This window comes from Salvia splendens, chromosome 2, assembly GCF_004379255.2.
Source record: "Salvia splendens isolate huo1 chromosome 2, SspV2, whole genome shotgun sequence".
NCBI classification, from domain to species: domain Eukaryota; kingdom Viridiplantae; phylum Streptophyta; class Magnoliopsida; order Lamiales; family Lamiaceae; genus Salvia; species Salvia splendens.
In genome coordinates this window covers 43,275,562-43,327,008 of record NC_056033.1, presented here as the reverse complement: position 1 = coordinate 43,327,008, position 51,447 = coordinate 43,275,562, and the positions used below count along the sequence as shown (strand labels likewise).

The 51,447-nt window shown below is 39.6% G+C and overlaps 6 protein-coding genes and 1 pseudogene across 8 annotated transcripts; 4 read left to right on the top strand and 3 right to left on the bottom strand.

Annotated features, from left to right (window-relative positions):
• Positions 1–12,542: 12,542 nt before the first annotated feature.
• On the bottom strand, positions 12,543–23,839 carry LOC121793051 (transportin MOS14-like). The gene is made up of 24 exons (XM_042191251.1): positions 23,470–23,839; positions 23,291–23,389; positions 22,994–23,215; positions 22,806–22,913; positions 22,260–22,343; positions 22,079–22,138; positions 21,199–21,327; positions 20,955–21,016; positions 20,003–20,059; positions 19,749–19,872; positions 18,986–19,117; positions 18,315–18,395; positions 18,060–18,173; positions 17,832–17,911; positions 17,435–17,570; positions 16,890–17,039; positions 16,306–16,391; positions 15,801–15,988; positions 15,394–15,486; positions 13,635–13,822; positions 13,401–13,512; positions 13,156–13,313; positions 12,963–13,079; positions 12,543–12,893 (listed from the first exon to the last, which is right to left on the bottom strand). Exons 1-24 carry the CDS (start codon positions 23,683–23,685, stop codon positions 12,696–12,698), a joined length of 2,994 nt encoding a protein of 997 aa, XP_042047185.1. The 5' UTR covers positions 23,686–23,839; the 3' UTR covers positions 12,543–12,695.
• A 3,267-nt stretch (positions 23,840–27,106) lies between these two features.
• Positions 27,107–31,511, top strand: LOC121793050 (OVARIAN TUMOR DOMAIN-containing deubiquitinating enzyme 12-like). Of its 2 annotated transcripts, none has more exons than XM_042191247.1 (10): positions 27,107–27,265; positions 27,570–27,793; positions 28,551–28,624; positions 29,284–29,338; positions 29,413–29,487; positions 30,186–30,259; positions 30,346–30,394; positions 30,835–30,919; positions 31,054–31,110; positions 31,297–31,511. In XM_042191247.1, exons 2-10 carry the CDS (start codon positions 27,623–27,625, stop codon positions 31,341–31,343), a joined length of 687 nt encoding a protein of 228 aa, XP_042047181.1. In that variant the 5' UTR covers positions 27,107–27,265; positions 27,570–27,622; the 3' UTR covers positions 31,344–31,511. The 2 variants fall into 2 exon arrangements, with proteins under 2 accessions (XP_042047181.1, XP_042047184.1); XM_042191250.1 differs by having other exon boundaries at positions 27,258–27,398.
• Positions 31,512–32,011: 500 nt separating this feature from the next.
• Positions 32,012–35,819, top strand: LOC121780303 (annotated as a pseudogene).
• On the top strand, positions 35,206–35,655 carry LOC121780296. Its single transcript, XM_042177853.1, has one exon. It carries the CDS (start codon positions 35,206–35,208, stop codon positions 35,653–35,655), a length of 450 nt encoding a protein of 149 aa, XP_042033787.1.
• LOC121793049 (probable magnesium transporter NIPA8) lies at positions 35,795–40,273 on the bottom strand. Its single transcript, XM_042191246.1, has 13 exons — positions 40,096–40,273; positions 39,531–39,800; positions 38,757–38,844; positions 38,611–38,672; positions 38,369–38,454; positions 38,198–38,271; positions 37,461–37,563; positions 37,209–37,337; positions 37,032–37,131; positions 36,822–36,941; positions 36,481–36,571; positions 36,237–36,397; positions 35,795–36,155 (listed from the first exon to the last, which is right to left on the bottom strand). Exons 2-13 carry the CDS (start codon positions 39,621–39,623, stop codon positions 35,931–35,933), a joined length of 1,332 nt encoding a protein of 443 aa, XP_042047180.1. The 5' UTR covers positions 39,624–39,800; positions 40,096–40,273; the 3' UTR covers positions 35,795–35,930.
• A 697-nt stretch (positions 40,274–40,970) lies between these two features.
• On the bottom strand, positions 40,971–43,437 carry LOC121767725 (syntaxin-22-like). 2 transcript variants are annotated; one of them, XM_042164064.1, is made up of 7 exons: positions 43,138–43,437; positions 42,975–43,068; positions 42,575–42,714; positions 42,416–42,493; positions 41,850–42,007; positions 41,671–41,771; positions 40,971–41,318 (listed from the first exon to the last, which is right to left on the bottom strand). In XM_042164064.1, the coding sequence occupies exons 1-7, from the start codon at positions 43,311–43,313 to the stop codon at positions 41,253–41,255; spliced, it is 813 nt and encodes a 270-aa protein (XP_042019998.1). In that variant the 5' UTR covers positions 43,314–43,437; the 3' UTR covers positions 40,971–41,252. The 2 variants fall into 2 exon arrangements, with proteins under 2 accessions (XP_042019998.1, XP_042019990.1); XM_042164056.1 differs by having other exon boundaries at positions 40,971–41,771; positions 43,138–43,436.
• Positions 43,438–46,564: 3,127 nt separating this feature from the next.
• On the top strand, positions 46,565–49,528 carry LOC121793048 (mitochondrial phosphate carrier protein 3, mitochondrial-like). Its single transcript, XM_042191245.1, has 6 exons — positions 46,565–46,959; positions 47,709–48,070; positions 48,156–48,199; positions 48,600–48,814; positions 48,922–49,046; positions 49,131–49,528. The coding sequence occupies exons 1-6, from the start codon at positions 46,669–46,671 to the stop codon at positions 49,177–49,179; spliced, it is 1,086 nt and encodes a 361-aa protein (XP_042047179.1). The 5' UTR covers positions 46,565–46,668; the 3' UTR covers positions 49,180–49,528.
• The last annotated feature ends 1,919 nt before the right edge of the window (positions 49,529–51,447 follow it).

The window sequence follows — 51,447 nt, the reverse complement described above, 5'->3', positions numbered from 1 at the left end:
ATAGCTAAGAAATAAATACGGAATTATTATTAATACAAATGCAATATTGCATTGGACTGCACGTGACCCAATCATCTTGAATTAATTCAAATGAAGTGGAATACAAAAAATGGTAATAATGGAGTGGAGAAATAAACAAAGATTTGAGTTACAGAGCATACGCCAATAATTGTCGACAATAAGGAAAACAATAAACAAAAATAGTATTATTATTATTATTCGATTCCTACTTAGTCAGCAACAGCAAATCTTTTATTTTTTAATAACGGCTACTAATACATTATTCAATATTGTTTTAGTTTGATGCTTACATCTTTGGATTCTTTATTGCATGACAGCAGTAGCGTGCCACCAACTATTTTAAATCGAATAAGTAAACAATTGTTCACACAATACCTGATGGGGTACGAACTAAACCCTAATGGCAAGCCCAATAACAGTGACGGCCCATCAGCCCAGAGCCCAAGAAAGAGTATCTGTTCGGCACCAAAGAGTTCGGCACGACCAAAGAGTTCGGACTCAGCCTACAGCTCGGTAAAAGCCGACCAGTCAAGCTCTCCTCTCAGATCGGCAAGAGCTGATCGGTAAAGTCCAGCAGTTCGGTCTCAGCATTCGACCGAACTAGGAGTTAGTGGACTCATGAAAGGCCTCCACGACCTCCGCTATACCCACGATCTATTTAGTGGTACGAAGCAGTTATTGAGCAGTTATTGCTCACCCACGATCTTGTTAGTGGGGCTGCAAACCACGACCTTAGTTCAATGTATAAATAGAACTTAGATCAGATAGAAAAGGGTTAAGCTCTCTAGAGATAAAATAGCATATAGCAAGTCTGTGTTGTAAGCTGTAATCCCAGATCAAGCAATACAATCTTGCCCTCCCTTCTTCCCGTGGACGTAGATTTACTTCAGTAAATCGAACCACGTAAATTCTTTGTGTCATAATCTTCATTCTCTACCAGCATTTACTAACATCAGAAATTCGCGGATTCATCACTGGCGCCGTCTGTGGGAAACAGAGAACAAAATTTGTGATAAAGCGAATTTTTGATCCATTTTTTCCACCCAAAAAATGCATACCAGATCGCAGAATACCCGTATTCCTGCCCGTGAGAACCAGGAGGAAGCCAATCCATCCCATAGGTCGGGAAAACAGCCTAGGGATAAATCCACCACCAGTTCTCATGGCGAAGGAACAAGCCGCTCCAAAAATCGTCCCACTGAGTCTTCCCAGCAGCCCGATTTGAATGAGGCTGTCAAGCAGTTTTTGGCTGAAAAGCAGGAGGAATTCTTAACCTTCCTGCGAAAAAGCCAAAAGCAGCCGGAGACGAAAACGACGGATTCTCCTTCTCCCTCCGCACAAGAAAGTCACTACCGCAGTAGTGTCGCATCTCCCAGGAGAAAGAATCCTCAACCCCGACATATTCCTGTTCCTCCTCGGTACCGGAATCACAGGAGAACTCAATCTCCTCCATACCGACGAGATATCGGATTCGCCGTGTACGGAGCACTGAAGACTCCGTTCTCGGACGACATCACCCGAACTCCCCTACCACAGAACTACCGAACTCCGTCGATGACTTACGACAGGCTCGTGGACCCTCACGATTTCTTGGGGCGCTATCAATATAACATGGCGAACCAGGGTCTCAACGAGGTCCACATGTGCAAGCTGTTTCCCGAGCTGCTCATCGGGAACGCGAGAAGGTGGTTCGATAGCCTCCCCCAGGGCAGCATCAGATCTTACCGAGATCTAATGGATGCCTTCCACAGGAGGTTCTTTCAGAAAGCGGAAGCCCGAATCACTTCGGCTCAGCTGCTTTCCATTCGTCAAGGTCGCGACGAAAAAATCAGCGACTTTATGACAAGATTCCACAAGGAATGCCTGCAAGTAGACGATCTCAACGATCTGCTTGTCATCTCGGCATTCCAAAATGGAATCTTGCCCGGAGCTCTCTACAGGAAGCTCGTTGAGTGCGGTCCGCAGACAGCTCAGGAAATGTGGGACATTGCGGACCAGTACTCCCGGGCCGATGAGGCAGACCGTCGCAAACGGTCGTTAGACAGCTCATCGACCCGAGGAGACAGAAGGAAGCCCGATCATAGCGATCAGGGGCATCCTCGCCGGACTCCATTTGAAAGAATTCAAAGGGCTCCGGTGCAAGACAGATTGGGACCTCGTCTCAATCCCGAGAAGTCGCCCGCTCAGTTCGTACCGCTGAACAAGCCGAGAGCGGAAATTTTCGAACTGCACTCTGACCTGTTCGAAAAGCCAAAGCGGATGACGAAATCAGCCGCGCGCCGACCCCAGGATAACTACTGCTCCTACCATCAAGACCACGGTCACGATACCGAGGAGTGCAGAAACTTGGCTGCAGGTATCGATGTTCTTGTGAGGGCAGGGACATTGAAAAAATACCAAAGCAAGCAGTCAAAGAAGAATAAAAAGCAGAGTGGTGCGAACTGCGCTCCTCAGGATCCGAAAAGGCAGTCGGATCCCGAAGACGATGACGAGCCGCAATATGATGGAGTAATCCAGACTATTGATGCGCTTCCTGCCGGGAAGACCAAGTCGTCCCTAAAGTCAGAACGCAGAGGCTCCAATCGAGAGGAGCCAACGCATAAAAGGCTGAAGCAGGACGAAGTGATTACGTTCTCGGCTGCTGATCCCGTCCCGGCCATCTCTCCTCACCAAGACGCCATTGTCATCCAAGCCGGAGTGGCAAACAAACTGATCCACAGGGTGTTTGTGGATACAGGAGCGTCGGTTAGCATTCTTTTTAAAGAGTGCTTCGACAAACTAGAAGTGGACCCAGCTCGGCTCAGTCCGGCTCCGCTTCCCCTGAAGAGCTTCACCCAGGAGGACACCCGCCCTGAAGGTATTATCAGCCTTCCGATCACGGTGGGGAAAGCGCCTACTAGCTCCAGTACGATGATTGAGTTTTTCGTGGTGAAAGCTCGGTCCCCGTACAACGTCATCCTGGGAAGAGACTGGCTCAACACAGTTCGGGCCGTTTGCTCCACCTATCACCTCACCATCAAGATCCCTACTAAAGGAGGGATAGCGGTCATCCGAGGTGACCAAAAGAGAGCAAAGGAATGTCTGCAAATTGCGCTTAGAAGTGCCGAGCAGTCAGATCGGCACCACCAAGCATAGCAATCACAGCAGCCGGAGTCAGAGGCGATGACCGAAGTCATACCGGAGCCGAACTCGATGACAGTTCAGCTGTACGAAGACGATCCATCCAGAACGGTTAAGATCGGTTTCGCGGGAACGCCCCTACTTCGGGAAAAAACCATCCAGCTCCTCAAGGAGTATAAAGACGTCTTTGCATGGTCTCCGTTGGACATGACCGGAGTGCCCCCCGAGGTAATCACTCATCGGTTAAATATTGATCCTTCAGTCCGGCCGATAAAACAGAAGCAAAGACTCTTTGCGGCAGAAAGAAATCAAGTCATCCATGACGAAGTCCGCCAATTACTGAGAGCGGATGTGTTATTCGAAGTGAAGTATCCTTCGTGGGTGGCCAATCCTGTCATGATCAAGAAAAAGGAAGGAGGATGGCGGATGTGCATAGATTTCACCGATCTAAATAAGCACTGTCCCAAAGATTGCTATCCCCTTCCGAACATAGATAAAAAAGTAGAAGCTTTGATAGGCTTTGAAATTTTTTGTTTTCTTGATCTGTACAAAGGATACCATCAAGTTTTAATGGATGAGATTGACGCTTCAAAAACGGCCTTCATTACTGATTTCGGCATTTTCGCTTATAAAAAGATGCCATTCGGTTTAAAGAATGCCGGAGCCACTTATCAAAGGATGGTAGACAAGCTTTTTCGGCACCTGATTGGAAAGGAGGTCGAAGTGTATGTTGACGATATAGTCGTCAAAAGCAAAAGCACTTCGGAGTACGAGCACAACCTCAAGTCCACTCTCAACGTGCTCAAGAAAGCCAACCTCAAACTTAATCCCCAAAAGTGTACCTTTTGGTAGATTCGGGAAAGTTTCTGGGTTGTTGGGTTTCAAAGGACGGACTCAAGGCAAACCCCTCAAAAGTTCAAGTCGTTCAGAACATGGCAATGCCGAAGTCCATACATGACGTGCAAAGGCTAACCGGATGTCTAGCCGCACTGAATCGATTCCTTTTCCAAGCAGCCGAAAAGCAACTGCCGTTCTTCAAGGTGTTGAAAAAGGCACCAAAGTTCGAGTGGGGAGCCGAGCAGAAAAAGGCCTTTGACGAGCTCAAAAGTTACCTAGCCGAGCTTCCTATTCTCTCTGCTCCAACCGAAGCCGAAGTAATATTCTTATACTTAGCGGCATCGGATCAAACCATCAGCGCGGTGCTTGTACGAGAAGAAGGCCTAAAGCAGCTTCCCATCTATTTTACAAGCCGAGCATTAAGAGGTCCAGAAACCAGGTATCAACCTCTGGAAAAGATTGCTCTGGCATTAGTAAATGCAGCAAGGAGACTGCGGCCATACTTCTATGCTCACAAGGTATGCGTCTTAACTGATCTGCCACTTCGGCAAGTGTTGACCAAACCAGAAGCATCAGGCAGAATCGCCAAGTGGGCTATAGAGTTGGGAGAGCACACAATTGAATATCTACCTCGGAAAGCCATCAAGGGACAAGCCTTGGCAGATTTTCTTGCAGAAGCAAAGTTCGATCAAGCAATTCCTGTTATTGCCGAACCGAAGAATTCTGCCAATGCCGAGCTAGCACAGCCCTTGGAATCCGAAGTAGAGCCGCCGGACTGCTGGAGCGGATTCGTAGATGGAGCTTCAAACAAAATGGGAAGTGGAGCTGGTATTTTACTTGTCGCTCCCGACGGACACGAGGTAACCTACTCACTTCGGTTTCTATTCCCCACTACTAATAATGAAGCCGAGTACGAAGCCCTCCTGGCCGGACTCCAGTTAGCGCAAAGTCTGCTCGTCAAATCTCTCAAAGTCCATTGTGATTCACAAGTCATAGTAAATCACATGTTGGGTACAAGTGAAGCTCGTGACGAGAGAATGAAGAAGTATTTGGACAAAGCGCAAAACATCAGCCGAAGTTTCTCCTATTTTCGGATAATCCGCATTCCCAAAGCGGAAAATAGCCGAGCAGATACCTTAAGTAAGTTGGCCTCAGATCCGAGCTCAAAGGTGGAAGAATTAATGCATCGAAGCATTGATGAAGCCGAGGTACATTCAGTATCCAGCTCGCCGAACTGGATGACGCCGATCTTGCGGTATCTGGATCAAGGACAATTGCCCGAGGATAAGAGAGAAGCTCGGAAGATCACGTGCCGAGCACTTCGGTACGAACTTCATGAAGGAGTCCTCTTTAGAAAGTCTTACCTCCAGCCGTTGTTGCGGTGCGTAGGACCAGAAGAGACGGACTACATCCTCAGAGAAGTTCATGAAGGATCGTGCGGTAGCCACATCGGAGCCAGAGCTTTAGCTAAAAAAGTTCTGAGATGGGGATATTATTGGCCAACCATGATACAAGAGGCAGTGCAGCTCGTCAAGAAGTGTACGAAGTGCCAAATTCATGCAAATGTCCCAAGGATGCCGCAGACCGATCTATACACTATGCAAAGCCCTTGGCCTTTCATGCAATGGGGCATAGACATAGTGGGACCACTTCCTCAAGCTCCTCGGCAAATGAAATTCCTTATCGTTGCCGTGGACTACTTCACGAAGTGGGTGGAGGCGGAACCATTAGCTACGATAACGAGCTCAAAGGCATTGGACTTCGTCTGGAAGAACATAGTGTGCCGATTTGGCATACCCCACATCCTCATCTCGGATAATGGGACTCAGTTCACCGACAAGACGTTCAAGAATTGGTGCCAAGAGCTGAACATTCAACAGTGGTTCACTTCGGTCTCCCATCCCCAAGCAAACGGACAAACGGAAGTAACGAACCGGATTCTGGTGAAAGGGTTAAAAGCTCGGTTAGAACAAGCCAAAGGACAATGGGTAGAAAATCTCCCTCAAGTCCTATGGTCCTACCGAACTACACCAAAAACCTCCAACGGTGAAACTCCGTATAGTCTGGTGTACGGCACTGAAGCCGTAATTCCGGTGGAGATCGGCGTACCCAGTCCCCGAACTCTAAATTTCTCCTCAGAAATGAATGACGACGGACTGAGAGCAGAACTAGATCTCGCCGAAGAAAGAAGAGAATTGGCGTGCATAAAAGCAGCCAAGTATAAGGAGCAAGTAGCCCGGTATTATAACCAAAGGGTGAAAAAGCTTCAATTTCAAGTGGGAGATCTCGTCTTGAGAAACAACGAAGTAAGCCGAGCAGAAAAGCTGGGCAAACTCGAGCCCACATGGGAGGGTCCGTATCGGGTGTCAGAAGTCCTCGGCAAAGGGTCTTATAAATTGACTCACATGTCAGGAGAACAAGTACCCCGAACATGGCACGTCTCCAACCTCAAGAAGTTCCACTTGTAAGAGACAAAGTCCGGTCAGTCTGTCTTGTGTCTAGTTCGGTCATAGGGGTACATGTTTTTATTTGTTTGTTTTTACTTGTACCTTTTACTTGTCGTTTTTTAAAAAGTTTAAAGTTTTTTTCTTTCGTCTTTTTCATTTTTTCCCTATGTGTTTTGTCTCTATGTGCTTGTCGTCTCTTACAAATGGTACCAAGGTATATCGTTCTTTAAAGACTGATCCCCTTTTTAGATCGATTATTAAAGACTATTGTGAGTCCAAGCTTCTAAGGAGGATATAAGACCACAATTCAGCTTAACAAGCAGTCCGTCTGAAACGAACTGCAATAAGCCAACGATTGTGAGTCCAAGCTTCCAAGGAGGATACAAGACCGCAATTCAGCTTAACAAGCACTTCGTCTGAAACGAACTGCAGTAAGCCAACGATTGTGAGTCCAAGCTTCTCAGGAAGATACGAGACCACAATTCGGCTTAAGAAATAAGCACTTCGTCTGAAACGAACTGCAATAAGGGAAAGTCCGATCCACGCGATAAACCTCGCCGAATTAGGACGACCAAGTTCGGTCAAAGAAGTTTACCTCATAAGACCGGGGACGACCACGTCTAGTCAAAGAGGTTTACTGCATAAGACCACTTCGGTTAACTGGGAAAGTCCGATCCACGCGATAAAACTCGCCGAATTAGGACAAGGGAAAGTTCGATCCCGGCGACAAAAATCGCCAAATTAGAACACAAAGACGAGTCCGGTCAAAGATGTTTATTTCATCAGACCAAAGACGAGTCCGGTCAAAGATGTTTATTTCGTCAGACCAAAGACGAGTCCGGTCAAAGATGTTTATTTCATCAGACCAAAGACGAGTCCGGTCAAAGATGTTTATTTCATCGGACCAAAGACGAGTCCGGTCAAAGATGTTTATTTCATCAGACCAAAGACGAGTCCGGTCAAAGATGTTTATTTCATCAGACCAAAGACGAGTCCGGTCAAAGAAGTCTACTTCATAAGACCAAGGACCAAGTCCGGTCAAAGAAGTTTACTTCATAAGACCGAGGACAAGTACGATGAAATTTTTTCGCTAAGCTGTAAATACAGTGTTAGAAGCGAAAACAAAATTTCATTTTTCAAATCTTGTTCGGCATACAACTCCGCTACCCTACAAAATGGCGTTACGCTATTACAAAGGACTATTCTACTGTCCAGGGTTGCTGAAGTTAAGCCACCTATCTGCAAAATCCTCTGGAAGCCGAGTTCGGTTGTTCCGAGCAGATGAAGAATAAGCAGGTCGACGAGATGCTATCCTCGACCCAACGCCTCTTCCCCGAGCCCGAGAAGTCCTAACACCTCGGCGATGAAGAGTCTCTGCAATAATCATCTGCTGATCTTGCTCGCTCATAGTCACAACTCCTCGGCGAATTTCAGTCCGTCCCTGTCTTGACGATTCCGGTTGCTCCCGAGCCCGTTCTCGTCTTGACGTTTCCGGCTGTTCCGGAGTTCGTTGTCGACTGGAAGTAGGATTTTGAACAAGGGAACCAGAGGCTTGATCTGGAGTGCGAGCATCTGTTGGCACGATATGCCGAAGGAATCTTTCTATGGAGGGGCGCCGAGAAAGAACAATGTCGTACCGAGAAGCCCAGCGCCGTAATGATTTCACAACTTGTTGGCAAGCCGAGCTCTCCAGCGCATTGTTCCTCCGGAGTACATGATATTCCTCCCACAGTTCGTCAACTCGACTCTGAACATCTAATATGGTCAAGCCCCCGCGCACACGGATGTAATCCTCGTACGCAGTCCTCTCAGCAATGGTCGTATTCAGCTCGGCCTCCAGATCCTTCTTATCGGACTCTAAGTCCTTATTATCGGCCTCCAGCTTCACTAAACGAGCCAGAAGCTCGTCATTCTTCGTCTGATCGGCTATAGCTCTTTTCTCAGCTTCGTCTAAAGCCGAAGAGTACAGCCGTTTCCAGTGAAGTATCTCCATCTCCTTGAGTACAAAGCAGCTATATTAGTTCGGCAGCTGTACCGAGCAGATAGTAAAATACAACAGGAATAAAGGCAAGTACGAAAAGCTATACGAAGACAAGTGTAGAGAATTTTTCATTCACAAGGAAAATTTTTTACACTAGGAGGGCTTCAAGGCCATTTTACAAGGAAGAAACTAGACTAAGAGAAGGGAGACGAAATCATACTCCACCAGCTTCGTCTCCGGCTCCTTGGTCCGGTTCAGCTTCTTTCTCCTGAGCTACCTCAGCCTCGGCCTCGCCTCCTGCCGGCCTCGCCTCCGCCTCCTGATCGGCCTCCTTCTCCGGATGCCCGGCCCGCTCGACTTCGGCCTCCAGCTCCGGCGGCTCGGCCTCACCCTCTCCGTTGTAAGTCGAAGCGGGTGAAACGGGTCCCACGGAGGCAAAGATAGCCTCCAGGTTCTCGTCCCGATCAGCTCGACAACTCCGGACTCGGTCTGCAGAAAGCAGGACCGAGGATGAAGCGAGCTCCTCAAGGAGCGGCAGATTCTGAAGCCGAGCTGCTATCTCTCGGCTGTACAGAGGCAGCACGACGTCGGCCCCCTGCTCGCCCTTATCGGCAATTAGCCTTACCAGACTACCGACAAAGGCCGAGAACTGGCTGCTCAAAAAGAGTTTCTCCGTGTAAACACGGAGAGCCTCCCCTTGGGCAACCACGGCAGCAGCATCCCTCCGTTTCGTCTGCTCCCGCTGGATGACGAGCTGGTTTTTGGCAAACTGAGCTTCATCCTGGGCCGAAATCCTAGCAGCTCTGGCCTTCTCAAAGTTAGCCTCAGCCTGTTCGGCCCGATGACAAGCAGCCGCCAACTTCCTCTGCATCTCAGCATAGTCATTGGACGCTTTGGAGAGTTCGACGGCGACGAGCTTGGAGAGCATATCGTTCCTCTGAAAATGGATTAAGAAAAAAGTCAACAAAGGGGCCACAAAAAATACAGGAAAAAAAGCAAGGCCAGAAAATCAAGAAGAGAATTCACCTCGGCGAAGTCCGTGGGCCATAAAAACGGCTCACAGATATGTTCCGAAGGAGGCGCCAAGACCACATCTTTCTCTGGCGCTCTCGGGGGCTTCTGGGCCTTCCCCTTCCCCTTTGCCGAAGTCGACTCCGGCTTCTTCGGATCCGAAGAGGTTTTTTGCCTTTTCGGAGTCCTCTCGGCATCAGACGCCGAGCTGGTGGTTTTCGGCCTCTCCGGCTCCTTGGGCTCCGAAGATTTGCGGCTAGCCTTACTCAGCATGTACACTGCCAAAAAGCAAGAAAGCAAAGTCAGGTTTTCTTCGTTAAAGCAGTAGAGCATAAAGATAAAGAGAAATCCTCACCCTCGGCCTCTTCGTCCGAAGACGAGATGTCGAACACGACGTCGCCCTTGACGAGCTCAGACTCCGTGTATTGTTTCCTAACTATGGGAATCTTGTTGAGCTCGCCATCGAGCTCGTCCAACGGTTCAGGCCGAGGGTGACGGATAACGGACTCCGGCCCTCTCCAGGGAAAACTAGGAGCCGCGGTCCTATCATAGTAGAAGAAGCGATTTTGCCACTTCGGCCACTTCGTTTTACAAAAGGCCCTAAAGGGCTGTAAAGGGATCAAGTAAAACCAAGACCCCTTCCTCTTAAATTGAAAGAATTTAAGGATCGCCTTCAAAGACAAATCCCTTCCTAACCTACGGAGTTCGGCAGCGAAGGCCGACAAGTGCCTCCAAGAGTTCGGAGTCACTTGGCCTAAAGGAAGCTGAAAAAAATCTAGTAAATCTATAAAGGCAGAAGGGAGGGGGAAACGAAGCCCGCATTCTAAGCAGGCCTCGTACACGGTGGCGTACCCATCCGGCGGGGAGTCAGCCCTATGATCACCGTCAGGTACCACCGCCTTCCCCCCAGGAAAAAAGTATTTTTCGGGTAGGGATATCACAGTATCCTTACTCAAAATACTATGGAAATACTCTACGGTCTTCTCCCCGGACTCTTTCCGGCCAGAAGACCCCTTATCCCCTTTCCTACCGCTACCCGACTCCGAAGAAGAAGACATTTTTCTTACTTTTTGAAGGTGAAGAAAGTCTGAAGAAGCTCTTGAAAGCGGAAGAAAATTTCTCGAGAAAGAGAGAGTATAAAAGATGCAACAGCAAAGGTGTTCAAATGAGGAAGAAAGAGCATATTTATCAAATTCGGGAAAGATTTCGAGATCGTTGCGCCGTTTCGAATCCCACCTTTTCAGGATTCAACGGCCGGATTTTACTGTCGCATTTAATGCAGGCACGCGCAAGGCACGTCCCCTGACGTCAGCCTCCCCCTTATCATTATCCAGAATGCCGAAGTGACTCACCTCGCCGAAGTGATTCACTTCGCTTTTCGGGGGGGGTAGTGATGGGGTACGAACTAAACCCTAATGGCAAGCCCAATAACAGTGACGGCCCATCAGCCCAGAGCCCAAGAAAGAGTATCTGTTCGGCACCAAAGAGTTCGGCACGACCAAAGAGTTCGGACTCAGCCTACAGCTCGGTAAAAGCCGACCAGTCAAGCTCTCCTCTCAGATCGGCAAGAGCTGATCGGTAAAGTCCAGCAGTTCGGTCTCAGCATTCGACCGAACTAGGAGTTAGTGGACTCATGAAAGGCCTCCACGACCTCCGCTATACCCACGATCTATTTAGTGGTACGAAGCAGTTATTGAGCAGTTATTGCTCACCCACGATCTTGTTAGTGGGGCTGCAAACCACGACCTTAGTTCAATGTATAAATAGAACTTAGATCAGATAGAAAAGGGTTAAGCTCTCTAGAGATAAAATAGCATATAGCAAGTCTGTGTTGTAAGCTGTAATCCCAGATCAAGCAATACAATCTTGCCCTCCCTTCTTCCCGTGGACGTAGATTTACTTCAGTAAATCGAACCACGTAAATTCTTTGTGTCATAATCTTCATTCTCTACCAGCATTTACTAACATCAGAAATTCGCGGATTCATCAATACCCTTCCTTTTTCTCGGTTCATTTCTTTTTCTACACAAAATTTAATAACGCAAACTCATGAAAGAATAAAATAAAAGATAAAATATAAATGAATAATGAAACGTAGTATAAAATAGCTGAATCAATTACATAATCTATTGAGCTCAAAATTACAAAAAGAAAATTGACACATCCATGACTAGAACATGGATAGATTTCTTTCTTTTTTTTTTGTTTAATAAATTATAAGGTGAATCCAATAATTTTTTACATCATATATTTTTAATGAAATGGGGATTTAGACTCACAACAAGAGGGAAACTCACTTGACTGATCTCCGACACATAGGAATAGATTCAAATATGAACTCTTCCTTCACATTTTTCTTCTTTTCAAATTTCTATCGCCGATCATTCCCGACGCCTCAGATGTAGAGTGGGTACATCCAATTCCTACGGAATCGGAAAATAGAGAGCTAGTTTGTGCAGATTGTTAGGATCTTTCTACCTATTGAACTCACACAAACAAGAAAGGTAAAACACTCTCAAGCGATTACGTGATTCGGCAATGGTTGCCTACATCCACGGAGAAGACTAACGAAGTTTATTGATTCACACTCTCAAGAAGATGATCCTCACACATATAAGTCGAATGCTCTAAACTAATCACAAGCAAAAGCTCATAACTCTCAATTCTATGCGTGTGTTGTGTGTTTTTCTCTCTCTCTCTCTGCATTTACATACAAATCGAATGCTCTAAACTAATCACGAGCAAAAGCTCATAACCCTCAATTCTATGTGTGCTCTCTCTCTCTCTCTCTAACAAACTGAGCTAATATAAGAGATACAAAGCTAACCAACTCAATCTCCTTGAAACTGAAATTCAGTTATAACCGCTATTCCAATGGCTACGTTCAGCTCATGCACCGAGCTTACTTCTTGATCCTCTCCTCGAGTCTCCAACGGCTCTTTCTTTTCAACTTGATCAATTCAACTCTTCAGCTTGAGCAATTCAAGTTGCAGGAGCATAACTCACATAGATCACACTAAGTCGTCCATAGTCTCGTACAAAAATAGCGACAAACATCGTCGAGTTTACCTCAGCTTCAACTAGTTTTGATCCACCACAGAATTAAAAATAAAAAAAAATGGAAAGATTGTTGATGAGGATGTGATTACCAAATCCCCACCAATTTATTCCTTTCCCTTTCAAGTGATAAATGAATACACAGGGGGATGTGAATTGTGATACAATAATAAATCACTACTTTTCAAAATGAAAAATAAATAATGTAGGGAGAGAGAGATTTAAGAAGTCAAATTGCGATGATTATCAGCAAAATCTCTCAATAAACGCTTAAGATGTCTTCCACCTTTGCCTCGCATGTGGCTGTTCATCTCCATATCCAGACAGTCCGATGCTGCCGCCGCCACTCCCTTCATCCAGTTTGGCACTAAACATTCTACTTCTCCTGCTTTTAGATACTCACCGGGCAGGGTATGCAGCTGCAAACAATATTTTTATCGTAAATCAACTTCAAACGGGCGCGCGCACACACACACATGTATACTCACCGCAGAGTAAAGCCAACGCTGTAACATTTCCCAGCAAACCACGCCCTTCCACTCTCGTCTTTCACTCAAGCTGCACATTGCGCCCAGTTGTTGAAGGATCGTTGCACATTTGTGAACCTGCGAATTTTGATTCAGCACAACTCGCACAAGTTTTAGGTGTGGAAATACGCTAATTGCTCATCAAACCCTTTACCCTTGACATTGCCGACACGCCAAGAAGAGCATATACCAGATTCGATATCAAGCCCTCCCCACATATGGATACCACCCTCATCACCATGTCCTGAACGGATCTTGCAGGTATAGAAGCATCAGCTTCCACCAACACACCAATGCTCATCTCCAGAAAGCCTGAAAGCCTCATCAAAACTCAAAAATGCAGCAATAGCATATTAAACAATCTCATGTGTTTGAAGAATATTTCTGTACATGGCTTACAGTTCATATACGACATTGCTGATAAAGCTGCACCACGATGCAAAGCTGTACAAGAAATCCCTGCCTTTGGCAAGGATACTTCAAAAAGAGAACCAGAGGCAGCTAATATTTCCTGAAATGCAAATTAGCAATTGTTGAGAATATGCAAATACCGAAAACCAAATAAGGAAAAGATTCATGATAGCAGCAGGAAGCTCAGACGTTGAAATGTGTAATGAGCATGAATATGAGCACCTTAGGACAACTGCGCACATACACAGAAGCAAAATTTGTGTATGCCTCAACCAGATCTGGTTCTTGATCACAGATATATGATGAAGTAAGAGCCATTACTGATGGTGAACAAGTGAATCTTTCAAATGTACTCATAAACAGATATCCATATTCCTCCTTGGTACCGAATTCTTCAACAATGACCGAAGCTGAAACAAACTAATGATAGTGAGACACATAAAAAGAGAGTAACGGAAGTGGCTAAGCAACAGGTGACTTGCCAAGAAAAAGTAAAGGAGCTCAAAATATCTTTAGGGTGTGTTTGGGAACATGGAATTGGAATTGGAGCCTCCAATTCCAATTCCATTGTTTGGTAAAAAAATGTATAGAATTGAATTGAATAATAATTCCTAGTTTTCCAATTGCATGGTTTGAATTCCATATCAAAAGTAGAAAATTGGAATTCCAAATAGTCATAAAATTAGATAGCTTCACTATATACCCACTAGACACACTTCACACACACTACACACATTTCACACACTACACAAATTTCACACACTACACACACTACACAAATTTCACACATTTCCCGCATTACACACATTTCACACATTCACACTATACACAAATTAACACATTTACCGCATTACACACATTTCACATACTACACAAATTTCATACACTTCCCGCACTACACACATTTCACACACTACACAAATTTCACACATTTCTCGCACTACACATGTTTCACACACTTCACATACTACACACGTTTCACACACTACACACATTTCACACACTTCACATTTTACACATTTCAAGCATCCGATTTTTGGATTTTTTTTTTCCAGTTTGTGTGTAGTGTATGTAGTATGTTTATTTCGTGTGTGTATAGTGTGCAATGTGTGGAATGCATTTTTTTGTATAGTGTGTATTTTGTGTATAGTGTGTGTGTGCGCAGTGTGTGTATATTGTGTGCATTGAATGTATTTTGTGTATAATGTGTGTAGTGTGTGTATATTGTATGCAGTGTGTATATTCTGTGTATAAAATGTGCAGTGTGCGTATTTTGTGTATAATGTGTGAAGTGTGGGTGTGTGTATAGTATGCGTATTTTGTGAGAAGTGTGTATTTTGTGTACAATGTGTGTGCACAAATTATTCAAATTCAATTTCATATCAATTACTTCACTTTACCAAACATAGGATTTGGAATTGTAGAATCAATTCCTTCGAATTCAATTCCATAGAATTCCAATTCCGAGTACTGAACGGAGCCTTAAGATAGTTCATTAGACACAGGAAATCAAACATAGCTGCCATTCCACTTTACTATGAAATCAAACATATGATCACACAAATTTTAAAGCACGGTGAAGCATACTAATGGGTTTTACAGAGTGTAGGAAGAGCTATTTCTGTTGAAGACACTATGATAGAAACGATGGGTATTGAAGTAAATCTAAAAGATTGTAGTAGTCACTAAAATATTGTATTAACCAATTTAGGGGCTTAACAGATAATCACTTGAAAACACTTCTTCCCTGATTAATTATTCCCAGTTGTTGGTGAATATGATCAATACATTACAGTAACCCTTTTACTAATTAATAATACTTGCAACTATCAAAAGCAAAAAATTAACTCGGGAAGCTAACTTGACATGCATGATATCGTTGACATTACCTTCTTATGGATGCATCTGTTATATGCAAAAAAAAAAAAGAAAAAGCAAACAAATCCTTGCAAGCACAAACAACTCATGCTCAAAATTTTACCTGTTCTCATGTAGCATTCATGGCTTGAGAATTTTAAAAAATTTGCTGACATAGAATCAAGCACCTGAGGCAACAGTGGCCCAAAATTGTGGCCTGCAAAATGAACGAACTGTATTATTTCTCTAGGGAGCTCAAAGCATTTAATCTTCAATTGGGCCTTAATGATGTATCAAGACACAACTCTTCAGAGTTCAAAGTGTTTAATCTTCACCCCAACTTTGCCTAGACACAGTTTATCTCAGGAACTCAAATATGCAAGTTCTTAAGAATGGTTCTATAGTTTATTTATCATGTAGTAAATGTGAGTTAGTGATGAGCATTAAGCCTTCTTTCACAATTGTGTTTACACAAAATGAGAGGTTGTGGAATGAGAGTTTTTGCCTCATAAGTAATGACATTATTGAAACCTGATGCCTGAATCGCTAGTGTAAGAGCCCTGCAAGCAGCTGTAGACAAGCTTCCACTCTCAATATGATCAGACATAAGGAGTTTCTCGAGCATTGGCCAGAAAGCCTCAAGTAATACAAAGATCGATTCATCTGGACCCAGATCAACAGAGAGGTGTGAAGCCAGGTAACTGAAAACAGTGCCAATCCTACAATAAATCAGCAAATGGTAAGCTAAGAGCATATAATTGACACTAAAAGGTGTGCTTCAAGGTCAAGGATAAGGATGCCAAAATTTCACATAAGAACCTATTCTAGACACAAAACTTAACTAGCACACTGACTACATCAAAACGCATAAACCCATATTGATTAGTAAATATTTACAAAACCTTACATACCCATATAATTCTCCAGTAACCAATTTAACTGTACATGTTATGCCAAACAGATTAAAAATAGTAGTCGATTAACTCCAAAGCGTGAAAAGGTTCATCAGAACACAAGCAATGAGCATAAAAGATACCTGTTTAGCCCTCTTCCAGCTGTGGTAACTAAATGGGTATAAATAGATGGATTGTGTCTCAGCGCATGCCCATGATCTTCATTGATCTGAATTAATGTCAAAGACATTTTAGTAACTTAAATCAATGTAAAACCTCTATTGCCTAATAAAACAAATTTCTTTTCAGCCGAAACTGTGTCTAGTTTAACTAATGGTGATGGGGGTTAATCAACTAGTTCCAGACAGAAAAATACAGGCTCATAATTCAAGATCGACCATACAGAACATCCATGGATTAAATCATCGATGGTAACAGTGAACCATTTGAATTTTAACAACTCTTATCTGCATCATCTCACTCCAAAGTCTAAACCAGGGATATTATGCTTAGTATTAATGCAGCACTTCTGATTGTTGGCTTCCATAGGTAACAAAAAAAAAACAGCGTGAAAGCAAGGCAAAAGCTGCCAAGTACTATAGCCAAAAACATTAAGATGAGCCGTGGTTTGAGTCAAAATGTTTCTAAACAAAACCAAACATGAGTTGGATTGAAGATGTCATAAAGAGATGCCTTTATGAGATATTAAAGAAAAAAGGAAACTTACAAGTTTTCCAACAGTTCCATAAGAAGGAGAAAGCAATCTAGCGAACATGTTGTGCATCAGCATCTTGTCAGGAACAGAGCAGAGTACGAGACTGATAGCACCAACTACTTCATTCTCTTCCTCCAAGGGCAACTTCCTATCTTCCAACCCCTAACAGAGATTCAATATACTGTTACTACATTATACTCCCTCCGTCCCGGGCTACTCGCCCCTTTCCTTTTCGGCACGGAGATTAAGGAATGAGTGTATAGGAAAGTCAAAAATGACGACTGTAGGTGAAAATTTTTACTAAAAATGGAAAGAGTGCAAGTAACTTGGGACACCCAAAAAGTAAATAAGTGCGAGTAGCTTGGGACGGAGGGAGTACTATATACATACATGATATCACATAAGAACAATAAAAGAGGCGGCTAAAACATAAATGAATATATGTTTTATAGCAAGTCCCTCTTATTATATTGCTTCAAATCTCTGAGGAGTGTTAGAATAATATACTTTTACTTTTACAATTAATGGCCTAATATATGAACATTAATGCAACTGACCTCTCCTATCCATATTAAGATTTCCAGATTGGAAGGTTCATGCATCACTGCCGCAGCTTCTTCACAGAATTTGCGAAATCCAAATGCACAAGCACTTGAACAGAATGGTTGAGTAATCCCAGTAGCAAAAAACAATCTAAACATAGCAGGTCGAACACATGTTATTATAATAGCATTACAGGCTGTACACAAGGGGAGCTGAGAACTTCACATTTTTAAATCTCAATGCCATGATATATATGAAAATGGTGTAAGAATCAGAATCAGATACATTCTTCTAATCTAATGCAGTACAGCATATAGTCCTTTTTTCCTAGAGGTTGATTGTCTGAGACATGAAAGCATGCACGAGGAATTAATGTAATGCTGTATAGTATAGAAGTAAGGAATCATATACATCAAAGGCCTGATGTTGGTTTGAGAGGTAGGGATCCACTTAGCATAAGAACCAATAACATCAGCAAGAGCTTTATATACCTGGGAAATGAAGTATTTAAGATTAGTAAAGTTTTTGCAGCTGTTAATATTCCTTCATTGTTCAGTTGGCTTGCTTCAGTAAGTTGACTCAACATCAGAAAGAATATCAGAATATAAAAAGATGGTAAATAATAAATAGAAGACGTACAAGGCACATAAATCCTCTTAGATCCTCTGATGATTTGCTGGACAAAATCATCACCAAGTCCATAATGACAGAGATATCAATAGGATGTTCCTCCTTGAGAACAACTTCACAAACCTAAAAGAAGCTAGTATTCAGAAATACAAACAACCTGGTATAAACTTCCAGATCTATTAAGGACCTGTGCTTCTGCAAAGTTGTACCAGCCAATGCGATATTTTTTTGGCAAGGGAGAGGAAATTCATTCAATGCACTCACCGAATTAAGCACGAACAATTTGGCTTCTACCTCTCTCCAAGAGATATGCATGCTGGTAGGTATCCAGTCCCGAAGGAAGATCTAATATGTTTGAGGACAAGTTAATTAAAAACAAGGAAAAAAACTACTAGTTATACATGAGATCTTTAACTTCATGCATTTCCACTTCATGTGTTTGATTTTGATAAAGGGGTGGAAGAAGGGATGGAATCCCATTGCATTACAATAACAAATACAAGTTACATTATGTGTCCCACTGTTAGAAAAATGCTTGACAATGTTCTTATTTTAGTGGATATGTAGGTGATAGTGCATGAATGTTTCTTAGTCTTATACTCCCTCCGTTGCATGGTAGTTGAGTCATTTTTCCATTTTTGGACGTTCCATGGTAGTTAAGTCATTTCCCCTTTTAACAAAAAGTAACACATAAATCTCTTTCTTAATCTCCGTGCCGGAAAGAAATGACTCTACTACCGCGGAATGGAGGGAGTATATTGTTTTCATCAATTGCCAATTGCAAGGTCTCACATCAAGAATCGAAAGGTATCAATAAAAAAAGACACAAAGCAGTACAGTCTTCTTAGATAAAACTCATCAATCATATTCAAATTTCCATACCCTAAATTACCCAAAGGGATACATGTTTCTAAGTATAATGATGCAATCATCACCTTCTGGATAAACAAAGCAGGTCCTAAGAGCTGACAAATGTCCACCAGAAGTTCCACCAAATTCATCCTAAATTGCTCTAGGCCACTAGGCAGCTCAATGGTTCTTCCATTTTCATTGAATGTGTCATTAACCTGTAAGGAAGGACGTGATTCAGCCATAAAAAATATGAAGATATAACTAATAAGATAGTAAACCACAAGATCTTATGTATGAAATGGACATAACATTTCACACAGATGGTCTGAAGAAGGATCACAGATAATTATTTTGAAAGTTCAGTGGGTAATTCCTTAGGCTTCATTTATCTTTTGGAAGGGGAGACAACAATAGGAGGCTGGAAAGAATCTTCCCGCTACACGCACAATTGTCACCCAGCTACTTTCTACACCAATACAATACGTGAAATACAAAGCTACAAAGAATGTAAATATAAGGTTTAGACATTTTTATTTCAGATGTGGCATTGTTGAAAAGGAAACGAGAGAGGGTAACAAGTCCCTGTTTAGCCTAACTGAGTCTGAGATGATTTTGTAGAATTAGGCAAATGCTTGAAACAGAATTTAAAATTATACTTGCATTTGAGGTATGAAGAACACTCATGAAAACATTCTGAATTTAAATCACCATTTTTTGTGCATGTTCCTAGCATGTGAAAAGTGAACAATTTAGCATTGTAGACTAAATAGGTAAGAACACTCATCAGCAACAGTTACATTTGTATTCAACAATCAGCAAGCATATGTATTTATTATAAACTTATACCTGAACACGAAACAGAAGACCATCAACCAATGCTGAAAATATGGGACTAAAACGTTCCTGCAACTTCTTCTTATATTCAGCATTTTCTACTTCAAGAGCAATAATATGCCCAGAAAGGCTACACCTAATTTTCGAAATCAGAACAATCCAGTAAGGCCTCACTTAAAGAACAAAAGATAACAGTACCATATAATAATACTTTTTCCACTTCTAAAGCACATATATAAATGTGGCACATAAATTAATTAACTTACCAAAATTGCAAGGTTGAGTCCACAATCTCCCAATCTTCACTTGGAAATGCTGCACAACTGCCGGTCAAGGTAAATAGGATGAATTAAAAATCCAATGCAACATAGTATTCAATTATATCAACCAGGAGGTGCAACAACTGAATACATAAATGTCAAAAAACAAGAGAATTAAGGTAAAGCCAGGGTCTTTTAAATGAAGCAGTGAGTTAGGCCTTTACATTCTTCAGTATTAAACTGAACTCCAGAAATGGGTTTTAAATAGAATAAGGGTTTAGAAAGTTTAAACAGTATCTGAGATCCAGATTAGAGTTTTAGAGAATTTAGAGAGCTGGTAATGAAATTCCGTCAGAAAAATGCATTGACATATGGTCTTATAGTTTGATACCCCCTTTGTCCCACTAAAGATGACCCACTTTCCTTTTTGGTTTATCCCAATCAAGATGACTCATTACTAAAATTGGAAACACCTTTTATCATTACTTTATTCCATCTCTCTTACTTTACTCTCTCCACTTAACACACAAAATAAAGCTACATAAAATCCAGTGCCGCCCAAGGAAGGGGTCATCTTCCTTGGGATGGAGGGAGTACAACATAATTAAATTCCATCTGCATTTCAACTTCCTTATTTTGCGTCACAAATCCGATGTCAATAGTCAGTATTTTCTATCTCAGTGAATATTGTTTGTCGAATATTCACTATACACTATTCCTTGAACTAGTAAAAAACTCAAATTGGGTCATACGAGCTGTCTCATGTATCTATTCCAATTCTAATCCTTATGATCATTTATCAAGTAATCAAGTGTCTTTGTTATAATGCAAGTCAGTTAGTTTAAGTCTCAAGTAAGTTAAGAAAATAAAGCACAACCCCTTTCTATCCCTACTTCCAATTTCGCTTCCCTAGCCATTAGTCCCTGACTTAGTTATCCTTAGCGTCGTGACAACTAACCTCAATAGAGCATGTCCCAGCTCAAGTGCTTCGGTATTTGCTTCCACAATTAGAAAGGGTGCCTAAACAAACAGACAGGTTATTCAAAACCCAGCTGTCATGTAAAAAGAAAAAGGAAGGGAAAATATAATACAACGAAGACTTCTTTCATAGTTACAGTAGTAAAAGTTGCCAAATATATAGCAAAAGGTTAACAGGACAGAAGAAGTAATAAACTATACATGAAAAGTAATTAGATACCCACAGCTTGACCGATTTCTGACATTAAGGATGCCAGTCCTCCAATCACTTTCTCATCTCCACTTTTGAGAGCAGGAAAAAGAAGTGCTTCCTTGAGAAATCCAATCCGGCATAGTAAAACCTGAGGCAGGCCCTAGGAGAGCAAAACCAAGATAGAGTTTTATGATTAATAGAATTACGTTCAGGCTCTGGAATTAACCACAACTCTCTAAAAATTACAAATCATGCAGGTTTTTCTGCTGTTTTGTATACTTGAAAGTAAGCATTACTACAAGGTAATTTTCCTACTCAAAACTCGAAAAATGAACTACTTAGGAGAGCTTTTAATAACACAATTAAAAAAATAGACTTCTTCGTCAAATTCGGAACTGGGTAAGGGAATGTAACAGCTCATATGACTCTTTGATCAAGTCCAGAATTTATCACCAACCTGGGAATTTGTCTACTGGATGTGCCTAACCTTTGCAGGGCAAAGTGTTCTTTATAATACCCTTCTAGGACATTTTGGTCTGTAAATTCTTTTCATTAAAAAATCCTAAAAAGCCCATTCTTAGTTTTTTCACCACCAACCCATGCAGGGATATAACTTTAAATAAAAGCAGACCTCTTGAATCACTGAAAGTGGAATTGCAACTAAAGGAGGGAACGGCCAAAAGTTATTTAAACTGTTGACACAAGCAACAAAAAAAGAAAGTTTTTTGCTACTTAAAAAGATCCCTTGGTTTTCAATATGACATAATTATGTCATGGTAGTATAACTCTAAATGAAGTAACATCATTTCTTTGGGTGGATTATCTTGACACGGTATTACATAGAACTATACATACTAGAAAGCATGGTTTCCAATATTTACAAGAAACCCAACATTAGCATAGGAGAATACCTCATGTCGACTCACAAGCTCAACAAGAACCTCAACAGCAAGCTCAAATGAAGACGCAACCTGTTTAAACATACGAAAGATGGGATGAGGAATTGTTATACTTGCAGATAACATGATAAAGACTTAGAAGCGGAGTATAATAAATTTCAGAAAAAAAAAGGAAAATGTAAGTAAACTATACCTGCAAGGAGCTGAAAACAAAGTTAAATAGTGGATGGGCAGGTAAAGAGCCTGCAGGAATCTCACAAAAGCATCCAGCTCGAACCTACACACACAAATCCAACTTTAAATGAAAACAAGACACGTCAATTACATCTCTGAAAGAAGTTGAAAATTGTTATGCGGACCAACTTTTTATACAAAGTTGAGCTATAAGATGCCAATTTGCCATAACTTAATTTTAAGGATGCAAATGATAACAACAAAAAATTAATAGAGCTGATGTGGATGAGATTTTTCACATTGTTAGCATATAAAGACCCAACACGCATTTGTCGACAATTTGGCATATTGAATGCCAATCCTTTCCTCCGACTTGGAGAAGTTGACAGCATAAGTTTATAGGAAGGTATATTTTTAGAGAGAAACATTCTTGCTGAAGAGGCTAGCAGGGAAGGACATTCAATTTATGTGTATAAGAAGGGGGTCTGAATCACTTTGATAAGTACCTTGTGACTTCCCATGTTAGACAATAAAAGGCAGATAAAATTATTTAATCAGTTCTTACCCAGCTCAGCAAGCAACGTAATATCTTTCTGCTCCTGTCATGGCTGCCAACACCCTCACCAATCTGCTGCATTAGAAACTCAAGCACCGTAGGAGTTTGTGCAAGAAGCTGCACTACCAAAAGTACATTATAACACAATCCCCAGACAAAGAAAAATCAGTGAAGTTGCAGGAATCAGCTTGCAATACCTCTTGTCCATACTCTTTACGGCGAGCAGAGGATACACTGAAATCACCATTTTGATCTTCTATGATTTCAGGCAAGACCGTGAGCATCTCCAAAACAGCGGCATTCCCATTATCGTGGCTCTGTAGATTCTGCAGGCTGTAGAAGAGCTTCTCGATGGGCTTCCCATCCTCTGCGGCGTGAAGTATGAGCGTCGATAGCGCAAGGCATATTTGCGTTAGGAGCTGTTCGTGTTCCGAGCCAATGAGTTGAGTCCAGTATGGAAAATCGAAATTGGAAATTGAAAATTGACAACTGACCTGAGGAGGGCCTGGGGTGAATCTCTTAGCAGCTACTAGAAGAGCGTTTAGCAGAGCGTCCTTAGCTCCTCCTTGCAAATTATGGCCTTCATTTTGGATCTGCCGGAAGATTGAACAAGTCGATCAATATAGGTAATTAAGCAATAGAGCAGGAATTAGGGCATGAATTGAGAAGAAACCTTGCGCTTGAGAATCTGGGCGGCGAAAAACTCGACCTCGTAGTCGGAGAGGAAGGGGTGGTGGTGGGGGGAAGTGAGGATGGAAGTAGCAATCTCCCAAGCAGCACCAGACTGCTGGAACTGAACGAGCCATTGATTGGCAGCGACGCGGTTGCAGGATTGAGAATCGTGATTGAGGACGTGGACTGCTTGAGCAACCTTGATGTGCAGTTCCATACTTTAAATTGATGGATCAACCATCACGCGACCCTCCACTTCTACGCTCTCGCTCATCACTCTCTATCTCTCTCTTTCTCTCTACTTGACCTGTTCCAATCGCATTCTACAACTTTCTCTATACACTTTCTATGTATATACTCCTACTAGCTAGCTCAGCCCTCTTTTCAATTACTAACATTGATTGGATTGGATTATCATCAAATAATATAGTACAAATTTCAGATATTAAAGATTAAGAGCATCCGTAGTTCGACGTCGCTGCGGAATTTCCACCGACGTGCGGGAATTCCGTGGCAGACATCCGCCATTGTGCGTATCATGCACGGATACGGAATTCCCGCGATGAATTCGCAGTTCCACGGCTTTCCGCGAAATTCCGCGGGGAATTTCGTGCGGACGTCAGCCATTGCGTTGACTCCCACGGACGTCCGAGTGGAATTCCCGTTTATTGCATTAAAACATTTTTTTCGGTTCCTATAAATACATCCCGTTGAACTTCACTTCATTCGCACCACTTGTATTAACAATGTTTTCTCTCTCTAAATTTCTTTTATATATCTGTAATGGCCGGTAGTGGTAGTGGTGGTGATGGGCATTATGAACACATGATGCGGTTGATTGACGGACGCGTCGGAAATTTTATTTACGTAAATTGTTTAATATTTGAATTTGTGAATTTTTTTAATGTGAGAATTCCGCAGGGGAATTCTGACACTATGCAGTGGGAAGTCCGTATGGCGTGGCAGTGCAGTGAGAAGTCCGTATGGCGTGGCAGTGCAGTGGGAAGTCCGTATGGCGTGGCAGAAGGTGTTTTTGGGAATTCCGCCGGGAATTCTGCGCCACTGCTGATGCTATAAAGTACATTCGTTAATTAATAAATGAATTTTCATAATGGATATAAGTCTCTATTAATACGAACTTTTGTTTAGTTTGTATCTCTAGTAAATTCCAAAAGTAAATGAAAAAGTTACCGCTATAAACAATTTTTCGCGTTTCATTCCCGCCGAATCAAAACTAGCATTACAAAAATAATCGATTAATGAACTTCACAGTGTTTGTAATTTAAATTAAATATTTTTTTATTTTATAGGCCTATATACATATGTGCTCGAAAAAATATATGTATTTTAAAATATATATATATATAGTTGTTGACTGTCACCAACAATCCCTATGGCAATCATTGGCTTGCAAGCATACCGTGTTGGGTGATGTGGGATCTCTTCTTGTCGAACATTGTTAGTGTCAAGATGGTCATCAACACAGTATTTATTATGACTTACATAGTTCACGCCGTTACAAAAGATCACATCAACTACTATATAAGCTGACGTCGATGCTTAGTATAACCATTATAAGTTTGTTGCTATCAAGTAACTACAAACTACCATCACGTCGCTACAAATGAATCCATCGAACCCTTTACGTATCGTTAACATAAACAGTTGGATGTTACAACCAAATCTCTTATTGGCACTATCAACAATAAAACATTAACTCGTCCAAGCTTTTTGCAAGTGTCAACCATTACAAACACTATGATGCGAATTCGAGAAGCGCAAAACCGAGAGAAGGAGAACTGAATATATACAATGGGCCAAGGTGGAGCCAAGGTACGATTCAAACCATTTGTTGTCTATCGAGATGATGTCCAAATGCTCTTCTAAGGCCACAATTTTATTCGTCATCAAAGAGCTTCGCATAAGTACCTTGCGCGCTTCAATCAGAGTCCGGATGAGAAATATATGGCCGTTCTACGGAGAGTGCGCAATGTTGTGCGAATGAGCCAAGTTGGAACTGGAGACCGTTTCAATGAGTAATGACGTCAAAATTCTCTTATCTTACAACTACTATCTTCATCTTCAAAAAAAAGCTTCACCTGGGTACCTCCTACACCTCAATCGGAGCCCGTATGGAGAAGTTATAGCCGTTTAACGAAGGCTGCGTGGAGCAGTGCAAACCTAGCCACTCGTTGGGATTGAAAGGCATGCGAACCTGATGACCCGTCAGCCGTGTACGGTATTTTTGAAGCAGTTCACTGGCGAGACGCTAGTTTCACACTCATACCAACCCAGCGACCCACCAGACTTGTCCGGAGACGCTTTTTGGCGTGTGTTTTTAGCCTTTTGAAGTATTTTCCCACCCTAGTACAAATACTACACTAGAGTTTGTTCTTGGGTAGATATTGAACATTATAAACACTCCAAAGACTCATTTTGAGCATCCATCTTCATCTTTGAAGATTTTATCCAAAATCCCTTGTGGTTAGATTTCAATCTATTGATGAACTTAGATTAAATGTTAAGGTACGCAATTCTAGTTTTTGTTTTGCTATTTTTTGTGGACCTATTAGATTCTGCTTTGGTGAAAATTGTCTTGGGTTGAATTCATTGTTTTGTAGATAAATCCATAAGTTTCAAACATCCATCTAAATCATAACAACACCTTCATCTTCTCCCTTTTTCCCACCATTTTCATTGTTTCATTTTTTTTGTTAGATTATTTGTTTATTTGAATATTTACAAGAGGATCGGGGTAAACATATGTGACTTAAATCACTAAGATTTACACTAGCTCGTCAAGATGAAATGCATTATATATTAAGTCCAAGCTTGCCAAATACCAATGTCTAAGAGTTGCGGCCATGAGCATGACAGATAGACACATGGGCTTGGGATAAGCAAGATGAAGAGGGATTTAATATGATGAATTTGGCATTGAATTCCCTTCAACTGGCTACATCGGTCGGCGGCACAGGACATGGTTAGTCAACTAGGCTAACGTGTCCTGTCCAATAAGATGTGCTTAAATTTGGCTTGCACAAGATAATAGTTTGTCGATGAAGTTTAATTGATATCATACAAATCAAAGTAGTGTATGGTAGGGTATCAGATAATGGATTCGAAAAATATTTATAATATGATACTGATGAACCGAAGATCAAAAGTGGCATAAAGAAACACCATGCTGCATATTTACCTCAAATGTGAAATGACATTGTTATAGTCTCGTCTGATTATATGAGTAATGACTAGTGATAATGAATACGTATTATTTTTATAATTAAAAAACTATTCAAATTTAAAATTTGCATATAATTTTTAGATGAGTAATATCTATATGCAATTTATGCTTGCTTATATTTTATTTGGGGCTATTATTAATTGAATATTAATATATTATATTTTTGTTTGTACTATTTAAAATTATATTAAATATTTAATTATGTCTCCTTGATTTCCGGGTTCTAGTAACTATGTCCGTTTATGATTCTCGATTAAATAAAGTGCTAGCAATTTGTGTATCACCACAGTATTTTATTGGAATTGAATTGATTGGGCTTTTAAATAAGTAATTAAAGTCCAATTGATGGATGTTGCGGTTTACCAACCCGACCAATAAATATATAATAAAACCGCAACTCGTTTTGGCGTGTAAATTAGTCAGCTGCGAAAGCAAAACGGATGTGACGCGTAGGCGCAGCGGAGGAGAGAGCTTCCAAATTTCAAATCAAAATCAATCCTCTTTCGCAGCTGAATCCGCCAGCGATCATCCGTAGATTGCAATTTCTCAGTAGGTAAAAGCAACGATTGATTACCGGCACCTGCATTTGCATATGATTTTCTACTATTTGACTATATCCGATTATTCGCATCAATGATGTGAAGTTCGATTTCATCACGTTGTCTTTTCTTCTGATGCATGACTAGGTAACGGCTTGAACGCCTAATTTTGTTAAATGCGTATTTCAAATTTTTGGCCCGATTCTGATACGTTCGATGCATCACCCATTGGAATCTCACAACCATTCCCTCAGGAGTTGAATATTTTGTTTATACTCTACTTCCATCCGACGCCTAAGATCTCGTTTGCTCTTGCAGCCTGCTGTTTTAGTTTAGCTACGAAAAAAATCTACTACTACTATATTCCACCAATGAGAAATGGAACAACTTATAGCGATGGTGCTTCAAGTTCAACTTCAACTTCTTTAAGCAGTCAGCAAGATGTGGAGGATGATAGGATGATTGCTGTCGTTCTTTCTGAAGAATATGCAAAATTAGATGGTGCAGTTGGTCGACGGCTGACCAATCTTGCCCCTGTTCCTGTAAGAAGCTACGATTACAATTTACAACTAAAATACAATTAGTCTAGCTGCTATGGATATTATAATTTAGCAGCACTCACGGTCTTTAAGTCAGCAAGCTATATTCACACACTCAAGATCCTATATTTTTAGAGAAAAAAGAGCTCTGTTAGATGTGTGCTGTTTAAGGAAGTAGTTGTATGTTCATCGGTGCTTTGGTCTTTACTCAGAATGCTGGTTATAATTTCAGAAGAATTTTAAAACTCTATACATTGGGTTGTTGTTGTTTTTTCTTGCTTAATTTACTTATACTAAGATTGATAGTGGTCGAGATAGTAACTTGCAAATGTTCAAATTTCTAACTCAACACATATTTATTATGCGTCAACGAGGTAGTGACTGCAAATGTGTAATTTTCTAACTCAACACATACTTCTGTGGCAATGTATTTGTATCAACTGCAGTGCAATGTATGTAGACCTCTCTCTCTGGAAGTAGTGAAATGAGAGGATATATGGATAGGATAGAAAGCAAAAAACCAATGCTTTTCTTAAAATTGGAGGGTTCTAGGATTTTATATATAATAACATCATTCAAATCAGAGTGTCAATTTGTGCAGACATCTTATCCTCTACATGTACACTATTTTTTGAAAAAATAATGCTGCTAATTTTGTTCCAAATAAATAGGAATAGGAAAGACATTGGTGATTACTGACCATTAGGCAATAATTTATTTACATCAGTATTATCTAACATTTCCTTCATATATTTTTCAGCATGTTCCAAGAATAATTTTGCACTTTCCTTCAACAAGTGATTCAAATTTGGATTACCAACGGCTCCTTCAGAGGTATGCTAATTGTTGCTCAGATGTAAAAAAAACATATATTAGTGGCTTTGTTGAATCACCATCTCTTTGCTTCTAAAATAGTAATGATGACTATGTGAAGAGATATTCTATGTAGGAGATATAGTTTGTGAGTAGAATCCCATTCATCCAAGCAGAAAACAATTAGTTTATGATATTCTATTGCACAGCTTGAATGGAGAGCAGGACTGACTAAGTTCATATCTCAGCATGGGTAACCAAGTTATTACTAGTTTGAGCTTAGAAAATTTGATCCTTCATTATTTTTGTTATTTCAAGATTAAAGATCATTAGTCAGATTTTCTTCTTAAAGAATGAACTACATGCACTGGTATACGAGGAAATGCATGTAAGTCCGCGCTTGGGCATATGTGAAATTATAGAATCCTTCACCATCCTTTTCCTGGATAAATAAGAAGGTAAGCGGGAAAGTTAGTGGATTTATCATATAACTTGGTGTGTTAGAGCTTTATTTCGAGGTTTCTTATTGATTAATTTGTACCTACTTTTGCTGTTTAATTAGGATCTCTGCAAGTACAATATTATGAGCTCTTACGTTTCAGAATATTACTACTATGTCAGAAATATTGTACTACAGTTAAGACATCAACAAGCAAACTAGTTTCTCTTTTGTTTTCCAGGATAAATGTCTATGGTTTATACGAAGTAAGGGTTTCTGGAGACGGGAATTGTCAGGTTCGACCAAATTCTCTACCTGATTCAGAATTTCTATCTTTTATCTAATATCTACTCAATTCTTTTGCCTCTAGTTCCGTGCACTTTCAGATCAGATTTATAGATCTCCTGAGCACCACAAGCACGTGCGCAAAGAGGTTGTGAAACAGGTATTTTGAAAGGATGATAGATATTCAATCTGTGTCTGTCTTTAAATATAGTGTCTTCATTCAAATGTGTTCGTTTTTAGAATCTCAGCGACTTTGGTTGATGATTTATGCATATTGAGCCATCTTTTGTTAAAAATGTACTCTTTCTTTGTACTGACAAATGAGAATGCTGTGTATTCCACACTCAAGATTCCAGTAATGATGAACTACTATGGCAAACAACTTCCTTAATAAGCATTTGCTAATATGTTGTTTACTTGTGTCGGCTCAGTATCATCACATGAAGCTTCAGTTAAACCAAAACAATATATGGCAGCACCCACTAGCATTTTCCTTTTGAGGACACCGTCAGGCTTCTTCAGTTTGGTTGATACCTTCCATGCTTAATTGTTCCCTTTTCAAAACATTTCATGACCACTTTACTTAACTGTAGATTGCAGAGGCTACATAGATGCACAATTTATTCCCGTATCTACATGTCCCTCTAAATGCTGATACTCTCTATCCATATAATCTTTGTATCAGTATATCCCCTGATTATTCCTAGTTTTAGCATAAAATTAAGCCTAACTGATGTCCAGTAACTATAATGACCTTTTGTTTTTTGGCAATTTCTTTTGCCTGTACCAACAGACTGATATGAAACTGTTAGAAGTTTCCAGTTGTGTGCTCACATTTCTCATGTGTTTCCATTTCAGCTTAAAGATAACAATGCTCTCTATGAAGCTTATGTACCTATGAACTTCAAACGCTATTACAAGAAAATGGCTAAGTAGGGAATTCTACTTGGAGTTTTAATTTCTAGTGTATCTCATATTATCTTTGCTCTGAAATTCCCTTCATCATATAAAATTTCAGGTCTGGTGAATGGGGAGACCATGTTACACTACAAGCAGCAGCTGATAAAGTACAGTACACTTAGATGCCAGTAATTTTTGTTTCTGCAATGTTTAGCAATTTCCTTTTCTAAGAGTAACCTTTGCCATATTTGCTTCGAGCACCCAAGTTCAGTGATCTGCAAATGATATTCTTTATCTGTTGTTCTTTGCTTATGCCTCAACTAAGTGGTGAATGGGGCCTGGGGGTATGAGTAATCTCTTTGGAGTACTCGTCATACATCTGCTCGTAGTGCCATAGATGATTTTTCATCAGTCTTCTGGGCTAACTGATAATGTGCACAAACTTTTGGAAGCTGATACTCATCTTTAGACCCTTCTCTTTCTATAAAGCTTGTCTCTAATATTACAGAGCAATCCTCCTCATGCTATGCCTTCTTAGATATATTTGTACATTTCACGTTTGAAGATTTGGAGCAACACCTTTAAAAATTGCTACTCCATATTGCAGTTTGCAGCAAAGATCTGTTTATTAACATCATTCAGAGATACTTGCTTCATCGAAATTGTTCCACAGCATCAGGCCCCTGCACGAGGTATAAAAAGCCGCACTCAAAAATTTTGTCTCAGTTTAAGTGATATCACATGTTTGCTTAGTATTTTTGTCAGGTTGCTCGATGCTAAACTTTGGTGATTCATTTGTAGTAATTAGTTTATACATGTGTTGCAGAGCTTTGGCTGAGCTTTTGGTCCGAGGTGCATTACAATTCACTCTATGAACTACGAGGTTTGTATTGCTATCAGATATCCCTTAATCTTTCAATAACAGGTGAAGAGTCGAGATAGCTCAATCGTCAATCCATGATGAGACAATGAAGGCAGACAAGTAGACATTAAGTAGAGTAGGATAAAATAAAGAATGGAGTGATGAATTTGTTAATTTTGGCATTTTAGAAACTGTTGTGTCGTGCAGATGCTCCGGCGCAGCTCAAGCCGAAGAAGAAACACTGGTTGTTCTAACTGTAAGTGGTGTGTGCGCATTGCAGACTTGCAGAGGAATTCCCAAATCGCTGAAAATTTGTGGATTTCTTTACCGTTTTATTTCCTCCTCCTCTACCAATACTATGAGCCCATTGTATTATTTTATAAAAATTTATATATAATACTCACTATACCCCTTTATTTAAATTGTTGTCAACTTGTAAAAGAATAAAATGGGAGAGTGTGATTGGGCTACAAATGAATCGAGGTCAACGCTTGGACGCAATCATTTTATTTATACGCCCAATCTATCAAAAAATTGAAGATAATGTTTATTACACTGATAATTATAGTAGTCAACTTCGGGTGGCACGAAGGTTAAGGCACCAAATCAATGCACGTGGGGATTGACCATTGGTGTGGCTCTCAAGTATTATTACCACAAAAGTTAGTAGGGGAATTTACGATTATTAACTAACAATAAAGTATAACTAACCTATGTGCAGAGGAGGAATCTACTACAAATAAATAGCATTGCATTAGAGGTAATAGTACTCCGTAATCCGTATATAGTTATAATTTTAAAAATCAAAATACGAAGTAGTAAATGAGTTGTTTTCATGAATTAAATTGTAAAATTATTTTTGGAATATTACAGTGACAAAAATCAATTTAATAATTTCGGAAGCAGTAGTGTAAAATTAGTTATGGAATTGGATGCGAGTTTCACAGGAAAGGGAATGGAAGCTCATCTTGTAGAATCGGCCTCAGTTAATCACACCCCAAAATTCCACTCCACCTTTTTACAAATAGTGCATGTAATAAGTTTATTTATTTAAGAGTCTGTATTTAAAAATTAATTTCTCAAGAGTACATACATACTAACTAGGGTCTAGGGAGGGTTTTAGGATCAGTCAAAATCCAGCTGCTTCAATTCTTGCCACCCAATCTTTTTGAGGTATTAATTTTTCCTACAATTTTGATTTTCACGGTGTTAAATTTGCTTGAAGCACTCCCTCGTTTTCCATAATCGCCTTACGTTACTGTGCCAATTCCGTTTGTGGAATACTGATATAGATCTTGTTTCTCTTCGAGAGATTGATGGATATGAAACTAAGATTAAAACTTGCATTTGATTCCTAGTTTTCTGTTTACTTTTTACCACTCAAAACGCAAAACTTTCTCAAACCATCTATCTTATTTCACGGGATCAAATCTCACGGGTTGCTCTAAGGTGCTTGGCGATGAATATGGAACGGCTTCATATATTAAGAGCAGGGTGAATCGACAATCCGTGCTTGGTGCCATTACTTTAGCCCAGCAGAGGCTAAAACTGTATAGTAAGGTTCCTCCAAATGGCTTGCTTCTCTACACTGGAACCATTGTTACCGATGATGGCAACGAGAAAAAGGTCACAATTGATTTCGAACACTTTCAACCCATCAATGCGTCTCTCTACCTGTGTGATAATAAGTTCCACACTGAAGCTCTGAATGAGCTCTTGGAATCTGATGACAAATTTGGTGTCATAGTCATGGATGGAAATGGCACCTTTTTGGCACATTGAGTGGAAAACTGGAAATACTAGAGAAGTCCTTCACAAGTTCACTGTTGATCTTCCAAAAAAACACGGGATGGGAGGCAGTCAGCTCTTTGTTTTGCACCTCTGAGAATGGAAAAATGATGTGAGAAAGACTGCAGAACTTGCCACACAGTTCTACATAAATCCCAACGCCAGCCAGCCTAATGTTTCTTGCCTTAGAGCATGCGCAGCGGTGGCGTCAGTCGCCACCGCCGTCCGCGCCGCTGGCACGGACGCCATCCGCCGCCGCTGCGCTCGCGCCGCTGGCACGGCGCTGCTCGATGTATCGAGCACGTCCGTGCCAGCGGACGCACACGTGGCGCGCTCCCATTCGTCAACGGCATAGCCGTTGTGTTTAAACATTTTTTATTTTTTTTTAAAAATCGGTATTTAATTATAAATAATGCTAAAAAATAAAAAAAAATATTTTTCAAATCCCAAAAATATGGCCGTTTTTTTCTCGATTTTTCTGAATTTTTTTTATTTTTTTTTATTTTTTTCCCCAAAATCATCTATAAATACACACATTCATCACTCATTTATCACATCAATTCATCTCTCATTCATCTCTCATTCATAATTCTTATACAAACTATCAACACATTCAACCTTCACTCAAAACATCAAATGGATTTCACTCATCTCATGGCGGAAGCGGAGCGCGAAGAACAAGAATACTACGAACAACATCGTGCCGCTTACGAAGCATATGTCGCGGCGAATACCCCCGCTCATCGTGCCACTTACGAAGCATATGTCGCGGCGATCATACGACGGTTGGCCAGAGGATCGAGACAAGACACACAATGCGCGATACTCGAATCCACAATCAACTACAAGAAGACCTAATCAACCACATGTGGGCGAAATTCGGCAACGAGTAGTGGTTTTTTTAATTTTTAGGATTTTAATTATGTAATTTTTAATTTTTAGGATTTTAATTATGTAATTTTTCATTTTTAGGATTTTAATTATGTAATGTTTAATTTTATTTGTCATCTGTAATATTTATTGTGGTTTTTAAATGAATTTTAATATTATGGAAATGTTATTGTTTAATTGAATTTTAAATTAATTGTGCTCGTCCTTGCGGAAGAGCACAGTTGTGGATGTTGTGCTCTTGCCAGAGAGCAGGCATGAATAGTATCGCCCGGGCCCACAACCGTGCCGCTGGCAAGAGCACGGTTGTGGATGCTCTTATACTTGCCAGGCTGCTAACTTTAAGACCGAACTGAGCCAATCAGATATGTTTGATCCGCGGCTGCAGGCAAAGATACCTATGTGGTTGATGTATCTTATGGCGGGGAAAATGGTTTAAATCAAGCTATTGAGCTGTCTGCAGAAATTCTTTCAAATGTTAAGTTCATTCAGGAGAAACGCTTAGTTGGCAAGTATTTTGAGGAAATCAATCAAGATACAGGGAAAAATGCGTATTTGGGACGGATGACACCTTGAAGATTCTGGGGATGGGAGCTATTGAAACCTTGATCATGTGGGAGAATTTGGATATAACAAGATACATCTTGAAAAACAGTGTGACGGGTGAGATTGTGATCTAACATCTGAAGAAGGAGCAAGAGGCCGATCAGAGTAATTCAGGGACGCGGCCACCCCTGGTGAGTTGGAGGTCGAGCAAAAGATGCCATTTCTGGACTGGTTTGCCAACGAGTACAAGAAGTTTGGCTGCACCCTTGAATTTGTTTGACAAATCACAAGAGGGTTCTCAGTTTTGCAGAGGTTTCGGTGGAAATGGAGGAATTCTTCGTTATCAGGTCGATGTAAGATCATTGGACGAGTTGTCAGACGATGGAGAGGGCGTATATGATGATTCCAATTAGAGTTTTGATCCTTTTCCGACCTTTGCTAAGGATGGGAACTGGGTTTTGAAGGCTAAGGTTGAAAACGGGCTTTGCTTATGTTGTACTACTGTTTTAAGATTCCTTTTGTTGTGCAATTTGTTCATAATTCAACTTGTTGATTGCGGCTCTTCTTTTCACAAATTACTATTATGCGTGAGGTAAAAAGTTAGGACTAATAACTATTTCCTTTATCTTTTCTTCTCTAGAATAACCCTTTATGTTTCTAATGTTTGCTTTCCTCTCCCCTTATTCTCCCCCACTTTCCACTTTTACTTTGTTGAAGAGGAAATGGAGAGGCACTTCTTCCAACGCTTTTATTTTTTTTCCTTAGTGGTTACTCCATTAGTAGCACTCAAAATTTGTCATATATAAGTAGTCTCCACTCTCCAACGGCTATTACCAACAAATAGCCTAATGTTTTAAACTGTGAAGACAGGTATAAAGTTGAAGAAGCAGAGACATGCTGAAGAAGATGATGGCTATGGTGGCATCCAAAGTTATGGCAATCAAAGACAGGATGAGAGCCATAGAGACTCACCTCATCATACAATCGCTTCTCTTGCGAGACAAGAGGATGGTCCGCCACCTCTTCCATCGGAGGAATCAAGTTAAGCAGTTCGACATAGTTGAGGAGGATGACGATGTTCTCCTACCCGGTGATCCAGAGTTTGCTCTAAGCAACTCTGTTGTTACGTCACCAGCAAGCATGGTGCAGGTAGCAGAGGAGATTGAGGACACCATGGATATGGAAGACGACTACGATGATGTTTACACGGAGGAGGAGGAGGGGAAAGGGGAGGAATTCAAATTGGAGGATGATATAGACAAGGTGGCTGACCTCTTTATCCAAAGATTTCATCACCAGATTTGGCTGCAGAAGCAACAATCTGAGGAGGGGATCCATGCTTGAGGAGGCTAGGCTCTCTCTCTCTCTCTCTCTTAGCAGTAGTAGTAGTATTCTTAATTTTCCACTTCCGATTTTTTGTGCTAGACAATGGGATACAGAAAAGTATCCTGCATGTATTCAAAGTTTCCAGCAACATATATGACAGTATTATTGGGTGATTTTGTTTAGTTTTTTCAAATAATAAGGTATTAATTGAGGATTTATACAAATAAGTATAAAGAACAGAATATGGTACATAGAGAGATCAATCTGATTAATAATATGTGTGTATATTACTCCTACTTTATACTCTGAGGAAGTAGAGTTGATGACTGCAATAAAGCTTCATCATCATCCTCCTCGTCAATCCTACTCCAACCAGGATGTCTAAAAGAGAAGAACTTGCTCCTATCCATTACATGCCCTCTGAAGCCAGTTATTTTAGATGAAACCATGGGCATCACAAGAACTGACGATGCGTTAATCGATTCATCTCCCAATCCGAACGGTAGTGAGCAAGCACCCTGCACCAAAACAGAAATTTAATTTCCGTATAGTTTCTATCTAAGTTCCGCATCTGGTTCAAAAAGGAGAAACTCAAGAACCTTGGTCTTAGTAAGCAAGCTCGCTAGTTTAATCCGCATTGTTTGCACGAGTGATCTCAAGTCTTTGATAGAAGACTCCTCAGAGGGTGCAGAATACCTGTCTGCGTCATTTGGATCGGCTGTAGTTACAGAGACCAGTGGTGTATCTTTGACATCCCCAACTGACAAAATCCATCCCTGCTTATTAATATTCAAACGACAGGTGGGGGGACGATTCAAGGAAACCATTAACCATATACATTACCTTTTACTTCATCAGGTGCCAGCAATGAAATGCCTATGAATACAGAAACCATTCCTAGTATGAACATTGTTGTTCGTAATGAATCGAATACCTGCTTAAAATAGATCCCGTATTAACCATGGCCCTCCTCTGTTAGTGAAAATAATTAGAAGTTAACCAGGACCACCTTTTAACACCAACAAATTTCTACAGACATAAATTCATTACAAGTCATTTGTCAAGGCAACATAAAGTCTAATTGTATTTGAGTTCTAAGAGCAATTGGTGAAACATTTTACTTGACATTCAAGCTATTAACATTATTTTTTAAAAGAGCCTGTTGTAAGATAAGGTATGCCCACCTGATATTCTTGAAAGTATACAAATCCTGTACAAATGGAGAAAAATGTCCAAACAATCTGAAACATGGGGACAATGAGTATTGCATCAAACAGAGACAATCCTTCATTTAGTCTTGCCATCTGTATAAATCATTAGAGAGTACGAACAATTAGAAAATACATACCATGCATTTTGACCATATTACAAAATTAGAAGGTATGGATATCTACCCAAAATCCAGCTGTACTGAAAAACAATAGTAGCATGGAGTATGTGAACCAACTATGCAACTGATACCCATTTGACATGGACAACCTTAGAAGATTTGATCTACAAAAGCAAGAATTAGGAAATTAGTCAATTTTAAACAGGTTATATATGGAGGAGCATATCGTACCACAACTTACAGAGACTTAGCAAACAGTACCGAACATGATCCGATAGCACCTGAAACAAGAGCATAAGAAAGTGGAAGAAGCATTTGCCAGTAGGGTTTGATTTCATGCCCTGACATAGCAAACATCAGTTCTCCTCTCCTGCATTTTCCACAGTTGACTGATTACAAAGTGAAAGTAGAGGGGTGGCCATCTAACCATAAAAATAGATCAGAGCGGAAGCTTCGTTTTAATTTCATTATGCAGAATTCACTGTAGCCTCACCTGTACATTGAGTGACTCAAGATAACGACGATAACCAGAATCAGACAATATATCAGGAAAGTGGTATTGCCATACTTCTCTGCCAACTGCTCAGGTGTATAAACTGGTTGAAGAGAAAAGCAACAGAACAAAAAGTTTTGAGTTCACCATAATAGGCATGATTCATAACAGAGAGAATAATATATGGAGCTTTAATCGTAAGCTCGCAATACCATGTGATCTACTGCCTCTTCTAAATGATTCTTAACACATGAAATATCATTATTGTAGCAATACATCTGAATATCATATTTCGCAAAAACTTAACTAGCTGAAAACCCATTTCAGAAGGGAAAACACAAAGTTGCTTTCGTTTTCCTTTGCATGTAGTAAAAAGGACCACGAAATGTGCATACTACTAGTGAAGATCTGTTAAGTCTGGTGATTGTTGGAGAAGTTTACAAAGAGATGCTATTGTGATACAGAAATTGATACTTCTTTTCACAATTTGTTTTTCAAATTTGATCAATGTACTCTAATTCAAATTAATATGCATCAATATCATGCATGTTCTCTCATATGTACTTGTGTCTTGTGACCAATCAAATAAAAGTAATCGACCAAAAAAGTTGGACATCCATTATTCCAATTTCAATCATCAAGTTGAGTGTCGGAAACTAGAGCTCTGGATACTTAAAAAGAAAAAATCTGTGACAATGAGAATTCAAGTTAGACGTTAACATTCTCAGATGATATACCTGGTGATTGGTGGTTTCCAAAAGCCACAAGGAAGATGTTTCCGAGAACAATGAAGGCTGTGGCTATGAGCACTCTACAAAATACAAGTAATATGTGTTGAAAGGTGATAAAAAACTGCTATTTGGTCAGAGTGAAGTGTAATCCAGCTTAAGATTTAGAAATGAACATACTTGACAGCCACAGTTTTATTTAGCACGAAAAAGGCAAATGCGATGTTCGAGACAAATTGGACAGATCCCAGAGCTGCAAGAAGGGACTGCAGAAAAGATAAATAAAAAATGACATTAACATACAAACCAATAGTGCAAATGCAATATGCGTCTACTGGCCAATCAAGATAACTAAATAGTACTATATATGAGATCTATATAAATGGTTGATACAAAACGGTATCTTGATTTATGATACTCACCTGAGCGGCATAGCCAAATGAAATGAAATTAAGAGAGTTTCCAAGAATAAAAAAGATAATCCCTACATATTAACAGCAAAACAAGATATTAAGCTATAAGATCCAATGATAATTACTCAAAACGATAGACCTTAAATTCATAGTACCGATTCTCCATGTCTGGAAGTGTATAATATGCTTTGTGAAAGCTTTCCCATTTGTCCCATCATTGGCAACACTAGAATGTCTTTCTCTCTACAAAACAAAATTACAAAAAGTCCTCTTAAAAAATATTCTAATGAAATCAAATAGCAAGGACATCTTTACTCTTCCATATGTTCTGTGTAATAATGTAAAATGAGCCAGTATAGAGATCCAAACACAAGATGCCAGCATAGAAATAGATGTGTAAAATTTCTAGTACATCATTTTCTATCTCATCTTGCCTTATCACCAACCAACTATGGTCCTAAGGACATCCCCTGTTAGTCAGTCCAGCTCCATACTAGACTCACAACATTACTTTTACATATTGCACTAGTACTACATATTTCATTTGCTGCATCAGCCCTTAGATTTAGTAGTAAGATCCTTATCATTAGAAAACTAGGCCAAAACTGATATCTGCTGCATTGATGTAATATGTAATGCTTACCACAACAAGTTCTTCTACACACATAACCTATACTGACCATTTCTTCGTGAATGTGAAGGTTTTTTGTCATGTAATACAAAACTATGCCACTACAATACGAATGAGGGCTACAACTCTGGTACTTGTTTCCCTTAATAGTATAAAGGACTAAGTTTGTTGGCCGCAGAAGAAAAAAATCTTGATGGAAGAAGGAAGGATCTATTTAGACTACTTTTCCCCAGTAGGGAAATGAAAAATAGTAAATTAGCAAGCAGTTTAGGGATAAAAATTGGAAATCCCAGGGCACCTCATCATGACCCAATTTAAGGAGATTAGTTCCAAAGTTGATTGCAATGCTGCCGAAAAGGTTGATGAACGCTCCAACAACCCACTCCCCCATCGATAAGTGCAGTGTTCAAATAAAGTTGGAAACTGTGACGCTATTCAGCCACATTCATCGCAATGCCAAGTTCAAATGTTAATTGCATCCACTCAAAAATTCCTCCTTTGCAGCTTCCAGTTTCCCTCAAAGCTGCATTGCGCCAAAGCCGAGAGAGGTGGTTGGTGATGGATGTACCTTCACCATCAATCAAACAAAAAAAACAACAGTTCAGATTCTAATCTCAGGAAGATTAATCAAATCCACATTACGTTGATCTGCAAATGATTTAACGGCTGAGACTGGGGAAAGTGAAATTGAATGTGTAACTGAAGCAGCTGAAATTTAAATTTCCTCAGATCCGACCTAATGTAATGCGCATTGAGAAGCTAAAAACATAGATTTGAAAATGAAAAGGGGCTAAAACCGGGGAATGTGGTTAGAACAATGAACATTGCAAAACAACGGAATTCAAACAACAAAGTAAAAATACCTAATCAAAAGAGAGGCGATGAATGAACAAAACTGTAGGAAAACCAAACCGCGCGGCGGAGAGAGATTAACAAAGCTTGAATTTCAAAATGTGAGAGAGAATTTGGTTGCGCAAATCTTAAAAGGCAGCTCAAGCTGGCCGCCGTGTTTGAGGAAGAAGCGCCAACTATTTTCCCATTTTCATTTAATTTTATTCAAAATGAAAAATAAACGTGCCAACTGTCGGTCGGTACAAATTACAAAGGGACTTTCCAACTATAAACTGTTTTTCAATTCATAATTCCTTATTATTGTGAGAATTCCAAACTATTAATTGCATTACCATTTCTTCTTAATCAAATTTGTAAAATTTTCAAAGAGTTGAAATACTTTGCAATAATATATATAGATATTAATAATACAATTTTCTCATTACAATCACGATGGGATAAAAACACTGTCTTGAATCTTGATTATAAACATAAAGTAGTACTAATAGTAGTATATAATATCTGGATTACAAATTCAATTTAAAGGGTAATTGTGTAAATCATATACTATATTTAGAAGAATATATTAGTCAAATATTATAGGAATGTGGAGTATTTATTAATCAGATTATAGTAAATCTATTTGATAGGAGTACTATATAGTAATTCATTCAAACTAGATTATAGCAGTAATTCATTAAACATTTACAAATACATCATAGATTTCTATTGGTATGTACAAATAATTGCCATGAAAGGTTAGTTTAATTCATTATAGTATTTTTTTTCTTTACAAACTTAATTTTCTGTAATTATATTCCCTCTAGTACTGAAAAAAAGTAGTCCTACTAGTACTATAAATATATATGAACAGCAAACCACATTTTAGATGAGAAACAAGATAATCTAACATGGAAACAATAAATTTGAAAGATGAAACTATTTTACACAAGGATTTTGTCAACTATATAGTTCTGAGTTCTCACCTTTTCTACTGTGACAAATTTAAGAATATAGATACAAATTCAATCTTTCTTCATTTAATAAAACTACACCTTAAAACAACTGGAAAGGTAGCAGAAAAATGAGTAGAAAAATCGAATAATTTACACAATGCAATCTACATATATACAGCATATGCTCGAACAACGAAGAGGTCTGTAGCTCCGAAGACGATGAATACATCATGCTACAGAAAAAGAACGAGTAGTATGACCAGGATGATGATCACAATAATTGCCAGCATCCACCAACACTATCACAGAGGCCAAAATGAGTAATAGTATAATAAAAACATGCATAGCTATTTAAACATTTATGAACCAAGATTCATTTCTGCAGAAGCTAGTCCCCATTCTCTTTCCCCTTCTCCCTCACCCTCCAAATATTAGGCATAAGGTGGGCTTCAATTTTCTCCCCTCTCCATTTCTCAAGTTGGCATACATAAGAAAGTACTACCTTATCAGATTATCATTGTATTTTGTATACCTTAATGGCATTCAGTGAAGATAGCCACCAAAAATCAGTTTTCTCTATATTTTCTGGGTCAAATCACCAATCTGGTTCAAGTGACAAATGCAACTGTTATAAAGATAAATTCCACTCACCCAAGAGGTTTTAGAATTTCCACTTTTCGATGCCTTGGAGAGCTGCAGCTTCGCTTGGGTCGTTGAGACAGCAGAAACCTCAATACCATGTTCAATGTCGTCTGTTCAAACCAAAAGAGAGATGCTCATGAAACATAATGGTTTACAAAGGCAAGAGTTTGTCAGGTTAGAAGCTCTACCAACAGTCCTGCTCTGCTCATTAACTAAAACTGCAAGGTCTTTAAACATCTCATTTACTTCTCTAACTTGGCCCTGAATCTCTTCAATTCCATATTCTCTTTCCTCGATAACAGCTTCATTGAATGCAACGTCGTTGTCCAGTAACCGAATCTCCTGTCTAGATAATTAGGATTCTCAGACAGACAAATGCCATACCAACAGAAACAACTTTGAAAAATTAAGCCTCCTGCTACAAAGTTGACGAGGTTATAGAATCTTAGCAAATACCTTTTTTACCTTCCCAATTGTATCTTCTAATAATATGGAGTACAAGTTATCATTGAAGTGGCAATTCATTTGGGGAAACAACTTGTCAAGTGTCAATCATTCTATGGTTTAAAATTTATCTTCATGTATAAGAAGCATGGTAAGGGGTTTTCCAGTTGAACATTATTGCTGGCAATAGAGATTTTTAAGTTGTTCAAACACATAATTTAGCACTGAAAACAATATACAAGAAGATGTAGTTTTAGGAATGATATATCATCTTCATTGTGAACACTCAACATTAGAGTAGCATGATCACCTCTTTTGTTCCATGAGAAACGAGTCATCATTTTCCCTTTCAAAGGTGGATTCTGCATATTGGTCATCAGGGGTACAACTGGCAGCAAACGGGGGATTTAGAATTGATAACAGTATATAACGAGCAACGCATGTTGAAAGAAGGTCGAGCTTTTCTTACATAGTTATAGAGGATGGAAGAGGAAGTACAGGAGAGAATTTAGACTCACGTTCAGAAGCTAGGTGCTGCAGTTTTTGAAATTCTTGCAAAGTAGTTTGCAAGTCTTTAGCAAGCTTGGAATCTTGAACTTTCCTATTTGGCTGAATAAAAAACACAGTCATTCAACTACTCCATCATTTCTTAAGCAAGTAAAAAGAAACAGTAACTTCCCCACAAATGAAATTTGCTGCTGTGAGCATAGTTGAACAATACCAATTAACTAGTAGGATTAAAATATTTACTCAACCAAAAGTCAACCTAGAATCATGATCGAAGCTCGAATTGAATTAGAAGAGGTCTAGGGTAAAATTCGAGGTATAATGAGGGGTGAAATCGTTAGCGAGAGAGTAGAGGAGCATACATGGAGGTCGTGTGGGCGATGGGATTCAGTGAGGGACTTGAGCTTAGCAGAGGCGTCCTTTACCAAGTCCAGTATACGTTGCCTTGTACTTCGCCTGCATAGTGAGAGTAGCAGTATAAGAGAAGAATGAAATTGGGGATGATTGCGAGTGAGAGAGACGAACAATTTGAGACGGTGATCGGGGGTGTCCTTGGAGGTTCCGATGGCATCAACAAGGCGACGGAAAGCGGCGAGGGCGGTGTTGGCCTGAAACAAGGCGGCAGCGACGGCCTGGGATTCCGATGGATTATTGGCGGCAGGTGTAGGCTTGCTGCCAATGCCAACATCTTGGAAGCTCATTTTGTATTTGAAATTGGTGCGATTCTCGTAACCCAACACTCTGATTGTATCTGTATTTGTTCTCAATTCTCATCATAATCATATAATAGTAGTGTGTGACTTTACACGCAGTTAGGCCGTTTGAATATTTAACTGATATACATGTCGGCACCATTTATTTTGGGCCACCTCACCAAAAACTATTCATATTCATGTATTTTCATAGCCGCCTTCTGAAACATACTACTATTATTACTCACTTCATTTGCGATAAAAATAGAGAATTTAAAACCACACAACGTCTATGATTTGATAAAATAAAAAAGTACAACTAAAATATTGTAAGAGAAGAATGAGACGAATAAAAATGCGTATATCTGTAGACAAAAGGAAAATATTGAAAGACATAAAGACTAAAGAGACTTAGAGCATCTGCAACGGTGGACGGACGGTGTCCGTCCGTCCGTGCCAGCGGCACGGAAGACGTCGTCCGCCGCTGCGCTCGCGCTGCTCGATGCATCGAGCACGTCCGTGACAGCGTGTGATTGGCCAACGGCATATCCGTTGGGAAAAAAAAATTAAATTTTTTAAAAAAAAAAACCGAAAATAATACCAAAAAAAGTATTTTCCCAATCCCAACAAAATGCCCATTTTTTTGCCCATTTTTCTGTATTTTTTATTATTTTTTATTTTTTCCCCCAAAATCATCTATAAATACACACATTCATCATCCATTTTTCATATCAAAACATCTCTCATTCATATTTTTCATACAACTTATCTACACCTTCATTTCTCACTCAAAACCTCAAATGGATTTCACTCATCTCATTGCGTAAGCTGAGCGCGAAGAACAAAAATACTACGAACAACATCGCACTGCTTATGAAGCATATGTCGCAGCGAATACCTCCGCCCCTCCTCCTCGACCAACTAGGTCAACTCGCCGCTACATCCATCGTGACCGGGAGGGAGCCCACGAAAGGCTCGTTGCTGACTATTTTGCCGACCCGTCGCGGTTTCCGGCAGATTACTTCGGGTGCCGTTTTCGCATGTCAAAGCGCTTGTTTATGCGTATTGTCAACACATTGTCCGCTCGTGTTGAATTCTTCCAAACATGTCCAGATGCAGCCGGTCGACAAAGTATCTCGGCGTTGCAGGAGTGTACGTGTGCCATCCGACAACTCACTACTGGGCAGACGGCCAACCTCTTCGACGAGTATTTGCATGTCGGTGAGTCCACTGGAATCCTTTGTCTTAAAAATTTTTGCGAGGGCGTTCGTGCAGCTTTCGGTGATGGGCGATACAATGCGCGATACTCGAACCCACGTTGAGCTACAAGAAGACCTAATCAAACACATGTGGCCGAAATTCGGCAACGCGTAGTGGGTTTTCTAATTTTACAAATTTAATTATGTAATTTTTAATTTTTAGGATTTTAATTATGTAATTTTTAATTTTTAGGATTTTAATTATGTCTTTTATTTTATTTATAATTTGTAATATTATTTCGGTTTTTTTAATGAATTTTAATATTATGGAAATGTTTTTATTTAAATTGAATTGTGCTCGTCCTTGCGGAAGAGCACAGCTGTGGGTGTTGTGCTCTTGCCTAAGAGCAGACAGAAAAAGTGGGGTCGGACCCACAACCGTGCTCGCTGGCAAGAGCACGGTTGTGGGCGAGCACGGTTGTGGGTGCTCTTAACGGAGTGCAGTATAATTTATACAATAATTATTATTGTTAATATTACTTAAAAAATATAAAAACAATCTAAAATGATGAATCATACTTAATTTTATTATAATAAATAACAATATTATAATTATAAAAGTAATCATTGTTAAATTGTGAATCATATAAATAATTATTCACTCTGCCCCTGAAAATTTATCACGTTTATTTTCTGCACTCGTTTTATAACAATAAAATAATTAGTTAAAATGAAAAGAGAGTAAAGTAAGAAATAGAATAATGTAGAGAAAAGTCTTAATTAAATCATCATGTCTCTTACTATACATTCTCTCAACTCTAACTATTTATTATTATTTTTACAGAACGAGTGCAAAAAAGAAGTGTGACAAACTTTTAGGAACAGAATGAGTATTGTTATTTTATAAATTAATAATTAATCAATAAAATCTTAATAAAATTTTAAAACTGTAAAGTTTATTATAGTATCAATAAATAAGTATTATTATAATAATAATTATTCTTATTATGGAATGTATTAAGATGACAACCATTTTTAAAATGACAATGTACCACTAGTGAGGACCATTAGATTTAGTAGCAGATTCAATCTTAGCTTGCCACGTGACAGACTTGCTTGCTTATATATTGCAGATGGCTTGATTATCTGATATTTCGTATCGCATATTAATTGGAATCATATGTCGAATTATTGTCTATATATCATAGATTGCTTGCTTGCTTAGGTTGACATTATAAACTATAATAAATTAACATGTTTCTTACTCATATTTAATCGAAATTTCCAAAGATATACTGTAAGACCCAAAAAGCACGTGTTTGGTACATAGGGTTACTTTTGTCATGAGGTACCAAAAGTGTTACTCCCCCCGTTCGCGAATAAGAATCCTGTTTTTCTATTTTAGTCCGTCCATAAATAGGAGTCTCGATTTATTTATACTATAAATGGTAACAGTCTCACTTTCCACCAACTCATTTCACTCACATTTCATTTAAAACTAATATATACAAATGTGACCCATATTCTAATATTTTTTTACTATCATTTTTTCTTAGCATTTTTTAAAACCCGAGCTGTCAAGAAATGAGACTTTTAATGGTGAACATAGGGAGAATAAAGCAAAGATTAGACACCATTTTTGTGCAAAACTGAAAAATAAATAATACTCCCTTCGACCCACAAAAGATGTCACATCCTGAAGGCACGAGATTTGAGAAGGTTTTGTTTTATGTGTAAGGTGAAAAGAGAAAATATAATATTTATATTATTGTGTGAGAGAATTTTTTTTAATAATGAAAATATTAATATAGGATAAACTTAAAAGAAAAGTGAAATATAGTTAACTCCTATATTAAACTAAAAAGTAAAAATAACTAAAAATTAGTAGTATGATTTAAAATTACAATTCTCTGTATTAATTATGGACGAGGTATAATGACTATACTACCCATCATAATCTTCGTATTTAGCTGTAGGTAAGGCAAAACGACCGGTGCATTGTAGTAAACTCGGATATAGGGCAAATCTCATATTCATGGGTCGTAGTATAAATTACGCATGATTTCCTTTCCCAATAACACTGCTGCGCTTTCTGCTTTTGGCTTTCTTCAATTGGAAAAAACTCTACCACCGTTCCCGGAGGAGCCGCCTTAGAACCGCCGCCCATGGCTTTCTCCTCCGACCGCCAGTCTCTCATCCCGTCCTATCTCTACAGCTCCTCTTTCACCTCCAAACCCCTAAATCTCCATAAAATGGCATCTCCTTCCACTACGCCGGCGGCGGCGGCGGCTTCCGCTCCCAGCGGCGGATTCATGATTCAGGCGCCAAGCGAGCCAGGGAAGATCGAGATGTATTCTTCTCAGTTCTACGCCGCCTGTACTGTTGGTGGAATTCTCAGCTGCGGCCTTACTCACATGGCTGTCACTCCTCTCGATCTCGTCAAATGTAATATGCAGGTATAGATCTGTTATCCCTAGCTTCGTTTTACTTCATTACTGTTCCGATTGTGTCGCATATCTTGTAGAAGATGCATTTGACTTTGTGTATTCTCGTTGCTGACGAATCCTTTTCCATTTACTTGTGTTGACTAGTTTGTTGATTAGATCTACGTGCTCTCTGTTTTTATTTATGATCGTTGTTGTTGTTGTTGTTGTAATCTAAATTCAAGGTTTGTTGAGACTGGTGATGAATCAAACACGCCTAGTTTCATGATCTAGGACCTGATTTTTATCTATTGATGTTACTATGTTCGACTCTGTGTTTTCTCATTTAATCATGATGATAATTGAAGTATATAAGTTGATTTTGTTAGATCAGAAACATGCGATGTTTGTTGAAATCAAAGAGGTGAATAGCGCATTTGGTTTCTAATCCATTTATAGCAAAACACATTCTATGGTATCTTCGTGAAGATTTGAGTATCCGACACTCTCTGAATTTTGTGGATGTTCACCAAATATGATGATTTCTGAAATCAGGAACACGAATAGCTCATTTGATTTTTCATCATTTTATTTAACGAAGAATATTCTCTGATATATTGGTGAAGATATAACATACAGAATTTTGTGTTTGAGTATCATGGAAGGAAAGTGATTGATCTTACAAAATAAATAACTGGAAAAGTGTCTGCTGAAGGTTGGTAATGGGGCATTAGGCATCGGAACTCAAGTCTAAACTAAGTCTATGCTGTTTATGTTGCCAGATTGATCCTGCCAAGTACAAGAGCATCTCATCAGGTTTTGGAGTGCTACTAAAGGAGCAGGGAGTTAAAGGTTTCTTCAGGGGCTGGGTACCTACTCTCCTAGGTTACAGCGCTCAGGGTGCATGCAAGTTTGGATTCTATGAATTCTTTAAGAAGTACTATTCCGACCTTGCTGGACCAGAAAATGCAGCTAAGTACAAGACTCTCATCTATCTTGCCGGCTCTGCATCCGCTGAGTTGATTGCCGATGTTGCCCTTTGCCCTATGGAAGCTGTGAAAGTTCGGGTTCAGACTCAGCCTGGATTTGCTAGAGGTCTGTCTGATGGATTTCCCAAGTTTGTGAGATCCGAAGGAGCTCTAGGGTATGTTAGATAACTCATGCTTTTGTTTTGACCTTCTATTACTTGATATGAAGTTATGTTAGTCATAATTTGTCAACCCTTGCAGACTGTACAAGGGCCTGGTTCCTCTATGGGGGCGTCAAATTCCATGTAAGTTCTGGACCTCTTTTTTATTTCTTCTGCTGGTACTTTATCTGTGAATTGTAAACATTGTTTGATAGGGAGCTACTAGGAATAAGTAATTCTTCCATAAAGATGGTAAACTGCTTTCTACAAGAACAATGTGATCATTCACTCTTAAATTTTATTTTGTGCTTTGTGTGCAAGTGGTGATTGGTATTAGGGTGACACACTTACTATGTGCATCCCAGGCTGGATGTCCGTAAATTGAAGCAAAAAACATTTTCTTGTTGACCAACATAGACTGGATTTGTTGCCCGTCAACTGATTGATTGGTCTATACATATACCAGTTTGTGTCATCTTTATCACTATTCTGCTTTGTGTAAGAAATTTTTATCTCACCTGAGAGCTAACGTTTTAACCTGCAGACACAATGATGAAGTTTGCGTCCTTCGAGACTATTGTGGAGATGATCTACAAGCATGCTATCCCCACACCTAAAAACGAATGCAGCAAGCCCCTCCAGCTTGGTGTGAGTTTTGGTGGTGGATACATTGCTGGTGTGTTATGTGCCATTGTATCACATCCAGCTGACAACCTCGTCTCTTTCCTCAACAATGCCAAGGGTGCAACTGTTGGTGATGTAAGTGTTCTTGTTTCCTGTGTTTTTTCGACTCAACAAAACATTTAACCTGCCATTTATGTGTTCCACATTCCCTTATATTCTTGTTTGTTTATTTGTTTCTAAAGGCTGTAAAGAAGATAGGGGTCGTGGGTCTATTCACCCGAGGACTTCCTCTTCGTATTGTCATGATTGGAACTCTCACCGGAGCCCAGTGGGGTATCTATGATGCTTTCAAAGTTTTTGTTGGCCTGTAAGTATATTCGCGTTGCTGTTACATTATGACTCAACTAACTCCCCACATTCGTCGCTGACATTCGTTTTTCAAAACTTTCAGGCCAACGACAGGTGGGGCTGCTCCTGCAGCCGAGCCTATTAAGGCATAGCAAGTTACATAAATTCATCATAAAATCGAACTTTGCTCGCCATCAACAGATCGGGAGTATTCTTTCGGGTTTATCGAACCTTCGGCGGGTTTTTTTTCTAATGCTTTTGGCTGATTTGATTTTGAAGAGATGAGTACTCTGCATATTTGCGAACTTGTAGACTAGATGCCGCAATAGGATTTGGGAAAGTGACTCCCTGCAAAATTTAAAATAATTGGCAAAATGTATGCAGGGTTCAAACTTAGCCACTGCAACAAACTTCTACTTTTTTCCTTAGACAAATGACTGAGTTGGTCAATTATTTCCTCATCGTTGAGAATACAAGTTTTTGATTGTTTTTTGTTTCTTATTTGTGATTTCATTATCGGTGGGATTAGCTTGTTTTATTGATTTTATTTTATAGTGATGATAGTTACCGGCATTTGATTTGATTTGATTTTTAGGGCATTTTTACAGTACTCATTTAAAAAGATTTGGGAATTGCAAGACATTATTTCTGTTTGGTTAATCAAAGTTTGAAGTACAGTTTGGTTCGATAAGATTTGAGGTGGAAAAATGATTAAAGTGTTGGCTAAACGCCCACTCACATAATGAGTATGAATAGTAAAGTTTCAATTTGAAGTGGATTCGACTTCCTTTAAAAGGAAAAATAAAAAATGGCAAAGCCAATTGAATGGCTTGGGATTGAGGCTGTACTCGGTTAGCGGCCGTAGGGGAGGAGCTGGCATGAATTAGAGATGGATTGATTTGATTATTGATATTGGGATGGTTTTTTTCCATGAAATAACATGTTCCGTGTTTGAAAAACACCAATTGGATTGGCGTGATCAATCTATTGAACAGGCCATTTGATTTGGCGTGATTCTCATTGGAAAACTTTTTTCCTAAATCACACTAGTACTACCTAAATTTAAAAAAAAAGCGCGTAACAAAATATAGTTCAGATAGTATATAGATTATAGAAAATTTAAGTCACAGAAATATGATAGTACCTTCTATTCTTGATACTAGGTACTTTTTATTCTAGCTTTATGTATTTATATATGTGTACGTAACCAATACTTACCCCATCCCACTTCTTTCCAAGCCAAAAGTTTCAATATTTTTCACAGCCCGAAGTCGAAGTCCAAGTCTTCATTATTGTTGGCTTCGGAAGAGGAGTCCGATCCGAGGTTTGGTAAGTTGATCGAGTCCCCCGTGTAGTCAAGGGGAGAGTCGTCCAAGAAGTCGTTGTCATACGCATACACCATCTCGGTGTAGTCTAGATCAGGGAGCTCGAGGAGGTCCAGCTCGGGTGCTGCTCCAATCATCGCGAGATTGTCGGACATCCTTGGTGCAAGATCTTGCCCTTTCTTTCTTGCCTCGATGATCTGCAAGATTATGCAAAGTTACTATTTTTATCCAACATGAATGTGAATAATCTATGCATATGTAAATCTTTGCTTACATATCTTCCGTCTTCGACATTCTGGTAGACGAGAATGAAGTCGTCGGTTACCAAACCATGAGAGCACACGAATTCCCCTAAGGAGATGTGCCACCACATTATATAGGTTTAAGGAGCAAACAAACACAAAGGAAGCAAATGACGCAAGTTGGTTAAAGGTGTTCGTACCGGTGTACTCAAGCACATACATCCGGCTACTGTTGTTCGGCCAGAATCTGTATCGGATGATGCCATAAACCAAGTGAAAAAAGACGCAAACAAAACTTGAAAATGACACAATACTTTGTATTTCAATGCCATAATCCACGTAAAAATGGTTTGCTTGACTTGATATGACAAGTTAAGATGTTGTGTAGATTTTATGACTATGTTTTGAGCGTATAAGGATCTTTTTCTTGACGAAACGAAGAAACCAAACGAGCCCTGAATGTGAGAGAAAGCAAATGCAGTGGAATAATTAGGCAATTTTGGCAGCCTACTCACATAAACCATGAAAGCAGTGGAATAATTAGGCAATTTTGGAAGCCTACTCATATAAACCATGAAAACGCCACTTTTCCTATTTGATTCATTTACTTTTCCTATGTTCTTCGAACATCTAGGATCTCAACAGGAATTTATTGAACAACAACTTACATGTATATATGTATGTTGGATGATAAAATATGTTGTTTACGAGAATATGTTCGATTCTAACCTGTACTTGAACCACCACTCGTGAATTCCATCCATGTCAAGCATGCTAATTGCAATTCCTTCTTTGGATTGAAGGACATGAAGATATTTCTCAGCTTCTTTCTTAAATTTGTGAACTAGTTCAT

What these genes read in the sequence shown, in the direction of transcription:
- LOC121793050 (XM_042191247.1), top strand. Translation starts at nt 27,623, where the DNA reads ATGAGAAATGGAACAACTTATAGCGATGGTGCTTCAAGTTCAACTTCA. An exon ending in GCAAAGAGGTTGTGAAACAG is followed by an intron (nt 29,488 to 30,185) that starts GTATTTTGAAAG and finishes TTTCCATTTCAG; the next exon opens with CTTAAAGATAACAATGCTCT. An exon ending in TACAAGCAGCAGCTGATAAA is followed by an intron (nt 30,395 to 30,834) that starts GTACAGTACACT and finishes TCCATATTGCAG; the next exon opens with TTTGCAGCAAAGATCTGTTT.
- LOC121793051 (XM_042191251.1), bottom strand. Translation starts at nt 23,685, where the DNA reads ATGGAACTGCACATCAAGGTTGCTCAAGCAGTCCACGTCCTCAATCAC. An exon ending in ATGTGCGCAGTTGTCCTAAG is followed by an intron (nt 13,513 to 13,634) that starts GTGCTCATATTC and finishes TTTGCATTTCAG; the next exon opens with GAAATATTAGCTGCCTCTGG. An exon ending in AGCGTTGGCTTTACTCTGCG is followed by an intron (nt 12,894 to 12,962) that starts GTGAGTATACAT and finishes TATTGTTTGCAG; the next exon opens with CTGCATACCCTGCCCGGTGA.
- LOC121793048 (XM_042191245.1), top strand. Translation starts at nt 46,669, where the DNA reads ATGGCTTTCTCCTCCGACCGCCAGTCTCTCATCCCGTCCTATCTCTAC. An exon ending in TCGTCAAATGTAATATGCAG is followed by an intron (nt 46,960 to 47,708) that starts GTATAGATCTGT and finishes TTATGTTGCCAG; the next exon opens with ATTGATCCTGCCAAGTACAA. An exon ending in ATGGGGGCGTCAAATTCCAT is followed by an intron (nt 48,200 to 48,599) that starts GTAAGTTCTGGA and finishes TTTAACCTGCAG; the next exon opens with ACACAATGATGAAGTTTGCG.
- LOC121780296 (XM_042177853.1), top strand. Translation starts at nt 35,206, where the DNA reads ATGCTGAAGAAGATGATGGCTATGGTGGCATCCAAAGTTATGGCAATC.
- LOC121793049 (XM_042191246.1), bottom strand. Translation starts at nt 39,623, where the DNA reads ATGGGGGAGTGGGTTGTTGGAGCGTTCATCAACCTTTTCGGCAGCATT. An exon ending in TTAAATTGGGTCATGATGAG is followed by an intron (nt 38,845 to 39,530) that starts GTGCCCTGGGAT and finishes TTTGTTTTGTAG; the next exon opens with AGAGAAAGACATTCTAGTGT. An exon ending in TTGAGTCACTCAATGTACAG is followed by an intron (nt 37,338 to 37,460) that starts GTGAGGCTACAG and finishes TGGAAAATGCAG; the next exon opens with GAGAGGAGAACTGATGTTTG.
- LOC121767725 (XM_042164056.1), bottom strand. Translation starts at nt 43,313, where the DNA reads ATGAGCTTCCAAGATGTTGGCATTGGCAGCAAGCCTACACCTGCCGCC. An exon ending in TTTCTCATGGAACAAAAGAG is followed by an intron (nt 42,008 to 42,415) that starts GTGATCATGCTA and finishes CTAATTATCTAG; the next exon opens with ACAGGAGATTCGGTTACTGG. An exon ending in TGAGCAGAGCAGGACTGTTG is followed by an intron (nt 41,772 to 41,849) that starts GTAGAGCTTCTA and finishes TGGTTTGAACAG; the next exon opens with ACGACATTGAACATGGTATT.